We start from the raw sequence: 69,896 nt of genomic DNA, 5'->3' as shown, positions 1-69,896 counted from the left end.
ATTTCAAATTCTAAATTCTTATTGTCCTCATTGCATATCCTTGTGTTTACTCACTAACACACGAGCCCCACAAGCGCTTGTATCCATGAATTCTTTCTTTAATCAATAGTGCAAGGATGAAGGAAACATGGTCCTGCGTAAACCCTTCTTGACAAATACAAAATTGTCTATTATGGGGCAAGACTTTGAAAAAAATTATTGTATAGGGATATCTTTACGGACATGAGTGATAGACTATACTCTGAAGTCTGATCCATCATGTGCTTATACCTAAATACCGAAGTCTTTTCAACAAGTTTACAGCATTGTGATTTCTCTATAGAAAATCTCATAACTTGTCAAAGATATGATCTAACAAGGAATCAGACTTCAAGATTAGAAAGAAAAAAAGGTCTTACTTTGACTTGTTTGATTCATTTGTTTTAGTTTATACAAGCCTACAATTCCTTATTGATCCACTTGTTGAGATTCATGGTGTGTAATAAACAATATCTTAAACTTATGAAAGAATAACAATAATTAAAAGAAAGCATAACAATATCAAAGAGTAATGTAATATTCATCAAAGCAAAAGACATCAGATAAGCTAAAATTATCACTACAGATGGTTATGCATTTGGAGAGAGCATTGGAAAGGGTGTTAGCCAACATAGGAGCATAGTTGTGAAGACATAGTTGTTTTCAAAGTTTTTCCTTTGACGTAGAGTCTTACCAACAACTTTCAACTTTTTTTCTTGGAATCTTGCATGGTAGGATTTTATCATGCAAGAACAAGTGCACCACATCTTTATTGATGGAATTGCTTATTGTTTGTATGAAACATGTATGAAATAAAAAATACTTACGATTTTACGATCCGAGTTTACAAAAAGTCAAAAAGCGTTTTTGACAACCTTGCTACCAATACACGGCAAATCTCATTCGCTATGGTTTGCTTGGTGTGCTAGTAAAAGTCTTGCATTTGCAATCATGAGGGCACAAACTCAACTCTTGAAAGCAGGCATTTTGTGCAACAACATAAAACAATAACGCTTTCTGAATTTCATCTCAAGACCACATTTCATTGGGATTGGGACCATAACTTGGTAATGGCTTCCACATTCCCAATATAATCAACTCGCATGACAATGAGTTACCCTAGTTATCATCCCTAGTTCAACAACCTTCATGTTCTAACCCCATGAAAACATCTGATGCAGCCTAGGGATTTAGCTTTGGTTTGAGGCAAATATTTGAGCTCCAAGGTCTAATTATGTGGGGTATAGCCAATTCTTTGTGGGAGTTAGTTAAAGTTTTCCAGAATGCTAAACCGACTCCCAGAAAGAATGGACTAAAGCCTATATCCCACATAATTAGAGCTCGGAGCTCCAATATTTCTCTCAAGCCAAACCTTGAGGGTAGAATATTTGTCTCCTATTGTTCCTTGCTTTAATATTTTCCCAAAGTCAAAGCCAAATCCCTAGGCTGCATCAACATCATATACATGTTAAAGTGTCAAATCAGTGATATCGTCCAGGGAGTGAACTTGGGAGGTATAGAAAACAAAACAGAAACAAGCACCTTCTAAATCTACCATAGAAGGGCATGCTTATGCTATATGCAGGCAAGTGTATGTGCGCTTGTCAAGGTGGGTGGAGGGGGGGTTTGGAAAGCATAAAGACATACCACCCTGTCAAGGCCCTCAGTTCCTTTGTCCGCTTTACAGGCATAGAGAAGTGGCTTATGGCACTAAAACATGAAGATTGCATCATTATGGATTTTCTCAGAGTAAGCTTCTTCCACCAAGGATGCTTTTCAATCTGATTCTCACAGGGTTCTTCAATGAATTTTAATTGAAGAGTACACAGGTCAAATCGGTCCTCATACATTGATACAACTGCCTCCACATTTTGATACAGCCACTGATTCAGAGCTACCTGTTAACAATATTCTTTAGCGAAAATTCTGCATATTCAGTGGCAGCTTATATTAAATAATCAGATAGAATTTCATTTTTTACTTCTTGGAAGAACTAAAACAACACAAAAGAAGAGAAAGAACAAAAGAGGAAAAGGTATAGAAATTGCAATATCTTTTCAAGTATTCAAAGGTGACATCCCTGACCGGCAACTGAAACAAAAGCATAAGCCAATGACAGAATAGACAAGAAAGTTAACTGAATCAGAAAAACAAGATACCAAAATTTTATGACAAGCATGCAGTTAGCCCTGTATCAGGGACAGGGAGTGTGTAGGGGGGGGGGGGAGATTTTTTATAAAAAAAAAAAACATGACAGCTATTCCAGTTAATGAACCAGCTGTGCACTAATCATACTCTCAAGCTAACCCAAAAAAACTAAATATACCTCATTGCGTAATCTCTGGAGTGCTCGGGTTGACATATTACACATAAACATATCCAGGCTGTTCATTTCATTCGACAAACTACCATCAACAGAAATAATCTCCAAATAAACACTAGCAATCCCATCCGCTAAAGTTATCACCAAATCTTCCAATATGGAATCTCCATGCAAAATAAACAATCTACAATCATAACAGCAACTCTTCCTGCCAAACACAGATAAGAGTAAAGTAAAGCAAATATCTCCCCATGCATAAATGAAGATAGTTATACAGTGATCCAACAAATAGAGGTAAAACTAATTTGAAATCCCAGACAGGAAGTGCCAAAGGAATCTGCCAGAACGCCATATGAAATGTAAATGTGATGCGGTTTGTAATTAATTAAGATTCACAAGCTTCTGTGAGAAGCTGATAATGATATGTCCTATCTTAGTAACACTGCCATTCGATAAGAAAATATATGTGATCCATGAACTTCAGGCAATTACATCAGAAATGCATATGTTGATTTTCCAATTACCTCTATGCTCAGGCAACCTCTCCCAACAATAAAAACAGCACACTGGAAGGAGATTTTGAAACCGCATCCTTTTCCTTTTAACTAATCAGTACACAATTTGCTGGGTCCACTGATACTGTGTATCAGTGCAGAGAAAACTCATAGAACACACCACCTCTGTAGCATTTGTCAGCGGGAGCTTATTTTAGGGGGTTTTTTAACTCATTTTTTACACTTCATGACAATTTTAGGCTAACATGTAATAGGAGTTTAAAGAAAACAGGATATTTTGTTAGAGCAATAAACGAAATTTAGAAACAATGCTTTATCCTGGCCCTCGGAAATTATAGAAACAACTATTAATCAAGGTGACAACAGTACATTCATTTGAAACTGAATACTATATGTTAAATATGGTTCTCAAGGATGAATCAAGTAAATATACATTAGGAGAGTTGATCAACACCATGGCTTTCAATTCTTTCTCAATCAGCCAACTTTAACAGAAGCTCTAGAAATGCACCAATGGATATTTAGCCAAACAGTACTCTCGTCTTTGCAAAGAAAGGGAGAGGAAAGTAATCATCAAAGAATCCTTCTGGATAAGATACATAAATTTGCTGTTTTTCCAGACTGGAAAAAAGAAAATTATGTTCCTTTCTTTATTTTTATTTTTAGAATAGTAACAAGATATCATGATTCTTAGTACTAAAACTGAAAATGGCAGAAAAATGTTATAACTGTCCCAATTAATTGCACTCAACTCAAATTCTAAAGGATTCAAAATCAAGTTTTGTGGAAGAATAAGATGAAAATTCTACAGTAGTTTAGAAGAGGAGAAGAAACAAGGCAAGAAAATCCTTGCAGGTTTTACCTGAGAGAACCAAATCTAAGAAAGTATAATAATTCTGCATAAAGATCCTCTTTGCCCGACTTTCTTATATTCTGTAAAACAATATCATCTCCTTTCAATTTCTCAATCATCAAAGAAACAAGCTCCTGAAAAAAGAGGAGTTATATCAGCAAGATAGGTGAAAAAAACTTAAAGACAATACTTCAAGTTTATCCAATCTACCTTGTCAGACTTCTTGTTTTCTAGCTGAAGCTCCTCTACCAGCCAAGCCATGCATACGGGGTGACAGGATTTTTGAATAATTTCAGGAAAGATTGCCAACCAATCATCCATGCTAACAGCCTCACTATCAGCAAATACGTTCTTTACCTGAAACCAAATTTATGAAACCCTAAATCATCAAAATGCAAAAATTATACAACAAATTAAAATCAGAGTTAGGTCTCCATACAGCAAGAGGTTGCAGATTCATTTAACAAAGTATGTTAACAAAATTTGTTTTTAATCATGCTGCGATGTAGTTTGCAGATAACTCCCAACCTCTCTATAGTAGTATCTGAATAACATCCTTAATTTGAACAACTTCCATACCTCAAACATGTTCGAATTAACCTAAGATTTGCAAGTTAGATACAAAAAATTCAAAAAAATCACAACAAAGAGTTAAGCAAAATCGTTATAAATAGGTCATTCCAGAAATGCCAGAGTGGCTTGCAACTACGAGGCTATGGTTTGAGTCTTGGGAGAAACCACTTCATCAAATGATGCTATGGGATGGGGTATCTCCAAACTTTTTTCTCTTACAATCCTGGTAAGTGGGATAATGACTTTAAAAGAAAAATAGGTTCCCGGATGTTCAATCAGTAAAACAAATAGAGATTTTCACAAACCATTACTTTTAACTGGCAAGTAAAAGTTATACTAAGTTCATAAGTAAAGTAACTTTAGAATACCTAATGTAAAATGCCACACAATCTTCTTTTTTGTGGAAAATATGATTGATCACCTATCTTGCAATTAAAAATTGCCATTATATCAAACTTTTTTTCTTGTTTTTCTTCCCCCGATAATGCCTTTTGAACCAGCTTAATCCTTCATCTAGCTAAATGAAAAGCAATGATTTACTCAAAGATAACAAATTAAGCGAAAGCAATTCCTTTATCAGCTAATGGACAGTTATAGAATGAAGAGACAGTTGTGGCAGTGCCTGCCTCTTCCTCGAGCCACTGAAAAGAAGTCCACAGTAATCGCAACTTTGGGCTGTCGGATATAGCAAACAAACTTAAAGGTCGCTTGGCATGTTGTTGCTCAAATTGAAGGAATTTGTTTCCCAAGTTGCTCCTGCGTTCTATAGCATCTAGAGAATCCAAAAGTTTTTCCTTCACTGCATCCCAAGCATGCTTTAAATTAACATGGTCATCTTTCTTCCTATAACTGCAAACAGAGAAAATATTTTCACTAGCTAAAAGAACTAAAGCATACATAAATAAGCGCATTGCAATCTTTTCTTCGCTAATTAGAAAAGCAAAACAGCTTGTTACTATGCAGAGTAAAACATCTTTCAAAATTGAAATCCCCATTCTGCTTACCCTTACCTACCAGAAGACGTAGAGCCTTCAACAACCACATTGTCCTCCATAAAATTCTTCTGATGAGTGTTATTGGAGTTGTGTTGGGGAATTACTCCAGCCATATATGTAAGAAATATACTAGCCATCAGAAGTAACTGATCGCTGACAGAAACCCAGCCAGACACCATTGCACCATTAGGGTCCACCAACGATCCCAGGCAACAGCACTTGACGGAATCCTTCCTAGTAACAGGGCTTGCTTTGAAACTTAATAACCCATCAAAGCATGTTTTCAGCGTAGAGACCTGGACAACTTTACAGTTTCGGTGGGAATACTTTCTACAAACACAAGTAAGAGAACATTAACAAACGACTCACAAATAATCTCATTTTTACTTTAAAAAGAAAAAAAAAGGCACATTGGAACACAATTGCAGCCCACATTCTCAGTCAAAATCATTCGAAATCCATGAAAATACGCAGAAAACAGGGAAATAAAATCACAAATACAAATAGTATTTTGTGATCTCCTCGGAAACCAATTCTGCACAAAACAAGTTTACTGCCAAAATTGCAGCCCTAGGTAAAACCCTAAAAAGTCAAATTTGATGCTACTTCTTAACATTGGCTGCCTATCAGCTTCTCGAATCCAAAAATATTAAAAATACAGGGTGCAATAGCAGCAGCCCACATTCTCAATCAAAATCATTGAAAATGCATGAAAATACTCTGAAAACAGGGAAACAAAATCACAAATACTAATAGTATTTCCACCTTATCACCCTTGGCAAAACCCTAAAAAGTCAAATTCGATGCTTCTTGCGTATCATCTCCTCCAAGTTTCAAAAAAATCCAAAAATATTTAGAGAAAAAAAAAGACTGAGACAATACTGAATGAATACCTTTGTGAGTGCAAATTGTTGGGGGTAAAAGAGGGCGTCGTCTCCTTGACACGGCTTCTCCTCCACATATGCAAATTGCTAAATGAAGGTGAGGAAGAAACTACATACTCTGCCATTGCTACTCCTCGATCAACAACGCATGGCGTCCATGTAGTATTCCAAATTTTCTGCACTAAAGATTAAATCCAACCAAAGATGATCGATTTTATATCATGACGACAGCGTATATTACTCTACCTGCAGAGGAAAGGAAAAGTTTTGATTATTTTATTATTATTACTATTATTTTAAGATGATGAAAATGAAAGGTTTTGGATTGGAATTGTATGAACCTCGCTGTTGTTAACTAGTAGCCAGCCACTGGCTCCTGCCTGTTTCTTTTTCTTTATTCTTTTCATTTTTTTATTTTTCCTCCTCGTAATTTATTTTTTCTTAATCGGATATTCTTTAATTTATTTAAAAGGTGAAATTAATTCCGTTCGGAATTTGTTAATGTTCTTTTAATAAATACGCTTAGTAGAGTCGAACTTCCTGCTCATGATCTAATCTAATGTACATGTGGTTGACTCGAATTTATTGGGTTTTTTTTAAGAAAATATCGTGTTAGATAGAAAAATTTTAAAAATACAGCTATGTTGTTTTTTATAAAAGTTGATCAAAGTATTGTTTGGGTGTGGGTTTTAGGTAAATTCTCTATTCGATTTCAAAAGTAAACTTGATTTAAGCTATATCTCGAATTAACGAGTTATTTTTAATGAAAATATTGTGTTAAATAAAGAAATTGTAAAATAAAATTATATTGTTTTGGATAAAAATTAAAAAGAAAAAAATTTGATCAAGGATTATTTAGGTCATATATTGATGTTCATGATCATGATTTTAAAAGCAAACTTGATTTAAATTATATCATAAATTAATGAATTATTTAATTAACTTTGTTAAACTAAGTTTAATAACTATAAAAAAAATCTTTTAACAAAGTTATTTTTTAAATAATTCAACAAATGTAAAAAATGCTCTTTCCCAATTTTTTAATCAAGGATATCCATTCATTTTCAAAAGTGTTTCACCCATATATCCATATAAAACGTAATTTTCATTTACAATAGATGACATTATTTTTTAAATAATTTAAAGGATTTTTAAAAATAAATGTGATATAGGTTGTGATCGTGAAATCAAAATAGTATGGGGATACAAGTGACAAAAAAAAAACAATCTGGATGTGAAATTGCTATTATTCTAATATGGAAAACAATATAGAAAAACTATTTGCATTTAAAACCAGGAAGAGCATTTGCAATGTAATATGTTTGTGATTTTTTAAAATAATTACGTGCATTCATGGTCATGGATGGTTCATGCAAGTTAGTTTGCTTGGATTTTAATTAATTACTATTTTTCTTTGATCCATAAATTATTTCTCAACCACTTAGCTAATGAACAAATGTTACGTCACAAAAACATAAAGGGTATAGCTTAACTGGTCAGATCTTAAATTTGCTCCCTAGAGGTTACTAGTTCGAGTCTTACAAACCTCAGGACAATTAAATGTTTATATGGTCGTTAACTTCAGGGCTCGTGGAATTAGTCGAGATACGCACAAGCTGGTCCAGACACCCACGTTAATAAAAAAAATATTATATCACAAAAACACCAACTTTTAAAAACTTTCCATTAACTATTTGTATTTTTAACACCACACAATAACTAAAAGCGAATGATATGATTTGTTGTAAATAAAAATCTTAAAGAATCACTAATATTTGAGTCTTAAATCCTTTAAGACTTAAATTAATAACCAGTCAGTTTTTTTTCAAAGAGATGATGAAACTCAAAAATAGATGGTCAACACAAGCAAAATAAATGGAAGATTATAATTTCTTTCAAAAAAACTATTTTAGCCCCTCATTTTTTTAACTTAATAGGTGACCAATCTCTTATGTTTATTCAAATTCAATTTTGGTATCAAAATTTATTTTCATCATTTTTCAATCATTTTTTTTGTGCAAGGAGAGAGAGAGCTAGTCTGATTATGATATAAAGGAAAAAAGCTCGCCACTAACATTTATTTCGACCACCAAAATGGTTAAAATTCGTATCAAAAAGTTTTATAAGGTAGAGAGAGTCCTATGGTGGTTGTTTTAAGTCTCAATATAGTCTAAAAAACTAGATCTAAGTCAAGGACGAAGTATTTCACTTAGTTTGTTTTGTGGCTCATACTGTTTTTTTGGTTTATTAGGTTGATAGTTTGGTTTTTTAATGTATTAAGGTGCTTGTACGGTGTTATTGAGTTTAAATGAGTTGAAAAATGTTTTTTTCAAGAAAAAAAACCCATAACCTTGGTTTTTTTCACCAACCACGGTGGTGGCTAAAATATGAGCTAGCAAATGAAACATCATCTACCGAGGGCGTTTGTTTCTCGGAAAGTAGTTTCTGGAAAATCATTTTCCAAACTTTCATGTGTTTGTTTGTCATAGGAAAGTTAGTCAATGGAAAACACTTTCTAGTCAAAGAAAAATTTGGTTTGGTTTCCAGGAAAGTGTTTTCCTTTTATTTTGGGCGGAAAACACTTTCTGAAAGTTGTGAAAAATTTAGAAATGTCATATTTTTTGCCGATTATATCAAATTTGGTCCTCAAACTTTTGATTGCTATATATATATTTTTTTTGTTTTGAATATTTTTTTTTCAATTTCATCCCTTATAATTTAATTTTTATATTAACTTTGGTCCTCATTTTTATTTTGCTTTTCCCTTATCATTTTTTAATTGAAATTTTTTATCTATCAAATTTGATTCTCATTCTTTTGATTGTTACTTATTTTATTTGAAATAATCTATGAAATGTTAATTATTATTATTTTAATTTCTTCATCTTTCAATTTTTTTTATTTTTTGTTTGATCTCTATTATTTTGATTATTATTTATTTTATTTGAGATAATTTATGAAATTATATTTTTTTTCAATTTCATTCTCATTCAACTTTTTAATTTGTAAGATTTATTCTTCATTATTTTAATAAACTTGAAAAAAATAAAACATTAATAAGTTATTTTCCAGCTCATTTTCCATGACATAACCAAACACTGGAAAGTGTTTTCCAACTTATTTTTCATTACACTACCAAACATCGAAAAATACTTTCCCGGAATTCACTTTCCCCAGAATTCACTTTCCAAAAGGAAACTACTTTCCAGCAAACAAACTTTGATGTGTTAAGCTACATCAATTAGGCTATTGTTTTTTTTTTATGATACTTTTTTTTGTCTTTTTTTTTAATGTAATTTTCCCTTTGTTATCGATGAGCTAATTTTTGTATTTAATTTAAAACTAAAAAAAAAGCATTTTCACCTATTGTTATTAATGATATGTTTTTACTATCTTAATCTCATGTCCTTGTCATGTTTTTTTTTTATAAAAACTGTTTCGTACAAAGAAATTGATAGGTACTTTATTGTCATGTAAATTTATTGAATGAAAAATAATATTTGGAAAGATAATTATTGAATTTAATGGCATGAATGACTTGCATCACAAGTTTGGTTGGTTCACTCGAATTCACATGGTATTAAAAAAACCAGATGTTGTTTTTACCAGTTTCATCATTAAACATTTAGTTAATTGAATATCTAGCTTCATAGTTTATATTTTTTAAGATTATTCCTACAAGTTTTGTATGTCAACTCATATTGATCCAGGTAGATTCAGTGTATTTCTATCCCAGTATTGAATAAAAATATTGTTCACTGCTTAATTGATTTTAAATTCATTGTTAAAATCTATTTTTTTTCTTAAAAAAAAGTGTTAACAACACCTATATTTTTTTTATCACACTTAAAGAAAAATATTTACTCTAATCTATGACGTAGTGCATGCTAATGAGCTATTCATAACTATAGAGAGATATTTGAAATATTTTAATTTTTTTCGTCTAGTTTTCACTTGGCAAAAACTATTATAATATTTTATATATAAAATTAAAACTATAAAACCTATTTCTATCATATAGGAATTAAAAAATAGGAAATCTATTAATTTCAAACATTAAAACTAGGAAAGCTATTAGGAGAATAAAAATAGAAAATAATGAAATATTTGAACCGGAAAGGAAGAAAAAAAATAATCAAGGAAATTTTTTTTATTTTTTCATGAAACTCATGCACCAATCTCCATTGATTATAAGGAACCCGTTCTCAAGTTCAGCTTGTTCATAGAGCAAAACCTTCTTGTTTGAAAATTTTCAATTATTAAAACATCCAATGTAATGTTTTTCAAGTGTGACCTCCTCGACTAGAAAACCAATAACTTTTTAAAATGCAAGCCACTCAATTATGAGTCCCTAACATCTTTGAACAAACCGCTCCATTATGGTTGCCACCACTAAAATTTCTAATAACACCGCACATCAACTAATCATCAGAAAATCATTAGGCTTTTATACCGAATAACATGACTTCAATACAAACATAGTCGAGAGCCCATGACAATGGTGTTTGCTATAATTAAAAATCCTAGAATACCAAAAACACCATAACAATAAGTAGACACCTAAAATATCTAATTTTTACTCTTTAAAATCTCATTTGCCAAAATATTACTACAACCTTTTTATAGGAAAAAAAAATAGAAAATCCACTAACATCAAATAGAAAAAATATTCCCTTTTGGATGAAAAAGAAAAGAAAAGATGAATAATATTTAACATGGAAATAAAAATAGACAAAAATTCTACACTAAAAAAAAACTAAAAATATATTTATTTTTTTCAAATCAAAACTCATCTATAATCATGAAAAAGACTATTGTTCATAAAATTCTTTTTTTAAAAATATCAATTCTTAAGGAAGATAGGATATTTTTCATATTCATACACCACATTACCTGTATACTAAAACGCGTGGGATTTTCATTGTACGTTTATCACTGTGCAAAAATTTGTTTTTTTTTTTAGTTTGGTCTTCAAACTTTGTTTTTTGACCGATCAAGTCCTATTTAAGGAGCAATTGATTTCAAATTCTTATGAAAGGATGAAATTAGAAGAGGGAGGACCGAAATGAAAGACACGACAAACATAGGTGATGTACCATAAGTTTCGAAAACATTAACTTTGGTTCTCCAACTTAAACAATTACACAAATTATACAATTGCAGTTCCTCAAAATTGTTCTAATTCTATTTTGGTACATAAATTTTATTTTTGTTATTTTTGGTCTTTGATTGAGAGAGGAGAAAGAGTGGGGGTCGTTGGATTCCAACGGTGGAAAGAAAAACTTGATATTAGCACCGATTTAGGCCATCAAAATGAAAGATTTTCGTGTCAAATTGTTCCATTTGATGCATGGAATTTATATTAGGTGTTTTTTTTTTATCTTAAAATTTTGTGAAAAAACAAATCTGACCTTGGGTTGATTTTTTATTTTGGGTTGTGTTTGGTTTTTAGAGAGATGTTTAGGGTTTTTTGAGGTCATAAATGAGTTTATTATGGTTTCTAGGGTGTTTTGGGTCAAACAACGGGTTGCAAAACATGTTTTTGGGTCAAAAGAGTGTAAACCCTAATTTTCCAGCCATTACAATGATCAAAATCTGGACAAAACAGGTGACACGTCATTTGCCTCGACAGGCGACGCGTCAGCTGTTACTAGCATGACTCTCAAATCCAAGATGCTTAAGCCTGACATGATTGCCATAAAAATATAACTTTAAAGAATACAATTGAAAGGACATAAAGTGTCGTGACAAGTTCAAAAACTAAAAGAAAAAAAAAAGGATAAAACCTCGTCTCTTTTATTTTGTTCAGATGACCTCTTTTAAATAATATTGATTTTTTTGTTATGCATTTAATTTTCGAAGATATTTTTCTGGTTCGTCTATGGTTTTGTTTTTATCTTTTATATAAATAAATTATGTTTTTAACAATAAAAAATATTTATTTTCATATGATATTTTTAAACAGCCTTACATGTTATTCCTTTTTTCTTTTTATTTTATTCAATTAATTTAATGTTCTATTTTTCAAGATTAAATATCTTAATCTACATCTGTCTCTTTGTTTTTCAAGTTGTGTTTTTAGGTGTCATTAATGATTTATTTATTAGCGCACATAACTCTTAGTTTATTTGATTACATGTGTGTATATACTTTTTGATTTGTTATATTTTTTTAATTATAAAAATACATTAAAAAATCAAAAACTTGCACATATATTTTTTTTAAAAAAATAAAAATATTTAACCTACAACGGAGCGTGGACAAGTAGCTAATAAAACCTTAACAATGTAAAATAAGCCCGTGGATCACTTTCAAGTTTCAACCCATATAGTTTTTTTATTGACACCTTATTTTGAATATAAAACTTTAAAAATGCTTAACAAAAAAATCAAATAAAAATCAATAAAATTAAAATACAAAAATAACTTAGATCCATGTTGCTTTTTATTATACGATCTTGTATTTTTTACTCTTTTAGACAAGAGAATTCACTAGACTTTCATTTTTTTTTAACATATTTTGCTAGTATTGAAAAAATTACTCAGCAAATAATAATAATTTTTTTATTCATTTTACATGTTATTAATTTATATTCATAAACTTATCAAAACAAGTAGATTCATAAAGGATATAATATTGGGAATTTATTTTATCTTAGATTTCTACTCGAACCAACCCGAACCTCATAAGATCTAAAAACTTCCTATTCACCCGGATTAATATCTACTGGGTTCGGGTGAATATATAACGCCAAGGCCACTACTTTGCCACCAGGTCCTCCCAGTTGGGCTTGGGCCTACATACGGTGCCGAATGGATCATCGTTTCATTTGACCCATATACAAGCCCCCCTCTCAAAAACCCTAGCAACCTCTCCATTCTGCTGGCTGAACCCTAAACTCAAAAGAAAACAAGCAGCTCCTCTTCCAGGTATTTCTCCATAACTCTCAACGCTTGCTCTTCTCTTTCTCTACCTTCATCCAGGTCTGAAGATATTTCTTTCTCGGTCCTGCATCTTATGCTATAATTTCAGGGTATCAGACCTATAGCTATCAAACATGGTGAAGAAGAGCAAAAGTAAGCAAAACCCTTTTCTCTAATCTCAATATCCGCACAAAAGATTTTATTTGTCTTGATTTTTTTTCTTGTGCTATGTTTTTCTGTAGAGAGTAAGAGTAAGAGGGTGTCGTTGAAACAGAAGTATAAGGTTATAAGGAAAGTGAAGGAGCATCACAAAAAGAAGGCCAAAGAAGCTAAGAAGTCTGGCTTGGATAAAAAACGCAAGGTTGAGAAGGACCCTGGTATTCCTAATGAATGGCCTTTCAAGGAACAGGAGCTAAAAGCTCTTGAAGCTCGCAGGGCTCGTGCTATTGAGGAGTTGGAGCAAAAAAAAGCTGCCCGCAAAGAGAGGGTATTGTTTCCATTGTCTTCATATTTGTTTAGTACTTTTTTTTTGCTGGTCTGGTGAATTCACATAGATGGTCTTTTAGTTTAGTCAACAAAGCGGTTTGCATCTGTAAAGATTTAGATAAATAAGCTGCTGCAGTCAGCTTCTTTGATGGGTTCGCTTGGCAAAGTTTCTACTGTTTGCAGTTCCAAAACCAGCTCTGAACATGCATACGTAGCCTTTTTTACTTTTCCAATTGCTTTAGGATCGAGCTAGGCAGAATGGTTTGGTTCAGAATCGATTATAAGAGACAATTTTAAATAGGATTGTTCATTTTCCAGGTTGCTATCTTTTTAAATAGGACTTGCAATTTTGTCTTGTACCTTTCATCCATTGCTAGGAACACATCTTCATATGTATTTTCAGGCTCAAAAGAGGAAGCTGGGGCTGTTAGAGAATGATGGCACTATGGATTCGGCAAAAGAACAAAATACTGGAGACCAAAATGGTGGTGTAGAATTCAAAGGAATCACGAGAAACCGAGGTAAAGAAGAATCCAAGTTAACATGTGTAATTTTTGCTGTGCTTTTATTTTGACATTTATTCTCGTGCAGAAAATTCTGATAGGGCATTCTACAAGGAGCTGGTTAAAGTTGTTGAAGCATCGGATGTCATCCTGGAGGTCCTAGATGCACGGGATCCTCTTGGTACACGATGTGTTGATATGGAAAAGATGGTGATGAAATCGGGTTATGATAAGCACCTAGTGTTGCTTCTAAACAAAATTGGTAATTTCTCTCATTTTATTACAGTTTTGCTTGCTCCTTGAATATATTAACAATGCGACGTGGCAGGTGGAATGCTCCATTTTCCCTAAACTTTTGCAGTTCCACTGGTTACTTATCTTTATTGATTCTTCTATTCTAGATCTTGTCCCTCGTGAAGCTGTTGAGAAATGGCTTAAGTATCTTAGAGAAGAATTCCCGGCAGTTGCATTTAAGTGCAATACGCAAGAGCAGAGATCAAACTTAGGGTGGAAATCTTCCTCAAAATCAGCCAAAACGAGCAATCTTCTACAAACAAGTGATTGTCTTGGAGCTGAAACTCTTATTAAATTGCTGAAAAATTACTCAAGAAGCCATGAGGTATGTTAGGGCAACTTTCTTTTTTAAGAGGGTGCTGAGGTTGAAGTTTAAGGAGTGCCTAGATATCTGCATAATATTTGGTTTTTCACTCATTTGAGCAGTGATTTATTTACAGTTTGTTTGGGAAAAAAATGTGATAGGAGGGAGGGGAGGGGATGGGAAATTTTTTATTTAATATATGCTACAGTTTTAAGTTGGGTGTTGAAGCCTGTAAAATCTTGTTCTGGCAAGTAGTAATCCCAGCTATACCTTGGATTTTTCAGATCAAGAAATCTATCACAGTTGGTGTAATTGGCCTGCCCAATGTTGGCAAGAGTAGTCTAATTAACAGCTTGAAGAGATCCCATGTTGTCAATGTTGGCTCTACTCCAGGATTAACTAGATCAATGCAAGAAGTTCAGCTAGACAAGAATGTTAAATTGTTGGACTGTCCTGGTGTTGTTATGCTTAAATCTGTGGAGAGTGATGCATCTGTAGCTCTTCGAAACTGCAAAAGGATAGAGAAGTTGGACGATCCAGTTGGTCCAGGTAAATGATCCTTTCTTTCCTGTTAATATTTCAACAGTGTTGCCTTTGTCTTGGACCAGCTGCTTTATTGCTTATTTTATTTTATTTTTATTTTTTAATGAATGTTTACTTTGATGGAATAATGGATCTCGCAAGTCTGGTTAAACATGGCAGTTGTATTTCTGTAACAAAAAGAGGACAAGGTAGATGAGCAAGCTGGAGTTAGGGGTTAAGAGGAGCTATATTAGCATTTTCAATCTTACTGATATGCTTATTTTGAAGGATTATTTTTCCTTGGAATGTTCCAGTCTTGCAGATACCATTTTGTTGCTGTATGCTTGCCTTTCTGAAAGGATCATGCTACTGTGATTTATTATAATTATTTACTGGCTAGAAAGCAATGCATGTTCATTATAGATGACCGTCTAGCAAATAGCTTTTGATTTTCTTTGAATTTGAAATTTAATGTTGAGAGCTGTGTCCTTTTTCTCCTGTGGAAGATAAATGCAAGCATCCTGGCATTTCTTTGCTGCTTGTAGAGAATGTCTCATTGTGACTCTATTCCCTGGAAATGATTTTTAAACATGTGAAAAATGACTATAAATTTAAGTGATTTGAGCACTAAAGTTTGTACGAGTTTATATCAGACTGCATTTAGTCAGAAACCTTCATGTTAGGAATATAATTAGCATACTGATGCATGTTACCTTTCTGTGGACAATGCAGTGAAAGAAATTCTCAAGCTGTGCCCAGATAGACTGTTGGTAACGCTATACAAGATCCCTAGCTTTGATTCAGTTGATGACTTTCTACAAAAGGTGGCCACTGTAAGGGGTAGACTCAAAAAGGGTGGTATTGTGGATGTTGATGCTGCTGCTAGAATTGTTCTGCATGACTGGAATGAAGGTACGCATTTTTAATGAAATTTTACAATCTCTACAAACAAAGACATACCTCAAAGACATTGCATATGTAAAAGAAAGAAATTCCTACTTAGGTATATATTTAATATTTTACAGGTAAGATACCATATTACACAATGCCCCCAGCCAGGAATCAAGGGGAGCCTTCAGAGGCAAAGATTGTTTCAGAGTTAGGGAAGGAATTTAACATTGATGAAGTTTACAATGGTGAATCCTCATTCATTGGAAGCCTCAAGTCTGCTGACGATTACAATCCTGTAGAAGTTCCTCCTAGTTGCCCTCTCAATTTTGATGAAAAGCTGATTGAGGTTTGTGTCTTTTTATTGGTCTCAGCATTTGAGAAGTGTTAACATTCTTAGGCTATGAAGCGAGCCAGTTTTGCTCTTTAAACTTTTTCATTGCAAATGGTTTCTGATGACTGCATTGTTGTTTTTGTGACTGGTTTATTCATCTCTTGATGTTTCACATGAAGCCTTCCCCAAAGAAAGAATTTATATAACCATTGCTTTTGGCTTTACTGTATAAACCTTATATTTTACAAGTTCAATATCCATATGGAGGGGAAAGCTGCAGTTTCCCATGTGAAAACTGCTTATAGTAAACTTACTATTACTATGCTCTTCCTATAATTCAATGTTGATAAAAGATTTATTTCTCGAGACATCTAATTCTTCTATCTCAATTTTTTTTAGTTTCTTTCAATATTTTCTTCTGATTACATTTTGTCACACACATCAGGGAGATGGAGATGAAGTTCAACCATCAACTAAAGGTGATGAAAGCTCCAAAGAACTGGTTAACAATGATGACGAGCCAATGGAGTCTGAAGATGACAATGCTAACAAGACTAAGGCAAAAACTGAAATTAGCAGGCAAAATGAGAAGCTCTATTCAGCAGAAGGTATACTGAATACAAAGATGAAAAGAGCAGAGAAGAAAAGGAGGAAAAAAGCGGCTAAAGTGGATACAATGGATGGTGATTATGACTTTAAAGTGGATTATAAGAAAGGTTCGGCCATGAATGTTGAAGACAGGAGTGGTAAGATGGATGATGATAGTCCAATTCCTGCTGAGGTGCCTATGTCTGGTATTCAATGTGATGATGAGTAATGATTTAGCCTTTTTGGGGGGGGACCGTGGAAATACAAACTCTTTCTGATTCCAGCAAATTGGAAATTTTGTTAAACAACAGAGCGAGATTAATTTATTTCATATGTGCTTGTACCATGCCTCGATATCATGAATTCCTTTTTGGTGGGTGGGGGCGGGTAAATTAGAAGAAAACACAAAATTCATTCTCCACAGATAAATTCCATGCTTTTTACCTCTACTACATCTTGATGTAGCATCGAAATTATCCAAAAAAAAAAAAAGAGATCTAAGCATTGTGTCGATGCTCAATTAGCTAACCAAACAGTGCTAGTGTTCGAACATTACAATAGCACAGTCAAGTGCAAAAAGCTGAATCAACCACATCTGATTGTGAAGCCTTGAAAATGAAAAATCTAATTGTTAAAAATTGAAGATGAGACACTGAATTGTGAATTTTGATGTGGCTTAAGAACTTTAAATCGTGTTCTCTTCGTTCCTCTTGAGGCCTGACGAACTTGAACCTCCCAGTCTAGACAAAAAATTCTTGATGGCACCGAAAAAAAGATCCGCTAAAGGCACCATCACACCCGGACCATCTCTAAAACCACCTTCCTGCTGCCATGCCAGATGCAACACCCAAAAGGCTGCCTATAATTCTGCCTTTCACAGCCGCACCTCCAATCTTGAATAAAAATGAGCAACTGTGCTCTTCATTTTATCATTTAATTAAAATATGCATGAAAGGAGTAAATCATGATTGCACCTGTGGCAAAAAAAAATCAAAAGATTATAGACTCAACTACTTTATCAAATAGGATATTGAGTTTATAAACTTGTAAGTATTACATTCAAAGTGTCGAATTATTAAAACACAGCTTCATTCGGGAGCTTGATGTTTGACAACGCAATCATCAGAGCATGCAAGATTTCCTAATTCCTAAACGACAACAACTGGTCACTAGATCTTATGGTGATGGTGGTAATGATTCTTGGAAGCATTGCAGTCCATTTGAACAGGTTCTGTAGTACTAAACGTTTAGCAACTAACTAATTAGCAACATGTATGCCATGCTGAGAGACAACCCATTAATCGCATGGAAATGTATTAACACTCAACACACATAGAACACAGAGATAGATGCTCAGTCATCACTTGACACCCCTAAAACAGGGCCCTTGGTGGCAGGATTTGAATCTGTCTTGACAGCGTTGGCTGTAGATGGTGAAGGTGTTTGGCTAACACCTTGGTTGACCGATGTTGTTTCTACTGTAGTAGGCTTGGGAATGATTCCTTGCCCTTCCATGGCTTCGCGAGCTGCTTGCTCTTTGGCTTTTTTAGCCCTTCCCAACACATCTTCCTGCACATGATCAAATGGTTTACAGATACATGCACCAAAAAATTGGAAGGATAGAGCAATAAAGCTAAAAATGTAAGGAGCAAATGACCATGACTGGTTCGAAGACTAGAACCTCTACTAAGGTCGAAAATACTAGCTGTAAGATGTATATACACCATTCTAGGTTACATGGAAATAATTTCAACTACTTGAATGAACTAAATAACGCACAGCCACTCATACAAAAGACAGCCTGCGAAAGTTAATCCCAGCCCATATAATCTACATTGCCTTGAAAACAATTTAGCAAAAGGGAAAACATATAAATCAAGAACAAGAAAAAGATCTTGCAGCTATGCTATAGTATAGAAATAAAAGGAAGATACTCACAACTCAAGTACACTTGGCAAAAAATCATTTTAATAAGTTTAGGATAGGTGAGTTTCTTCTTATAAGACAATGTACTCTAACCTATATGTTAAAAAATAAAATCAATATCAAATGCACACAAATCATGCCTAAATCCTCTTTCTATAGCAATTGATCTATTTGAAAAAAAAATTAAAAATCTTTGAATGTTATTACGTTGGTAAAAATATGATCTTGATAAAAAAAAACAAGTCTTTTTCTGTCAATGTTTAACTTCTATTTTCAAACACTTTGAGATATTGCTAACGGGTATGGATAGAACACCATATCCCAGGTGCGAAATATATATATATATATATATATATCTTCTTTAACTGTAAAATTAGTAAGAGAATCCGAACATGTATTATATACAAGCTATTTTAAGAGCAAAATAACTTCAAAATCATCAATCCTTAAGTATACTCATATTTGTGCAATCAAACCTTCATAGTACAAGAATATATATTCTTATTATCACTACACTTAAACACTTTTTTGTCCTATATGTGTTATCTAGTGAGATATTGAGATACCAAGATTTTCAATTGTAACACCCATTCTATCAAGAATGCAAATTCACAATAAAAAAAAATCACATTTGTAAGCCTTTAAGATCTAGAAAAAAAAAAAACTATTGACATTGGTGAGGTGTTTTCACCAAGAGAAAATCTTGAAGAGGACATATCTTTAAGTGGGAGAAAAATCTTGAAGAGGGAACATCTTTAAATGGTGTAAAATTTTTGATGTGAATTCATCAAGTGGTTATTGTTACTATACAACTTGGACAAGTAAAAGAATACAATGCTCAAGTCCGATTTAGTACTTGAGGTGTGGATATAGACTTGCCGAACGATGTTAAGAATCGAGTTTGCAAATTCTCCGTCTTACCTATTTATTTTAAACACTTTAATTATATTGTTGATTATTGTGTTTATTTGATTTAATTTGTATTATTTGTTAATATTAGTGATACACCTTATTCACCTTTTTTTTAGGTGTTATACTTAATCCTAGAACAACACCTTCTTAGATTTCTTCATTGATGTCTTTATGAAATTCTTCATGCTTGTTGATATAATCTTTGTATAAAACATGTTTAACACTTATTCTCAAGAAAGCATATTATTAGTCCAATTTTCATTTTATTGTTATCATTAAAACATATAAAAACATAAATATGTAACCTAAAATTCAACACGTAATGCCACTATAATTAAAAAGCTAAGAGAAAGTTTTTAAAGAATATCTGCTATGACAGTTCTTGAATCTGAATACAGGTGGAACACAATTAAACATCCTCCACCCTGAACACAACAGCACGAATTTGCTCAAAGAACCATCCATTAATAAAAGAAGGAATGTAAAAAGGAAGTACTCTTTGACTATAAATAAATTTAATATAGACTGATAACAATACATGTAGTTTACTACCTGGAAGTCCTGTATTTGCTTTTGTTGCTCTGCTTGGAGCCTGCCAATTGTACTTAAAAACTCCCCAACTGCAGATTCAACACGCTCATTAAGTGCTTCTGCTACAGCCTTTCCCAAGAAAAATGCATCCAGAACACTCCTGCTATCACTGTCACCTGCAAAATCAAGTATCTCAATTGTTTAGCAACAATGAAGCAACATCACATGATGCTACAGTTATCACACTTCCTATTTCCAATATTTCATGATCTTGTAGGCCCGAAATTCATTAAGTGGTTTACACTTCACAATTCTCCAAAATTCCGTAATTCATAAAACCCAACAATCTCTCTTTACATCATTCATTATCAAAGATTCAAAGAACTTCTAAGAGTTTAAGCATCAAATATAAATGCTTCTTAATTACTACAGTAACTGCTTGTAGGAAATGTTTGCTAATAATCAATTTTTTCCACAACAGATGCGCAACGCTAAGGAGCCAATCACAATTCCAACAAATAAAAGATCAAGGGCAACATCTTCAGCAAAGTATTTGAAATCATAATGAAACTTGGCCACTAGATTATACATCCTCTTCAGCATTGACAAGTCTCGTGATAAAATCACACAATACATTCACATCCATACACAATCACTAAAAAAACTGCTGCACTTACGAGCCTAAGTAGCACAAAACTTGACATTCTAAAGTCATTGTTCACATTAGTTACAACGAAAGTCCCTTTATGTTTCAAGAAACTCTCTACGAAATCCTTAAACCACAACTGACCCTTTGTCAAAAAAATATTTTGGAGGACTGCTTTCTTTCCAAATTGATTTGCGTAATCGGATTTATACACAGGCATTCTGAAACCATTTGTTTCACATGATTAACAACAAATACAAACAACTATTCCGCTTGCAATATTTTAACATGGGCACAGCAGTAGTAAACACTATCTGGAAAGTGTTTGACCAGCAATTTTTTTTATCTTATCAGATTCAAAATAAGATAAAAACCCAAATTGATATTCACAAAATCCAAACAATAAGGAGCAAATAAAGAGATTTCTCTCAAATCACCACCAAATAATATAATATCTATCAATACATAGACCAAAAATAAAGAGAAAAAGAACTCTATGTACCAGAAGCAGAACCAGGGCCACCAGGTCCACTGCTGCTACTGCATCGTACATTGATTTTATGACAGCCTCTCAAAGCTGTTTCAAACCTCAGACCCAGATGGGTTTTAAGCTTTATATGCGATGATGATGATGATGAAGAACGTGAGATAAGAGGAGGATTAACAAAGCTAAGCTCTTGCTTGGTTTGGATTTTAGATTGAAGATTGTAGAAGCAATGAGATGGTGGGGAAGCTGAGGCAGAAGCAGAAATCCCACTCATGGCTAACGTTTAGCTAGTGTTGCTCTCACACAGTATCTGCCTCCGACCGTCTCTCGGTTTCACCCTGTTTCTACTTGGTTAATGTTGTAAGAAGGAAATGTTAGGACTTGGGATAATTAAATTTGTAGGATTATCCGATTTCGTTGGATTTGGGCCTAGCTTGGGTCATTAGTATTTTATGCCCGTTTGTTTACTAAAAAAAAAAAAATTTTTTTTTGCGAAGTGATGTTTTTTAAAAATAAATTTATGAAAAGTGAATAAATTTTTTAAGTTTAGTAGTATTATGAAAAATAAATTAAAAAATATTTTCCAGTATTTGGTTATGTCATGAAAAATAAACTAAAAAATAAATTGTTAATATTTTTTTTCAAGTTTATTAAAATAATAAGAAACAAATCTTACAAATTAAAAAGTTGAATGAGAATAAAATTGAAAAAAAAAAATTTATAAATTATATCAAATAAAATAAATAAAAATAAAAATAATAAAGATCAAATCTAACAGATAAAAAAATTAAAAGATGATGAAATTAAAAATAAATTACAATTTCATAAATTATTTCAAATAAAATAAATAACAATTAAAACAATGAAGACCAGATCTGATAAATAAAAACTTTTAACTAAGAAAATGATAAGAGAAAAGCAAACAAAAATAATAAAAATGAGGACCAGTGTTGATATAAAAATCAAATTAAATCAAATTCTTAACGATAAAATTGAAAGAAAAAAGATTCAAAACAAAATATATAACAATCAAAAGTTTGAGAACCAAATTTGATATAATCAACAAATAACATGACATTTATAAATTTTTCATAACTTTTGTGTTTTCCGCCCAAAATAAAAGGAAAACACTTTTCTGAAAATCAAGCCAAATTTTTTTTATACTGAAAAGTGTTTTCCGTTAACCAACTTTTCTAATGACAAACAAATACATGAAAGTTTGAAAATTGTTTTTCAGGAAACTATTTTTCATGAAACAAATAGGGCCTTAATTGTTTGCTTCGGTTTTTCATCCACCCGATATTTCGCATTTTAATAGCGATTATTTATTAAAGTATTTTTTATTTAAAAATATATTAAAATAATATATTTTTATTTTTAAAAATTTATTTTTGATATCAGAATATTAAATTGATAAAAAAATACTAAATTTTTTTATTTAAAATAAAATTTAAAAAAATATAGTTGGACCGTAAAAACAAACACTACCTTAATAAAAACCCAACTTTGTTTGGTTTCATTTTTATTTTATCTTTTATGTTTTTTTTAATAGAAAACTTGATTTTTTTTTTGTTTTCATTAAAACAAAAAATGACAATAAGGTGTTAAAACGTTCGAAAAAAATGGTTTTCAAAAGCTTTCAACACTAGTTTAGGAGTTAAGTCGTGAATAAATTGGGATCAATTTCGAAATGCACGAGGTATGACAAGAATTGTAAATCTAGTTTTAAGGGTTGGAGTAATAACCTCTTTGGTATTGTGCATGGTTGTGTTTTTCAAATAAAAATGTTTTAAATTATTTTTTTATATTCTTATAATTATTTTAATGTATTGATGCTAAAATAAATTTAAAAATAAAAATATTTTAAAAAAACCTCCATCACAATATCAAACACTACTATACACTAAATTCAAGGTGTCTAAAAATTAAGTTAAAATGGAGTTCAAAATGCATATGGCAATTGAATACGGAGTATCCAAAAATTGGGTTGGGATTGGATTTAAATCGGGTTTAAACATAAAATGCTTGTAGTTGAGCAAACACTATGTTCAAGGCATCTCGAATTAAGAACGACATGGTCGAGTGTTTGTGAATGTAGTAATATTTGTTTTTTAAAATGTTTTTTTGTTTAGAAATACATCAAAATAATATTTTTTAAAAATTATTTTTAATATCAGCACATCAAAACAATCCAAAAATATATATAAACAAAATAAGCAAAAAAATTAAAAAGAAAAAAGAAAAACACAATTCCAAACAACCTAGAATGCCCATACCATTTTTATCTTTAAGTATTGGCATATAGATGATATTGACATCCCTTAATATTCTAAAAAATAACTCTCTTCCTAAGCCATTTAATGCCACCAATATTGTTCTTATTTCAAGAGTAGCAACCCTAATTCGTGTATTGATGGATTATTGGGTTGACTTGCTGAGCAAGATTTAATTACACTATTATAACTAAATGAAAAAAAAAACTATATGGAAATTAAAGAAAGTTTGTACTGGAATATCGATCCTGTTCTAACTCGGATTGTACTTTATACGTATAAATCCAATTTTCCATTCACAAAACACGTGTTCTACCTAATTTTTTAACAAGTCACTAGCTATTTTTAAGGTATTATTTAGTTATTGTTTTTTGAATAAAAAAAATAAAGACAAAACAGATAAAAATTTATTTGATTGAAAAGATAAAGATTAAAATAAATATGTCTTTAAAATAATTTTGAAACCATGTATTTTTAAAATAGAGAGTATAAAAAGATATGTCTTTTTATCCATGTTCAAGGATCATAATGGGTATCAATAGTTAATTTTTTGATATCCTTATCTACTCATTATCAATCGAGTAAGAAATTTAAATATTCATAAACTCTTCATTGGGTTATGGGTATCTATTATCTATTATTATTTATTGATCAATAAAAATAAAATAATTAGTGTATGTGTATATGTGCGCGCGCACACGTGTATTTTATATCAATATTAAGGTATGTATATATATTATATTGTATTAAAAAAATAAATATTCTACAAATATATCTATATAATATAAATAGATAGTTCGAGTTAGGTTCGGTCGGGTTTGTAATATTCATACCCTACTCATTATCCATTAGGTCCAAAAAATTTATCTATTCAGGTCAGGTCAGTATCTACCGTATTTGAATTTAAATTATTATCGCTATCTATGTCTCAATTTGAAAGTTGACTAATATTTTTGATAAATTAAAAATAAAAACAAATACTTTTGAAGTATTAATATGGTTGCATATGAAGAAAACTCCGATGGTTTTTTTTTTTTTGGAAGAAAGCAAAAATAGAATGAGTTTTTTTAAAAAACTTATAAGATAGATCTGCCATGATTTCCGTCGGAGGATTTGAGATTTGGGGAAAATATTGTTTATTTTTTGAAACAGGTTGCATGGAATTAATTTCTAGTGGGTTTATTATAGTTTATTTGTGTATATTATAGATTTTTATGGAGGTGTTTGGTATCATAGCTGATAAACCCCAGGTGGGTTGATCTAAGATATTTAGGATTTAAATTCTAACTTGAACTGAATTTTTAATTGAATTAAATTAAATATTAATTTAATAAAATTTGTTAACTCCATCCAAAATTTATAAAGACAATATTATTGTTTTATTTTTTTTTAAAAATCATTTTAATAAAAATAACTCACATGGTGATCAAACTATTTTTGGAGGATGGTATATTTACAGTGTAGTCCTTATAATTTTAGTTTGTATAATCTAGTCCTTATAACGGAAAATGAAAAAAATACCTCAACATATTTTCTAATTTATTATTTTTAAAAAATATTTTAATGCAAATATATTCCATTTCCTGATTTTCAATAAAAAAATTTCGAAATTAAATGAAAAATAGAGATGAATTTTCTTCTCTTCTAGAAGAGAAGAAAAACTCTTCGTAAACGACCTTGGTACCGAGGAGAAGAAAAACTCTTCTAGAAGAGAAGAAAAACTCTTCGTAAAATATCAAAATCAAATAAAAAAAAATTCAAAACCAAACTTCGTGGCGTTTTCCGAAAATAATAAAAAAATCAGAGGGTGGTTTTACCGGTAAATAAATAAACAAAACAAAAGCTACGGTACGCTGCCTGCCTACCTTGAAGCTTTCTTCACCTCCAAGCGATAACGAAATCCTCCCTATTTCCTCTCTCGTCTTCGAAAATTCATCTCCGCTTCTACTGCTACGAAACCTAGCTTCTCTCCCAGGGTTAGAGCTTATTTTTGCAGTAGATGGGGCAACAATCGTTGATCTATAGCTTCGTGGCTCGAGGCACGGTGATTTTGGCTGATTACACCGATTTCTCTGGTAACTTCGCGGGCATAGCCGCTCAGTGTCTCCAGAAACTTCCTGCAACTAACAACAAGTTCACTTACAGCTGCGATGGCCACACCTTCAACTACCTCGTCGATAACGGCTTCAGTATCTCCCTCCTTCCCTCCCTCCCTCCCGTTGATTAATTAATTGATTTACCGCTCTTTATGATCTGATCCATACGTTTTGCTGTGATCTTTTTATGCCTCTGCGATTTTTCTAGATGATATTTGCTATTTATTTCATACAGTTATAGATGATGGCTACGAAAGGAAACATATGAGAAAAAAGAAATATTTAATTTACTAAACTAGAATTTTCTTAGCTTTTAATGATGATGTATATAGTGATTATTGATGTTTTATGAGTGTATAATATATCTTTTTATTTTATTTTAAGCTTTAGAATTGTAGAAATGGATGTACATAAGTGATGGATTCAATTAATAGCGATTAAAAGTTTCCAAACTAACGGTGGCATCTCGGAACTTTTGCAGCTTACTGTGTAGTTGCAGTGGAGTCTGTGGGGCGACAGATTCCGATTGCCTATCTCGAGAGAATCAAGGAGGATTTTACCAACAGATATGGTGGGGGGAAAGCTGCAATAGCGGTTGCTAATAGTCTGAAGAAGGAATTTGGGTAATTTTTCTTGTCATTTGTTTATTGGATGCAGTATCATGCTTGTAAAAAAAAAATGAATAAGAAGAAGCAGTGTCTCCTTCACAATGACGAAAATAACACGACAAACACAATAATTACAAGAACATAAAATTTTCAAAATAAAGGATTACTAAGAAACTCTAATTGTAATTTTATTAATGAATGTTTCTTTTCAGATACTTAAATAAACTTAAATGAACAAGGAAATCAAAAAATTAGAAAAAATAATAAGAAATTCTAAACTATATAAAAAACAAATACTAAATCAACTAGGAAAATATAACAAATTTATAACAGTAACTTCTAGATTTTATTGAAAGTCTCTCGGGTTGTTATAAAATTTTAACCCTGAGTATATAAGATATGTGATTATACTGTGCTTTTTGAAAATTTTTGAATTTTTTTAGCTTTAAATTATTATTTTTGGTTTTTGAATTGTTTTGACATGTTAATTTCAAAAATATATTTTTAAAAATAAAAAAAATAAATTATTTTAATCCATTTCCAAACAAAAAACACTTTGAAAAACAATTTTTACTATAATTCCAAACATACTCTAAATAGAGCCTGCAAAATTTTTTAACAAAATTTTAGCCCCATTCAACGATAATTGGATAAAAAATTAAACCTGTTAACATAAAAAAAATCTCCTGCATCACTATGCTATAAATCTATTTGTTGTCACAAAGCTGTCCTTTTTGACTTAGGCCGAAGTTGAAGGAGCAGATGCAGTTTTGTATGGACCATCCAGAGGAAGTCAGCAAGCTTGCCAAAGTGAAAGCTCAGGTTTCTGAAGTGAAAGGAGTTATGATGGAAAACATAGAGAAGGTAAGGCATTGTTAATTCTTTTTTTTATAACCACCAAAAGGGATTACGGAAGTTTCTATTTTTTTGTTTGGGGATTATGGTTTTACAGGGAAGATTCTGGTTTTATATTAGTGCAGATCATAAAAAATAAGAACAGAGTTGTGGAGCTATAGTGTTGATTAATTAAGTTCATTTCATATTGTATGGTCTTTTCATTTTTAGTTTAATTTGTTTTTACTGGGAAGATTCTAGTTACATGTTAGTATAGATCATAATAATTAAAAACTGAGACATGGAGCTATGTTTAAGAGATTGAAGTTCATTTCTGCAGGTTCTTGATCGGGGAGAGAAAATTGAACTTCTGGTAGACAAAACAGAAAACCTTCGCTCTCAGGTAAGCGAGTAGATTTATCTGTTCTTATTTTCCCCACAAAGCAAAATTGACCATCCCCTTAAGCATTGACTGGCATTAACATTTCAACACGCAAACAGAATCCATATTACAAAAAACATAAACATCGTTTGGTGGCTACTAGTCCTTTCATTCATTGCTAGCAAACTTACCCAGAATCAAAGGATCTCCATGCTAGGCTAGGCTTGGTTTTGCATTTGTGTTTGTTATACATAATTATGGTTTATAAATTGTATTTGATCATTGCTATTGCCTTGTTTTTGTTGACCAATGAACGTATCCTTTGTTGTGTTGTCCCAGGCACAAGTTTTCAGGCAGCAAGGGGGCCAGATAAAGAGGAAAATGTGGTGGCAGAACATGAAAATAAAGCTGATAGTGCTGGCGATCTTGATTGTCCTGATTCTCATCATAGTATTGTCTATTTGTGGTGGCTTCAAATGCTGAAGATGATCTACCTTCACTTTTTTGGGGGTTACACGTACCAGGTTCTGCTATATAGTTTTTGGCTTCAAATGACTGTATCATACGACAGTGCCTGTATAGTTTTTTCTTTTTGAATTATTTACAATTTCTTGACGTGTGCGGCCATTCCTTGTTATTCATTTACTACTCGATATGTTCTTGGTTAAATACAATGAATTTGATTACCTCAAGAAGTGGAAAGTGGCAAATTGGAGAGGGCATCTTACCCATATTTCCCATCTTTTTGGAGTGCTCTGAAATTTTCATGCTTTGAAAGACGTTCAAAACATGGGGGTTTCAAATTTTCCTGATTATTCAGTGTACGCAGACCTGTTTACATTCAAAATAATTATTTTCAAAGATCTTGTTTAGGGATCACATCTGAATATGCAAGGAACATAAACGGAAAATAATTAAATCCAAAATCAACTAAAAATTCACCAATGTTTTCTCATTTATTTTGTCTATTTTAGTGAGAAACCAGAAAAACTCACTTTATATGCCATAAAATTTACATGGCTAGTGAATATAGCTGTTATAAACGCCATCGCGGGTAACTTGAAACCTAGCCTAAACCAGGTTTTATTTTGGACTAGATTTTTTAAAACAAATTGAGTTAATTTATCTAACTCGTGGGTTAACCAGGTTAAATTGAGATAAAGAAAATTGTTAGGGACACAATCAAGAATCTAATACAATTTGGGGGCATAGCTGAGGCATGTCGAAATATCTTTGTGATACACTTCAATGCATTAGCCAAGAACATCATTATGAATATTTTTGAGGTTGCTTTTGTCAGAATTGCAAGAGTATTCAATACATTCAAAAAGAGGTTCCGTTCCCGCCTCACAAATTCTACGCCCTTCTGAAACAATAGTGAAATCGCCAAAAAAAAAGCGCCTAATGTTCATGGTTGTCAAGCACAGTGAGAAGAAAAACAAAAATCTTTCATTGATTGACTGATCTTAACGTTATCTATCAGCCTGACCTTCCCTAACCAGGCAGCGTCACAAAACACCACAGGACTATTGATCTCTTCCAATTACTCCAAACTTTTGGTCTACAATGGCAATAGGAACTCACAGGTTGATTTCAATGTTATCTATCAGCCTGACCCTCCCAAACCAGGCAGCAATACAGAACACCACAGGACTACTGATCTCCTCTACTGCCTGCAAGCTTTCTTGGTCCACAATCTGATAGAAAGAAACAATGCAATTAGAACGTAACGATTTGGATCGGATCGATATAACTAATAGTACAAGAAAACTCAGATTCAAATCAAGTCGAAACAATCTAACGTTCATGCATTTTATTCCACTTTGTATTTAAACAGACAGTCAGTGTCACTGTATTATCATCAGTTTCAGAAATACCTGCTACTGTAGTTAAGAGAATAGAAGAAAAAAAATGTTCTGTTTTCGGATACATCAGAATAAAGTTCAAATTGCAGAGTTAGGGAACACAAACACTGCACCCCTCACCTCAGCGTAATCAATTCTTCCTCCAGCTTCACTAACTGCTTGGATAACTGAGTCTCTTAATTCTCTACAATTTATGTGGCCATTATCTGCTGATGATTTAGCACCCAGCAATGACCTGCTTATGGACAAAGCCTGCGCAAAGCATAAAAGCATGTCTACTCTTTAAAAACTTCTGCGCAAAAAATATGATTGAGCCATTTCAGCTAATATGCATATGCAGAAGTAAAACATCTACTCTTAAAAGTACATGTTGAAGTATCTGAAGCTAACTATTTTTCTTTTTTAATCTACTTACTAAGCAGCAAAAGGCCAGTGAGAGTTTTCTCCAGCAAAATGCAAATTTATTTGTGAACGCTGATCATCTATAATCGGAAGTTAGTGAAAGGGATTTTAACAATCAAAAGTATGCGACAGAGTTCTTGATGCTGACAATTCTTTTCTTAACAAACCAAGGGATAGAGGTAATTTAAGTTTCCTCATGCTGAAAGTAGGACTGCATGCAATAAGCAAATCTACTTCTATCGAAATTGAAAATCAAAAGTTCCAAGGATCATTTGAAGAACCTTTCTCCTCTCTTCTGCAGAGAGGTGTACATTGCGAGAACTCATTGCAAGGCCATCATTATCGCGCAATATCTCTGTACCTATTATTCTTATGGAAAAATCAAGATCACGAACCTGCAGGAAGTCAACCAAAAAATACACCATTTAATGAAACTGTCATTAAAAACAACAACGCTGGGTTAACCTTCCAAATTAAGAAACCAAACCAGGTGTTTCATAAGTATTATAAGGTGAATACTGAAAAAACAGATCAACTTGGAAACCAAACCAAGTCACTAATGCTAATGTGGTTCTGAATACTAATATCTGTCAAAGGAGTAAGAAGAAATGGTTTGATCCTCTTATTTTTCTTTCTTGAACCGAGAGATCCATGAACTGGGATCCTAATTCAAGTTGAGATAGAACCATAAAATCATTTTTACAAAGCATGATGACATTGACATGTGTTGTTTTGTTCTACCATCCAGTTACAAGATACACATGAAGCATTGAGTTGATGCAAGATTGCATAACACATCCGAAACTTTCTCTATTATAAATCCTAACAGCGAACAATAGAATCTCCTGCATTAAGAAAAGGCCATTGTCCCACTCAAATGGGGTCCGTGAGAGAGAGAACATCATCATCCTGTGCTAAAGCACATGAAATATTTGAAAAGACTATTGAGAAACGCACAAGTACTTGAGACAAAATTTCACAATCTTTGTCAGCAACAAGCAAATTTTTCTTGCAAACTAATATTTTCAATCGATTCACCAAAGTTTTCTTCTTTTCTGAGAAACTTGAAGGATTCCTATTTCTTATTCAATCAAAAGAAAGCCAATGGACAAAAAAAGGAAAAGTCTTACCATTCTTTGAACAATTCTCCACTGCTGGTAATCCTTCTTACCGAAAACAGCAACATCAGGCTCGACGATATTAAACAATTTAGTGACAACAGTAGCAACCCCTCTAAAGAACACAGGCCTACTCTTCCCACACAAACCGTTTTCCAATTTCTCCACTCTCACCCATGTTTCATGCCCCATCCCCGACTCCTCCAAACATGACACCACCTCCCCTTTACCCTCTAAATTCTTGCAAGCACCCTTATCATTCTTATTTCTTTTCGTGTCATTTTCGTAGTCATAAAGATTATGGGGGTGGAAAACAACATCAACACCACCAGGAACAGACATGAGCTTGCTAATATCACCATGGAAGTCAGATGGGTATGTGGAAAGATCCTCAGAGGGAGCGAACTGACCTGGGTTCACATAGATTGAGACGACAGTGAGGTTGGTGAGCTTTAGAGCTTCTTTGACGAGTGATATGTGGCCTTGATGAAGGTAACCCATTGTGGGCACAAGGCCAATGCTCTTGCCTTGAGATCTCATAGTTCTTGACCATTTCCTCATCTGCTCTTTGTCTGTTATTATCAAAGGCTCTTTCTTTGACGCTTCCATTCGGACAAACTATCAGGGATTGTAAATATTTCAGCGGTGGAGATTTAGATAGAAAGACTTGAAGGGATGAGTTTTGGCAACTGGCATGGCTATGTCAGAGGAATATTGGTATTAAGGTTTGCAACCTGCAAGTGGCGGTTTGGTTCTTTCTGTTGATCTATAGTCTATTTTTTTAGTTAAAAGAAAGTGTCTTTCCAAAGCCTCATGGTGTTTGGTGGTTTGCGGTGTGCAAAAGGTCCATGCTTTTTAGCATTTGATAGATCAAATTGTTTAGCTCCCTCCACCCATGCTAACATCCTCTGTATCCAGTCCAGTTAACTACATAACATGGGAGTTAAAAAATTGATCCAACAATAACACTTGTATTATTAACATGAATATTATAAATGATAATGAATTAAAAAATTAAAAAAATGATAATGAATTAAAAAATTAAAAAATAAATATTACACGTCAGGTGATATGTTGAAATTTTTAAAACCCAATCAACCTAAACTAATCTGCATATCTTATACTTATTTTATTTTTATATTTAATAGCACACGTGAATTTAATATTTATTTTTGTTTTATTTAAAAATATTTCTATTTAAAAGTTATTGTTAATGAGTTTTCTATTAAGTTTATTTAATATAATAAAAAATAATTTGTTTCTTGGTTGAAGGGAAAGAGGAGACAACTGTAATTTAATGGTGGTATATCAAATGAAAATTAGATTTAATTTTAATAGTATCATGACGCCATAATTAATATCATAAATCAGTTTCTAAATATAGATCCGTAAAAATTAGCAATACAAACCTAACTCGTTGATATTCGTAGTATTCACTAAAAAAAAAATTAGCCTAGTCTAATTATATCCGGAATTCACTCATGTCCAAAATTTTTTTTAAAATAATTTGGATATATAATTTATAAAATATAAAAATTAGGTTAAATATAATCTTGTACCCAAAACCAGGCCAACCACATCCATCAATGCCCCTTCTACATAATCCTATTAATGAATATTGTCAAATGCTAACTCCTCCAATGGTCCACACCACACAACTCATTACTAGTACTTAGAGCGTGTTTAGTAGTGTAGTTGCGGGTGCTTTTCAAATAACTTTTCGTGTCAAAATGCATGTCAATGATGTTTTTTCATTTTTAAAAAATTATTTTTGACATCAGCACATCAAAACGATCCAAAACATACAAATCATATTAAATTTTAGTAAAAAAAAAATAATTTTTTTAAAAACATAGCTGCAGCCGCGTCCCAAACGTTCCCTTAGTGGCGTGATTATTATCTTAGAGTAAGCCTAATAAAGTCAAACAAAGTTGACTAACAAAAACAAGTATAGTTTGGGCTGAAATTTTAGAAGGATGTTTTACAAGCCAAATTCCCTAAGAAGTCATCGTAATCGTGCTAGCGAGAGCCAACATCAAATCATGCCCAAATCAAGTTTAGAAATTGCTATTGGAATTTTCTTTTATTTTCCATAGCTATTTTACTTTTCTTATTTTTACTTTAGATATTCTAATGTTGGTTTTTTTTTCCCTATAAAGATCTAGGTCTACGATTAGTATTGGCTAAATCTGTGGCTCGTGCTCCGCAAGCTGACTAATTATTTTTTATATAAAAAATAATATTAAAAAAAACAACACGAGTCTCAAGTCTCAAGTCTCGAGTCATTAATTCAATTAATAATTTAAATAAAAAAATACAACAATAGCAAATAAATTGATAAAAAAAAATTACAATGGAAAAAAAATAAAAAAATAACAATTGACATGAGCCCTTCTGAATTATTAAACAACTCAATGTTTACGAGTGAAACTATAAAAAATAATTTTTTATAAAAAAAATAGTTAATTATGGTTAACTCGTAAACTTTGCTACCATAGACATAAGATTGAGATAATTTCACGAAAAGAAAAGCAGAAAAAATAAATTTAAATGCCAATTTCTAATAAATCAAATGAGAATGTGATAATTCTATAGAAAATAGAATGAAAAAGTTGAATCTCAATTTCTAACAAATAAAATATTGAAAGATAAAAATTTAAAAAATATTAAAAAGATTGAAAAAACTTGATTCAAGCCCGCTCAGGTCAAAATGCAAAATCTCAGGCCCAGTCGTGATACCAGGAATAACCACGTTTGAAAGCAAACTAAATAAAATCATAAAGTTAATTATCGAATAACCTAATGTTGAAGGATAAAAATGAAAAAAAAAAACATAAAATAATCAAGTCAACTTAAGTTAACTCGCTAACTTAGTGATAAAAAATCATAAAAATACAAAAGTCAACCCTTGCTAACTTTGAAACCGGTGACTTTGATCATAAACTCGAGACTGAACCTATATAATGCAATCTATAAAAAATAACAAAGAAAAACTCTAAAAAAAGAATTAAAAAAAATATCAGCTTAAAAGAACCAACAAAACATTGGCGAATCTCCTAAATATGATCTAATCTCTAAAACTCGTAACTCGTGAAGTCTTTGACCCAGTTTCAATTGAGAAGCTTAATTCCCAACCAATTTAATTGTGAAGAATAAAATTATAAAAAAACATCAATTTTAAAATATTTCCAAAGCAAAAAAGATTAAAAAAAATAGGGGTCAAATTTGATAAGAAAAAACCCTAAAGATGATCAAATTGTAAAAATAAATAATGTAAAAAATTATCTCAAACAAAACAAATAATAATAATAAAAAGATCAAATTTGAAAGAATAAAATATAAGAGGGGGTGAAATTGAAAAACATTTATAATTTTATAAATGATTCAAAATAAAAAATAGTAAAAAAAAATATAAGGACCAAATATGAAAAAAAAAAATTTGAAGGAGTTGGTTTAAATTTAGAGGTTCTTACATGGAGTTCATGAGAAGAGAGAGAAAAAAAAATAGTTGTTAATATCAAACTAGAGGTGTGTTTGGTGCGCACACTGTCCTATTATAGAAGGGGCGCCAAGACCTTTTAAACGATGCCATAAAAGACGGTGCTGATGACCGGTAACCCGAAAAACACCTCTTAGCAAGTGCGGTGCATGGGCCTTCCACTCGATGGTTTGCATATGCCAATATGTTTTTTTAATAACATTTATTATATGATCAAATACAACAATACCTCTAAGTAAACTTTGTATTGAAAATAAAATTAATGTAAAAGGAAAAAAAATCATTTTAGGAGAGTTATGTTGATTTTGTTTTTAAAAACAATAAAATAATTTTACTATTTAAAAAAAATTAAAAAAACCATAACGCTCGTGATTGAAAAGCATTCTAGTTTTTTATTCCATGGATAATTTCACTGTAAAAAATAAAACTACCAACCTAATCCTATACAAAGTGTTAAAAACAATTATATCACGGTGAAATGACCACCTCACTCCTTATATCTAGTTTAATGTTTGATGGGTTATTAGCAATTCCATCAAATTACTGTTCTAATTTCTCCAGGAGTAAAGTAAAACCTTTTTCTAAAAATATATTTTAAATTAATTTAATTTAATTTAACAGAACTGTTTAATTTATTTTTCAAAACAGAGTGCAAATCAATGTAAAATACTCGAATCTTTCTTTCCCGGGCTTATTAATTAGGAGTGCAAATATTTTAGCCATCCTCAAATACAAATAAATAGTTTTGATTGACAAATTTAATCCTTGACTCTTACCGACCGTGCATTGTGGCTGCCCGTAGGGGTGTTTAAAAAAACCGACCAACCGATTAAATCGAAAAAACCGAGAAAAAATTAACCGAAAAAACCGAACCGATAGAAAAAACCGAATAAACCGATTAAAAAATAAAAAAAACCACCCGGTCCGGTTCGGTTCCGGTTTAAAAAGGCTTAAACCGATTAAACCGGACCAAACCGAACCGGTTTAATTCAATCTCAAAAAAAGTATAAAAGGAAACTAAACCTAAATAATAAATACCCTAACCTAACCCTACATTTCCAACCCCTCACCTTTCCAGCCGCCCCCCTTTCCTTTCCCTTTCCTTTTCCCCACTTTCCATTCCAGCTACCCCACCTATCCCTCCCTCCCCGCTCTCCCCCCCCTCTTCCCTTTCCCTTTTCCCCATTTTCATTCCAGCCACCCCACCTATCCCTCCCTCCCCGCTCCCCCCCCCTTCCCCTTCCCCTTCCCTTTGCTCCCTTTCCAGTCACCCCACCCACCCCACCCCTCCCTCTCTCTCTCTCCTCTGTGCACAAGGAAGGCTTAAAGCAACTCATTTTCTCTCATATTGTTGCCTTTCTACTCTCTGCTTTACTTTATGGCAGAAAACTTGGATAAAATCCTTGTTTCTGGTTTTATTAACATGCAGTTGTGCTAGCAAGGTCCCGGTAATTTGCGCCTTTGCAGGATGTTATTGGAATCTTTGTTAACATGTAGTTGTGCTTGCTTGGATAGATCTAGTGATTGTGATTCAGCTAAAAGAGATCTTTCAGATCTTAACCGAAGGGCTTGGATTCAAAGTTTTCAACAACGATTTTTTTGAATGTGATTCGGCCAAGTTTGTCTAGTGATTGTGATTCGGCCAAGTTTTCTCTTATTTAATTGGTTTCGGTTTTTCTGGTTTCTAAGGCTAAAAAACCGACCCGAACCGAACAAAACCGGTTCGGTTTGAACCGGTTCTCGGTTCGGTTCGGGTTATATTAACAAGGAATAGTATTTTCCGGTTCGGTTGATTTTTTATGTTAAAACCGGACCGTGAACACCCCTAGCTGCCCGTTGAGAATCTGGATGAAAAAAACAATATAAACTAAGAAGCAGCCTCTGTCGATCAAATGTTCAAACTCAAATAAAACCAAAACGCCGCCGCCGCCGCCTCCTCCTCGATCAAGAAGTTGAGAAATTGGTTTTGCCCATGTATCTAAACCGTTCACATCTTTTATTAATTACTTAAAAATAATATTTGGTTACCGATTTGAAATAAAAAGACAAAGATCGTGAAGACATATATTTTAAAAATACATTTCAGGAACAATTTTATATTTATTTTTTCAACCAAACACCTTTTTTTTCTTTTTTTTTTATCCTACATTTAAAAAAAAAACTACCTAAATATACAAAATTAACAAGTCAACGGGTCCCTAAATGAAGAGATTTCTTCAAAGATTGGAAGCCTTTTGGATCTAGATGGGGCCCATTCACTCATCAATTTCTCTAGCCCTTTCACAAAATCATCATCCTCATCAAGATTAAAGCCCAGCATATCCGTTAACTCATCGGGGGTCTCCCTTGATTTCACTTCCATCAACAATTCCTCGGCCCGTGATCTTGACTTAACGTCACCGGAACCGGGAAGTCTTCCCTGTGAGACATCGAGGAGAACAGAACGAGCCTCGTCGTATCGAGCTTGCTTGATCAAGCAGAGTGCTAAGTTACAGGCCTTGTTAGCATCTGGGTCAATCATCTGGGCTTTCTGATACACTACCTCGGCTGCTATGAAGTTCGGCTTTTGCATATAGGCCCATCCTAAGTTTCCCTGCGCACATAGAAAACATCACTGAGCATCTATCTGTGAAGACAATAGCGTTGTTTTTATAAAATATTTTTTTAAAATAAAATATATATTTTTTATTTTTTAAATTTATTTTTTACATCCGTATATTAAAACGATTCAAGAACAACAAATAATAATAATAATTTAAAATAAGAAATTTTTTTTGCCACAGCAAAAACAAACACACACTGTAAAAAAAACTTAGTGGTATCATTTGTTTTTGCTTTTGAAATTATGTATAAGTACATTTCAAAAATATATTTGCTTACACAAGTATTGAATTAATGTTTTTTTAGTTTTTTTTAATAATTTTAATATACTAGTATTAAAAATAAATAAAAAATAAAAAAGAGTTTTGATACGGTTTTAAAGGAAAAAATACATTTGAAAAGCAACAAAGATTAATAAAAAATACTTGATTTATTTTATATTAAAACCAAACAACATATCAAAGATTAATAAAAAAAATCCATTATATAATTAAATAATAACAAGTTGAAAACTAATTGAGTTGAAAAAACCTGTATAATCGAGAGCTAAATGAAAGCTGGGAACCTATAAAATGTAAAGCCCAATAATAAATAAATAATATAACAGACACCATACCAGCAACCTGGAGGTCTCTTGCTTGACAGAAACTTGGAACTTCTTTCCATGGGAGCGTGCAGTTTTTGTGGGTTTGCCATTGAATACCTCTCCTTGGTATATTAGTCTTAGCTTCCTTTTTATCAACTCTATCTGCTCCTCTACTTTCCCACATTTCTGCAAAGAAAATTATATATATTCAGATTAACCACTTTATTTTTCTTAATGAAACTACATTGTTTTGAAAAGTACAAATTTCACTTGAGTTTTGACAAGTCAACCAGATCAGCTAGTTACCAAGTTTAACCAAGTAAACCGATCAGATTTAATATCTATGTTAAAGAGTATTTGAAAATATTAAAGAGTCATCTCAAACCAATAGTTTAAGCTGTTAGGTGAGGTCCCAAGATATGATTTATATTATTCTCTAACACACTCCTTCAAGTGAAAGTCTTTTGGGCTTGAAACTTGCACAGTCTCACATTACTTTGTGCCTAATTTTTATCAAATAAATAAGGATGGTGAGATTCGAACTCGTGACCACTTGGTCATCAAGACTTTGACACTATGTCAAAGAACCATCTCAACTTAATAGTTTAAACTGCTAGGTGAGGTCCCAAGATATGATTTATATTATTCTCTAACAGAAAGTGTGATAATTGTTGTTTTTCAAAGTACTTTTCAATTAGAAATATATCAAAATAATTTTTTTAATATTATTTTTGCTATTATCGCTTAAAAATATTCAAAAACATTAAAAAAATAATAATTTTAAACAGAAAAAAATTAAATTTTAATCAATTTCTATTTAGGCCACCCTCGCAAACGGGTCTTAGTCTAAACTTAATCTCATTTCTTTACTATAAAAAAGCAATGAATTCTATAAGAAAAATACTCGAAAAAATAAATTATAAATTTGCAAGTGGGTAATTTTTCGTGCCAATTAATATCTTACATGATGATTGAACTTAGGACATGGCATGAAATTAAAAGTATAGCGAATCGCATTTGAAGGGTACCTTATACAAGTCAATAAGAACGTTATCAAGTGATTCCTGGGCTTGCTTTGAGCAACGGCCTCTGAAAGACTTGACAGCTTCAATGGCTTCTTCAGTTCTGTCTATTTGCTTCATGACAACTGCCATGTCCTTCAGAGCACTATCCACTTTGTCTCCTGCATTTATCGCCTTCCAGAACCAAACTATGGCTGCTTCTGGGTCTTTTTGTACCAGCTGAAATATACACATATTAATGTATCAATATGCTGTTTTTTAAAATGTTTTTGAAAACAATTTTTTTTTAATTAATGTGTTATTTTACTTCTAGTATTGTCGAGAGAAAAAACACACTCTAATTCCTTCTAGTATAAATGTTTTACTTTTCAATTAACTTAATCCAATAATTAAAATCTTTAAATGGTATACGGATTCCACAAAATAATCAATTTAAATATGAAATTAAACCACTAATTCGTTATTTTTTATCTACTTTAATTAACAAAAAAGGAGTGAACACTTAATTAACACTGTTAATCTCAATTAATTAGATTGCTCTCAAATTAAATTTGAAGGAGAAGCAAGGGAGATTAACCTATGATCATGAAACAAAACACCTCCAAATTAAGAACAAAACATCAAGAGCTTGATTATCATGAAGAGTTTTCATAATTTCATCTATATAGTGATAAATTTTATGGTGTTCACGCTGGAATTACTAAATATTTACGATGTAAACAAAAATTTTCTGGTAGATATCTTACGACTAATTGTCTGTACCGTTTGATTAATTTTAGTTTGAAATTTTGTGGTTTTATACATGTGAGAAGAAGGTCTAGAATTACAATCAAAAGAGTTGTAGTGTTGAAGTTAATTACTTGTGATAATTAAGACTTGATTAGCTAATTACCCATTTATTACCTCTTAATGATTATCATAATTATCATTGGATTAATGGGTAATTAATGGAAAAAGAACAGGTAGCTAGTCAACCATAACAGTGCAAAATGCTTATCACGAATATATTTATATATATAATTGCATAGCAAATCACTGGAACAATTTAATAAGCTAATGTTTTGAATCTAGCTAGCTAGGGTTCCAAGCTGGGTAGATGGACTCGAGCTCATGGGTTGTAAAGAGCTTCATCGATCTGCATGGATGTATGAGGGAAAGAACAGTATGAATATGGGAAGGTGGGAATTAACAGACCTGAGCATGCTTGGCTTTAACATAAGGGCCATCACCAGCAGGAACCTTGTGAATAACATGGAACAGATCCTTCTCTTTTTTACCACCATTAGCACTGCACTTTCTTGAGCTTCCTGCTGCTGCTGCTTCCATGTCCTATCTTTCACTCCTTCACACGCTACTCAACTACACGCACTTCGATCATATGACAATATTAGAGAACCGGAGGTCGGTTTCCTTCTCTAGAGATCGAGCAGACTGTCACATAGAAAGTGGGTCCGAATTTATATGTACGAGAAAGGAGGTCTGGAATGAATGTAGACGTGTTTATGGAGGTATACTGATCAACTTAATTTGTCAGACAAAATATTTTTACATTGATATATCACGTGTCGTTTTGTGGTTCATTGCTTGCTATCCTCTCTCTCTCTCTCTCTCCCCCTCTCCCCTCCTCATCTTATTTGACAGACAAGCTCATGATTTAGAGAACTGTGTTTTAAATTTAACTAAAAGAGATATTGTTTAATGAAATTCAGTTAATTTGATAGAGTTTTAAGTGATACGTAAACCCCTGAATAAAATACATGAAATTAATAAATAAAAAAACTATTATATTAAATAAGTAAATTGAGTGCTGGAATTAAAAATGTGGTTTTGAATTTTGGGAATTTGACATAAATGTGATTTTAGTTTAGAAAATAAAAGTATGAAATAGTAGAAAAATAAAAGTAAATAAAAATAAAATGGAAGAGATAAAAGGGAAAAGCGATGTTCTGGGATAAAGTTTAATGAAATTTAATGTGGTCAGCTTAAACTTGGTATAAAAAATATGTCTGAATCTAGAAAATATAACCCGACGAACATAAAAGGTACAATGTGAACCCGTAATCCAAAAAATTTATAAACTAGTGATTATTATGGAGATTTTTTTTATATAAATATGAGATGAAAATACTTAGAAAAGTAATTTGGAATCTTTAAACAAATTAATGTATGGTTCTATGCACAACTAATTTTGACCGCCGATATAAGTTTGCGTACAATCGCGCGGTTTTAACCTGTTAATGGATGAAATTTGAGGAACAAATCTATTATAAGTTTGGATATAAGTCCCTAATGAATTAGTTTGTAAATACTGTGATTTAAGTAAGTAAAATAATATATAAATTCAGATTTTGGTGGAAAAATTAACCGCTTGCTGGCTAGTTTCATGCTATAAAAAATAACTCTCAATGTGACTATTAGATCAAGTTATAATTTTACAAGTAATCTCCTGACATGTCATTATAACCTGTGTTAAAATTTTAAGTTAATTGGAGTCTAAAAGACCTCATAATAGTGTTGGAGTTAGGGTAAAATAACATATAGACAGTAAGTAAGGGTAAAATTGGAGTTTAACTTGAAACTCTTCTCTTGCCCTTTAAAAACTGATGTGCAACTATGAAGGGAGGGAGAGAGACTAAGAGTCTTCATCTTTTTTTTTTCTTTTTAATTTCTTCTTTTTCTCTCTTGAGAGATGGTGTGAGGGGATGTTAAAGAAAGATTAAAAGGAGATGAGACATGCATGAAGGCTGAAAAAAAAGACCTTATTTTTTTATTCTGCCAATTGAATAGAATCATAAATGGAATCGGATTCTATTTAAGAAAAAAAAAAGATAAAGAGAGAGAGAAGATTGGAGGAGGAAAGAGAAATTGAAAACATTGATTTGCAAAGGAAAGGTAAGCATCCATCTTGGTTGGTAATGCATCTTTAAACCCCAACACTCTTATTAATTTAAGTAGTTAGTATGTTAGTGTAGAATTTCAAATTTTTACCTAATTAGGGTTCTTGAATGATTTTGGAGGGAATTACAAATTACTTGTGAAATCATGTAAATAGGCTAGAATAACTTAAGAATTATGTGAAATCACTTGTTATTGAAGTAAGAAGCTTGTTGAATTAGGCAAAAGCGCCAACCAAGTAAGAAAAAATAGAAGGATGAATTTAAGTGGGTTCAATCTTTATAATTATGTATAATTATGTATTGTAGCATAATTCATATAATTATTGAAATGAAATTAAATATTGAAACTGAATATGATTGAATGATGTATGTATTTTGATGAAGGAATGTTGTCATCACATAGTTATAATGTTAAATTTTAATATGATTGGGTTGTCATTTATGAGATATACAATTAGTGATAAGTTAAAGGAAATTGAGACAAATTATATATAAAAAAAACTTGATTTTTATTAAGTCAAGGGTCGGCCATGCTGAGATGAAAATGTGAAGTTGTAGAGTCAAGTGAAATGTTTTCCTATTCATATGTGTTTAGCAATGCATTGATGTTGTTCAATGAATTTAAGTATTTTATATAGTCATAGTTGAATCTTTATTATATTTTGAGTTAGGATTTTATGATGAATGGATGAGATAAATAAATTATGGTTATGTTTGGTTTGTGAAATGTATAATGAATGTTGATGATGTGTTATGATTTTGACCTAAATGAGTATTGTCACAACTTGAATCTCGAGTCTATGACGGACAACGCAGGAGCGGTGTCAAAAGGACACCTCACCTACGCTAAGTCTTAGAACGGACATATCAAAAGAACAAGTTATTTAAAAATACATGGCATTTTATAATCTTTAAAAATATTATATTATTCAAAACAAATGAAACAAAATGATAGTTCAAAATTTTTCATCAGTAATTAAAACAAAACAATAATCCATAATATTCATTACATTGTCAAAATCCAAACTTAATTAAAACAAGGTAATGGTGGAGCGTCTGAGATATCGAATAAAAACTAAAAGGAAAGTCTCATGAAATAAGCAGGACATATCGACCAAAACTGAAGAAACAAGAACACTCAACAAAGTCCACTTGCTAACAGAAACTAAGAACCTGAAATAATATTAAAAATGAGGGGTGAGTTTAACCAACTCAATAAGAGAATAATATTTAATGTACATTTTAAAGATATTAATGATTTGCAAGATGATATATATATATATTAAGCATATTATCATAAAGTAGTTGAATACATGTTAAAGATTAGATAACACCAAAGGTGACCAGATAACACCTGAAGGTGACTAGATGACACCCGAAGGTGATCACCGTGAGAGAATTAGTCACCACAAGCTGATGTCTCTCTCACCAACTAGGTATACAAAATATTATGTGCACATATGCTAATTACTCTCTGTTAGTATGGTCTTACTGACAAGTCCTATATCAAGGCATAATAGATATTCATAGAATTATCAAAGCAATGTATATCATATTGAATAGAATTTAGTTTAACAGAATATGAGTGCAAATTCAAGAATAGATGAGTATTTAAAAAATAAAACAACATATATAAATATTCAAGAAATTAACTAGTCATACTCATCATATAATCAACATACATATTATATGTATGTATATTACATGCATATTAAAGATTATCTCACTCACTCAAAAAATATAAAACTAAAAGGAATATCATATGAAAGACCCGAAAATCCCATTGAAGATCGTCAGGAGAACCTACAATAAATATATGAAATATACTAAAAAAAACAACCTAAAACAACACAATTTAAGGATTTCAATGCATACAAGAAAACCAAGTTTAGTCTCCTAGGTTTAGGGACTAAAATGATAATTTTCCAAAACAGGGATCAAAATTGCAGGACCAAACTGTAAATACATAACCATACTGAAATTTCACCCATAAACCATCCTCAATTCTGTCCAAAATGAACTAGGGACCAAATTGTAATTTTTTTAAATTCCAGGGACTAAAATGTAAATTCCCAAGACTGGGGACCAAACTAAAAATATTCTAAATTAGTTATCAAACTGAGATTCATCATCCTTAACCTCATATTAACACTACCTAGAATCTCAAAATACATTTAGGGGTCAAATTATAATTTCTCCAAAGTTTAGGGACTAAACTGTAAATTTCATAAATCAAGGACCAAATAAAATTTTTCATGTTCAACCTCAAGACCATTCTGTCCAGATTTTCCAACAAAGTTGAAATAAATTTCTTAACCTATAAAAATCAATTTAAATAAATAAACTCACAGATCCTTATTTTTAACAACACACCCAAAATCAATTACTTAATCTTAAACTCCTAATAATCATGAATCAATCTTAACAGCATAAACTTTAAATTCTTATAAACTCTAATCTTTCTTTAATCTTTTCATAAGAAAATCATAATTAAAAGTAATTATGATCTCTTCTTAACCCATAAAAATCAATTTAAATAAATAAACTCACAAATTCTTATTTCTAACAACACACCCAAAATCAATCACTTAATCTTAAACTCCTGATAATCATGAATCAATCTTAACAACATAAACCTAAAATTCTTATAAACTCTAATCTCTTCTTTAATCCTTTCATAAGCAAATCATAATTAAAAGTAATTAACCTGAGAGAGAACCACTTACTTGCTATTTCCACCTTTCTTGAACCCAAAAAACTCAAGATCAAAAACTAAAATCCTTGGTTTGATGAGAGGAGGGTCACGGCGGCCATAAAAATTAGAAGAGAGAAAAAAATTCTCTTGCAACTTTTTCTTATATACCTAGGTTAACATAGGTTGGGTTTGGGCTGACTCGGGCTTGAATTTTGATAAAAAATTTAGGTCTTACAATTATTGTGAGAAATATTGAGAAATTGTATTGTTTAATTCAATGAAATTGTGTATGGATTATTGACAAATCAAATTAATGGATAGTAAAATAAATGAAAATGGTGTGGATTTTTTATGGAATTGAAAAGTATAAGAAGTAGATGATATACATATAAGGTCGGCCATTTTGAGGAACTTGAATTGATTTTTAATTTGATACATATTAAATGGAATTTAAGTAGAGAGAATGGTTTTTTTTTTTACAATTTCATCTTATGAGTAAGTTGAATAAATAAAGTATGATTAGATGGAATGAAATTATAAATGAATAATAGTTAATGAATTAGTGGTGTGAAGAATTATGAAAGTAAGATACAGTAGCATGTTAATCTTATTAAGAAGCTATGGTTAAATTGGAGGTTGTGTTTAATGGTGCTATAAAATATATGGAATGAAAATGTTTGCTTTGAATGATGAAGAGATAAATGAAAATACCTGGTTGCATGTCAAAACCTTAAGCTAGAAAACTGGATAGTTTCATCACCTAAGTTCCAGACGAGTTTAGGACTTAAAAATGATAGAATTTGAAATACATTTCTTCACAAAAATTATATCTAGGGATGTTAGCTTTTAAAAATAATTAACTTTGCTTAATTTGGAGTATTAAAACTCCAGATGTGGATTAAGACCTGAGGAAGGTTGGACTGAACCTTACTAGATATATTTAAAATATTGCTATAACGGGTAGTTTTTGGTGCATTAATGGTAGAACTGAGTTTTATTCCCTTCATAAAAGTTGTAGCTTCATATCTTAGCTTTCATAAGAGACAATCCACTCCTAAAAGCAAATTATATAACTTTAGTTATGATTAAATTATTAAACAGTGTTCTTGAGTGATTAAGTTAATCGGCTAGAATTAGTTAACTTCTAATTTGTTTAAAATTGTTCTTGATGTAAGACATAAATGATGGAAGTTATAAGAATGAAATTTGAGTGTATTAGTGTATACGTATGTGTGGATCATAAGAAGTTTCTCTTGTTAATTAAGTCAAGAATGTGGAGTGAATGAGAAGTTGAAATGGAATTTTCAATTTAGATTGAATGGGTATAAAAGAGGTCGTGGTATCATAAAGGCATTAAAAAATCACGATTAAAGCTCAAACAATATGTAGGTGCTCCCACCTCATTTGAAATTAAATATCATTTAAGTATTTTATTTTTGAGTTATTATGTATTGCTGATGTGATGTAAAAAGTGAAGGAAATAATAATAGTATGAATTTGATAACTACAATGATTAACAATCAAATGAGTTAGTCGGAGTTATGATACTCCTAAAAGATAGTTAGATTGATTGGCAATCAAGTGGGTTAGCTGAATTTATGGTATCTGTAAAGGATAACTAGATTGATTGGCAACCAATTGGGCTGGAAGGAGTTATGGCACCCATATGGGATAGCTAGATTGATTTAAAACCAAGTAGGTTCATCGAAGTTATGGCATTTGTAAGGGATAGTCGGATTAATTTTCCAACCAATTAGGTTAACCTGAGTTATTGCATCCATAAAAAATAGCCGGGTTGATTGGCAACTAAATGGGTTAGCCGGAGTTATGACATCTATAAAGAATAGCTTTATTTATTGGCAACCAGATGAGTTAGCTGAAGATATAAACATTCATGTGGGATGGTTGAAATTAAGTGGACTTCAATTATGCTTGTAATTATTAAATTGTTGGATAAAAGTGATAGGTTGTATAAGAATAAGAATAAAAAAAAACTTTGGTTAGTTTATTGTATATGTTTTAATACTTGTAATGGTATTCAGACATTTATGATATTGATTACTTTGGTTAGATAAAAGCAGGGGATCATTAATAGATTATCTTTTTATAGATGAAAGTAATGTCCATGTGTATATAATTATCTAATGAGTTAGTAAATAACTGATTTTGTATGTTGTGACATGTATATTAAGTAATGTTATTTGGAGGTATATATAAATTTTAATTGTAGTATTTAACTGTCATTTATTATTTTAATTGTCTTGTATGTTAATTTTATCATTTAATATGAAATTGTATAGAATGTTAGAAGATTGATTATGATTAAGTGTTAATGAAGTAGTTGTGTGGTTGCCATAAAGCCATGTTAGAATAAGATCTAGGATGATCAGATCATAAATACATCTTTGTGTGTGTGTGTGTGTGTGTGTGATTTACAAGTTGAGGAAATATGGGAATGATCTATTTAAGAGGAAACCTTGCTGAAATTTTGGTAGAGATATTGATGATCTTAAAAGAGGATAAATATGTCACCTAGGTTTAAATTAAGATAGGGATTTTTTAAAAGAATGAACATAGTTGCTGAAGTCAATGAATTATTCATGAATGCTGAGAGGATTAAATGAATTGAAGAATCTATAATTAGATTAGAGTACTATCCATAGGTATTATTGGATTATTGCATCTAAAGTTAAAGTCGACAACACTAAGTGAGCATAAAGTGAATTGCAAAACATTGGATATGAAAGATATTAAGCCTTTGTTATTAACGGTGAATCAAGGGTTGATGTAAAACTACAAATGCATAGCTGATTGTCAAATTAGAAAAATGTAAATTGATTATTTAGAATTTAAATGTGGTTATTGGATAGAGAAATTATGATAATTCCCTCAAATCAATTGAATTTTTAAGGATTTTAAAATAAGAAAATTATCCTTACTCAAGATAATAGGTTAAAAATAAGGCTTATGTGTTAAATAATTAGTTACTCTCTTGGTTCTAGCAATCTGATCCATTCTCCTTACTCAAGATGGTCGATGCGTGGTACCTGTAAAAGGTCCTACTTGGTGGACTTGGGGATTCTCTTATGCTTAAGTATCTTTTTGAGAGAAAAAACAATGATATTTTAGAGAAAAAAACTCTGAAAATAAATACACAATAAAAAATAAAGATCGTGTACCTAACAATTTTGAAGGATTCATAGGGTTTTTATAACCTATAAATCTTATTTTTTTTTATGAAGATGAGGAGTTAGAATGTCATCTTACATGGATAGCTTTAAGGATGAATAAATATTATTTTCACTCTATTAATGAAGAAAAAATATTTTTTACACGTCATTAATAAAAAAATATATACCATTAGAGATGCACTATAAATTATTTTAAAGATTCTTATATACCTAAAAATACAGAGATAAGTATCGATTGACCTTGTTAATATTTTATGTTAATGATTTCTAAAAAAAAAAAAAAACAAGTGGGACAATAATTGATCTTTCTCCTGAATACTTGACGTAATTTCAGGTCGATTCATTTAAAAAGTGAACCTGGACGACAAGGCTGTCAGGTTCATTAAATTTTGATGCACCCACCACAGCGTTGGACACATTTGTGAGATTTGTCTCCATTTTTGTAAGAGAGCAGGACAATAATTGATGCTACTGTGGAAGAAATAAAACTCTCATAACTTAAGAGTTTTTTATATTATTTAAAAAATAATCATTGATAATTACTCTACACGATAAAGTTAGATACAAGGAAGAAGAGTTAAAAATCTTATTTGTGAATTTAGGTGGGAATCATGAAATCCATTATATTTTTTTGTTGTATTTTTGTATTTATTTTTTAAAACTATATTAATAGAGTAATTATTGGTCATAATAAAAAAAAACATAAATTCTCTCAACTATTATTGGTCAATTTTTATTAATTCCATGCATCTTTTAAAAGAAAAAAGAACACATGTTAAATATTATTGATTCCAATTCAAGAAGAGAGAAAAGTTAATAAAAAAATAAAATTTTTAAAAACTATAATTCTTTTTTTTTCAATTATTTATTAATTTATCTATCATGCAATATAATTTATGTTTGAGATATTTACTCACACTGAAAAAAGTTTTAGATTTTATACAAAGATGTAAAAAAAAACATAGATTTTATTCTTGAGGGATTTCTTTATTGATTTTTAACTTATTTTTATTTTCACAAATTCATTAGTTGATATTATAATGATTATTTGGATCATGTAAATTGAAAGATGATTTAACAAGGATATATATATAACATTTCTCTAATCATTTTAATTTTCTTAAATAAGGCAACAAAATTTCACAAAATCAAATTAAAAATTAAAAAAAAAATGAAAATACATTTTTTAAATTTGATCTCACCAATGAAAACCAATACATGTCCCTTTCTTTGAAAATTAATTAAAATTGACTTGAACATGGATAGAGGAACTTCTATCCTCCAACAAACCAAACCTAACAAGGATGATCTTGTGAAAAATCCATATCATAAATTAGTCTTTTATATCATAATCTTGATTAATTATTGAGGAGAGATTCAAATCAAAGACTTTTGCCCCTGCAATCCTTGTTTTTTATATGATTGAGAGCAATGTTGATTTCAAATTAAACATCCTTGAGTAATTAGGGTTATTAAAATAATAAAATACTGTTTAATAAATTAATATTTTTTATATAATTGTTATCATTCATCAATCCATTAATTCTCTCCCCTCTTCATGGTAGGATCAGCCTCCCCTTTTCCTTGGTGAATAATGCTATAAAAAAAAACAATTTATCCAGAGTTTTATACAATTCATCAATCCATTAGTTTTCTTTGAATTTGGCTTTTTACTTTTGATCTCTTCCCTTTATTGTAACTACTTTTTTAATGAGGGGTTAACTGTATTAAATATTTAGTCTAGGGTTATTTAAGAAAATTAACAAAGATTAGTTGAGGAGGGGGATTCACTGTTCCCCTCCTCACTTTTTTTTTGTTTAGATTTACCTTTTTTATTATTTATAAGTTTATCATTCAATATTATATTTGTTTATCCCATCTTATGATTTGACTCGTGAATTTGAAAAGTTAACTTAATTTATTTTATGTATTTTTTAAGTTAATTTTTTTTTAATTCAATCCTTCAACATTTGGTTGATTTGGAATTAGACTTCATAATTTTCTTTTGTTTTGCTTTCTATAAGATTATCCCGAACTCATTGTCTTGGTCACAGGTTTGGCAAGTTAACCCGAATTTATTCAAGTTATTTTTTGTTTTTTTTTAATTGATATTTTTTAATTTTATTTTTCAACACTGGATTGATTGGGAATTGAACTTCATAATTTGTTTCAATTTGCTTTCTATGAGGTTATCCCGGTAATATGACTTAGGTTGCAACTTTGATAGATTAATTGTATTGACTCGAGTTGTTTTGTTTTTTATCTTTTTTTTTTCAATTTTATCCTTCAACATTAGTTTGATTGATAATTGAGTTTTATAATTTGTCTCGATTTGTTTTCCATGAGATTATCCATATCTCATAATTCGGGTCGTGGATTTACAGGTTGACTTGGGCCGATCCAATATGTTTTTGTCTTAATTTTTTTTTTTAAAAAAAGATGTTGCCTTAAATCTTTTTAATCAAACTACATTTTTAACAGTTATCTGGGTTATCTTTTAACCCGTCAAGTTGATCAGTTCACATCATATCAATTCCCATATATTTTTTTCTACTAAAAAATATATTAATAACACTTAAATATTTTTTATATTAATAACATTTAAATATTTTTTATATTAAAAATAAATAATCTGACCCGCGAACAACCATCATTATTTATTTTTAATAGAACAATTTTAAAATAGCTAAATAGTTTAACCCTACTTTAAATAGGCTCGAAGCATAACCAAAACTGCCAATATTCTTCCGAGAATCTAAATATAACTAAGAAATTGCAGACTGTCATTCCTGTCTGCTGCAAGGGCTGCAGGCAGTGGAATCGCAACAAACAACATGAGCACAGCACAACATGTCTCCATGGTTACTTCACTTCGAAGGTCTTTTTGCACGGCCATTCTTATGAGCAAAGTGAAAAGTTATCTTGCACGGCACCCCAGCCCGTAACCTAAAAAGATAATGAGTTGCTTAGCTAGGTCATCTTCCATCCAAGTTTTTTAAAAAAAGAGTTAAAAAACTGCCCCGGGCTAGTCACAAGTCACACAGATTTGGATATGGACATGAAGAGGAGTAAAAAGGCTTGGAAAGGAATAAAGAAATATAATAAGATAATATGAACAGGGTAACCACAAGGGCAAAATAATTACAGCATTATAATAAAACTCCTCTTGCTCATGGCTAAATGCAAAAACCAAACGGACAACCTCGCCCAAATCATATGATAGAGAAAATTCAAAACAACTGCCTGAGATCGCAAGCCACATTTCACGCCATTAACACAAGTATTGGGATTAAAATCCAGCCCACTGGCCTAGGCAAGCATTTCGCTGAAGCAAAAGGAGAGAACACCATTCTCTTTTTAAGCTTGGTTGCCGTTGCCGTTGCTGTTGCCATTGCCACCTCCGCCGCCCCTTGAGTGATTGGCCATCCTTCCACGACCTTGGCCATAGCCTCTGCCCCCTCCACCTCTGCCTCTTTCATATCCAGTTCCTATAACAATCATGTCATCAGTACAAAGGCATCTGAAGCACGTCTAAAGTTAGACTGCAGGAATTAATTCCACCATCAAAGTGGAAGATTCACATTTAGCATTAACTAGTGTCAATCAAATGCCTAAAACATTATGCTAGTATAAACACATTTGATGCCAGCTTGAGGCAGACAAAAAAACAAGCAAAATTTTAAAAAATAAAATTGCAGACAAGGGTATTGATGTAATTTCGAGATTTGCTAGAAAATCTGGAAAATTGTCTGGATCCAGGCTTTATTTCTGTTTAGTCTTTCAATATTTGCATTACTGTTTATGAATAAAATTCTAGTAACTTTCCTTTTGATATTGCGACTTGATCTTCCCACGTGACTCCTAAAAACCCTAGGCATGAAGCTTAGGTTTCTCTACCTCTAGGTGTCCTAGAAATCATATTAGTGTCTCTAATAGTTTCTACAATTTCTTGCAACTTAAATCCTATTTTCCAACCATCAGACAACCTCCATTGAATTCCTAAACATCCACATGTTCAAGCCCCATCAATCTATAGATATTGACCATCAAAAGATCTACTCAAACCCTAAAAGTACCATTCACACCACTATTCATAGCCCTAAACAGTCCTGCAACTCAGTTCCAGAACAGCTTCCTAAGCTGTGCTGCATCACAACTCCTAGAATTCACAGCCAGTGTCAACATGAACGATTAGCATGGGTATTCTGTAAAAGAAGTAACTTACCACGATAACCCCAATTCCTGCCCCGACCCCCACCACGGCCCTGATTTGAGTAACCACCATTATCTATTGGAGAAAGTGTGAATTCAAGGTTATGATCTGCACTCACGGACAAGTAAGAGAAAATAAAAGCCATCACCATCAATAACTCGATGTTCATAACTAATACCTTGATAGTTTCCCTGATAGTTCCCGTGATAATTTCCCCGATAGCTTCCTTGGTAGTAGTTACCCTGATTGTTTCCGTATCCATATCCACCCCGGCCCCAGTTCCGTCCTCTCCCTCTACCACGTCCTCGGCCATATGAATCACCTCGGCCATACGAATCACCTCGGCCATATGAATCACCTCGGCCATACGAATCACCTCGGCCATATGAATCTAAAGTTTATAATTCATGTTAGTCTAAAACAGACACTTCAACATTGACAATAGTCCATTTGTTTTCAATTTACCTTCAGGAACAGCATTGTAGGAACCACGTGCTTGTCTAGGTTGCTGCTGCTGCTGCTGCTGCTGCTGGTGGTGCTGCTGCTGATCTTGCTGCTTTGGTTGTTTCATGGAGTGTGGAACTTGGTACCTGGTAACAAAAGATATCCATTTATACAAAGGGCTACAACAGTCCAGTAGAAAAATCAATATATGTGCACAGTATGCATCAGTTCATACATGCTACTACTGAGATATCCTATAGGCAGGTCATGGACCCTTAACTGACTAAAAACATTTCTTTGATTGGTCTCCCTGAAAATAGCATATTGAGGCAGAACTTTGAAATCCCCTTGAAAATTAGAAATGAAGAAAAATATTTTGCGTGGTTTTTTCTGGTCCATTGTAGTAGCTTCCCTAATCTCACTATATTTATAATTTGAAAGCATTGCAAAAGCCTCTGACTTTGATTGGTTGGATTTTCAGTTTTGAAAGAATTGAAAGAAAACAAGTTGTGAGGTACAAGACATAGTGTGTTTGTTGGAGTGGAAAGCCTAATTTTGAGTGAAACACGAGCGACATGAGGAACAATTTTTTATATCACTAACATGATGGACTAATGAACTTACCCAGGAGACATTTTGTTTAGCTCCCTAAAAGATAAGGTGATCGTAATCATTGAGACCTGGCGCGTCTGTTCCACACTGTTACAGGTTTTTGCCACCACTGAAGCATCAAGTACACTCAAGCCAGGAACTGGATAGTATAAAACTGATTCAAAAAACTTACGGTACAAGGCCCTCTTCTAATGGTTCCCAAACATCAGTTATGCTCACTGAGCTGATGGTAGTATCTTGGTGCAAACGAGGATTTCTCCGCTGAGTTAGTATTAACAAGGCGAATTAGTTCTGCATGTTTCTTTACAGGGAGAGGGGAGCAGGGAAAAGTATTGGTGACTCAAAAATATCAGTCTGAAAGGCATACCCACCTTTATACCTTCTGCAACAGATACTGTCTTGCTGATTGCCTGTCCCATGGCTTTCAAGACAATCTCCTTAACATGTTTCTCCTGGTAAAATATCACAAACAACCATCATACAGAAGTCAACAACATACCCTAATAACGATGCAATGAAAATAATTGGACCAAATTGTTATATTTATGGACGCATAGTACCTGAATGAAGAAAATAAAGACAAGTGCAGTGCAAGAACAAATCCCAGAAAAGGCCAATAAATTATACCAAAAACAAAAGAAAAGGACAAAGCCAAATCGTTATAACGAAAGTTATCAAATCATTTTCAACTCATGACTATTGCACTTTTCTATTTAAGGAACCAATTTGTTTAGCATTTTTCACTTGCAAATGATCAAGACAATGCCTATAATCGCTAGGTAACATTAGCATCAATTAGCCAAAAGTACCAATTTAGTACTAAAAGCATCAATATTTGAGCAAAATGAACCCACTCCGAGTTCTTAGAACTCTATCAAACATGTTATTGCGTATGATTGCAACTTATCATCAGGTCAGAAGATAACTAAATCCACAGCAGAAAATGCTCGGTGCTGCAAAAAAACACACAACCATGCCCATTAAAGAGAAAACCAGAATGCACAAAAATCAAAACCCTCTTCAATGCTTGCTCAACTGGGGTTTCAACAAAATGATAATCATAAGAACCAACCTAAGAAAACACAAAAAGATTAGAAAGAAAACAGAAGGAAACAAGCAATAAAAATACTAAAAACCCTACACAGATACAGCATGCCCCAAAACCTAGAAACCCCATTAAACCAAATCAAGTAACAGCAACGAAATCATTATTATTACGACTAATCACAGCAGTCCATGTATAATTTTTTTTTAAAAAATTAAAAACAAAAGAGGGAGGAGGAGGAGGTGGTACCTGGAGAAGAGAAGTGCCATAGCTGATATAGTTACGGAGGGGGCCACCGGAAGTGATACGGATCTCATTCTCGTTTATGGGAGACTCGGGCTTTGGCTTTTCGACTCGGGTGTATCTATCCATGGCTTGTCTTGTTCAGATTATACTAGTGCTCTAGTGGTGGTGGTGGCAGTAGTAGAGAGAGAAACCCTTTAAAACCCTAGGCAATTAGCAGAAAATGTTGCGTTTCTTACTGCTCTAATTCAACTCTACACCCAAAATAATATAATATAATATAGGGGAATCCTCTTGAAAAGCCCCTGATTTACATACATAATTTAGGCCCCCCATGTATTTTGTATCTCAATTAAGTCCCTGAAATATCGATAGATGTTCAATCGAATCCTTCTATTAGTTTATATTAATATAATGGTTAAATAAAACATGTAATTTATATTTATACCATCACGAAATAAGACAGATTATATAAATAAATGTAAGAATATTGTTTTTTTATATATAATTTGGTGATTTTTGCATGATCTTATAGAATTTAAATTATTTACTAAACAATTTTGTTGACTAAAGACGATCGAAGAATCTAATTGAGTATTCATTGCTACATTTGGTCCTAATTGAGATGAAAACTAGATTTGGGATCTAATTAAAATTAATTCTAAATGTTATAGACTTTTATGACATTTTCCCTATAAAAGTAAGTAGCTCAACTTGGTTTTATATTTAATATATAGTACCAATATATCTATTTGTTTTTAATTTATCTCTTAGTAATAGAGTCGTTATTTAATCTATTATTTTATTAAATATTCTTATTTAAATTGATAAAAAAAATACTTTTACATGAGAAATCCAAATTCAAATGTAACCTAATTTATTATAAAATAACTATGAAAAATATTTGAATTTCAACACCATAAGGAGATTTATTTTCAGTTTTAATTTTTCTTTATAAATTAAATGGATTTTAGTGTCTGGAGTCATTTGCATAAAAGATTTAATGAGGAGATAAATTAGAGAATAATTTAAGATATAAGGTTAGATTTATGAAAACAATCTAAGTATAAAATATAATAATTAGTCGAGATAATAATTCCTCTATTAATTTAAATTAAAATTAAAAGGAGAGTGAATGTAATATAATTTAATGTTACTGTGCTGTATTACTGTTGACTAAAGGTAGGGGTATGGTAAAAACCTCGAGGCCGGTTCTATTTACTACGTTGCCATCGGATCTTGCAGTTGCGGGAGATTGGGTTGCGTAGATCTTCCATTTGCGTAGCCCTGAAGCAGATGACGGGATGCTTTTTCTTTCTTTCTTTATTTATTTATTTTTTTATTATTACACGGGATGCTTTAACAGAGAAAGAAATACTGTAGTCATGACTAGTTTACCATAACAAAAGCTAAATAGTTTGGGGATATTATTATAGATTAAAAAATATTTTATTATGGATTATATAATAATTTCATTTTTAATTTCTTATCTTTTCACGCGAGATTTTTCTTTGGCTTTATTTTTCTTCTCCAACAAGTAGGTGGTGTCTGCGCTGTTAAAAAGATGGTTATAAGTAGGTGGCGTCTAAGCAGGTTCCCGGCTGGGCAAAGCAGCAGGCGTGCACGCTTGCTACATGAATGGGTTAATAGAATTTGCAAAAGCAGGGGAAAGAAGACTTGCCTGGGCGTGCTGCTGGAGACGAAAACGGGAGGTGATGGTCTCTTGGGCGATCAATGCTTCCCTCTCCCTGTTTCTATTCTTCCTTCTTTTTTTTCCTCTGATCTTTCTTCTCTCTGGTCTCTCTCTGTCTGTCCCTTGTATTCGTCCCCTGCGCTCCCCTTTTGTTCTCTCTGTCTTTTCCTTTTTTTTTGTCCCGTCTTTCTCTCTCTCTCTACTAGTCTCGTTGTTGCTAGTGCTGAGGAGGGATGACTGCAACCGTGGTCGAGGAGAAACAGCTGCTTTTGCTCACGATGGCTGCTGCTCAAGCTACTGAAGTCTATGCTGTCACTACTGAGAAGAGAAAGTCGTTGCTGGCAGTGCAGGGTGTAGCTAATGCCGGTGGTTGATGCTTTAGGCGAGGAGGAAAGGGAAGAAGGGTTCCCTCTGTTGCTTCTGGCTTGAACTTGCTCACGGTTGCTAGAGTTCTGAACGACGATGCTGCTATGGCTGGTGCATGCTCACGGTGCATAGAGGAACTGTGACTGTTTGGTGATGGCTGCGTGTTGGTGCAGGACGCAGAGAAGACACAGCGCTTGTATTGATCCTTTTCTTTTTTGGGTGAATGAGAGGAAGAGCAATGTCTATGGCCTGAATGATGTGGGGTGGCTCAGAGATGGTATTGGCTACACTATTGTGCCAAGGGGTTGCTGGAACCTTGTCGAAAAAATGGCGTCCCTTGTCTTGTGTGGGGTAAGTCTGGTAAGGGAAGGAGAAAATGAGGTTGTGCCTCAAAAAAGGGAGAAGTGAGGCGTACGGGGGCGAGTCACGATCTGTGACAGGGAGCCTTGTTCTCCTTTGGCAACAGGAAAAAAAAAATGAACGTGAGGAGTTCTATAGCATATGAAAAACTGAATTTCAAATAAATTTATATTTTTAAAAAAATTAAATTTGATTAAGAATCAAATTTTTTTTAAAAAAATAATTATCATTATCTTGATAATAAAGAGAGGATGATAAAAATACATTTAGTCCCTAATTTTCCCACAAGTTGACAAATCACATTTTTCATTAAAATAAATTCATGATGTTTTAATTTCAAATTTTAATCCTCTTAAAATTAAATTAAAAGTAAATGGATCAAAATTCCAGTTAGTTTTTAGAACAATTATAAGTGAACTCTCATATTCTAAAAAAAAAAGACACATTGGTCTAGCATAGTTGTCAGACCCAGACGCTTGGGTCAAAAATAAAATTAAAACATATTAAAAAATAACAGTGCAAAAGCGAATCTATATCTATATTTTGAAATTTTAAGGATCAATTAATTGGTTTAATTGAACAAGAGAAGAAGAGAATAAGTTACAATTAACGCTCTCAAGCTCACTTTTTGCTCTTTAAGCATAGTTATCAGACTCGACCCAGCCCGACAGTTCAACCCGGGACTCGGGTGACCCAACAGAACTTGGTAGAGACCTTTTTTTTTTTTAAATGTGTTTTTCCTCCTAGCTAGAGACCCCTCTTTTTTTATACTTCTCAGTTGGTTACTAACTCACATCAAAGTCCACTATATAAATACTAGAAAAATATTTTATTTTTACAATGTGAGATTTGAAACCCATTAATATATATATATATATATATATATATATTCATAAGAAAAAAATTGTGTTTCTTCAATGTGGGATAAAAAATATTTTTGATTTAAATATTTCAACTTAATAGGATAAGATAATATATTTTCAATGTAGAATAAAAAAACTTTTTGAAATAATCTTTTAGCTTATATTCATATGAATTGTTTCTTAATTTTTTTCATATGAAATATTAAAACCTCAAATTCTTTTTTTAATTTCCCGAGTTGACCCAAGTAGCTTGGGTCTGGCAACCCCATGTTAGTGTACCGTGGACCAAGACACAATTCATTGTAGACTTGCACAGTGAATTTTCCAAGCTCTAAAGGCTTGGGACGAGGCTAATGCTATCTTTTCACATAAAGTTAAATTTTTATTTTGTGCTCTGGCTAAAAATATTGAAGCTCTGGTTGCGGGGGTATTTCAGTATTTTTCATAGGCTCATTGGTCATTAAACGTTTCAGCGAGGGTATGGTAGTCTTTTCATGATTATATACATAGTAAAAATATTATTCTACTCCCAAGGTTAACAAAATTAAGACCTGTTGCCTAGAGATTTTTTGACATTTCACAAACTGTTAAATGGTTAAAATACATTTTTAGCCTTAGAAAAGACAAAAAATAAGCTTTGCACGCGGGGGTATTTTTGTTTTTCTACACTATTTTTTGTGTAATTTTCTATAATCATGGGGGGTATTTTGATATTGTTTTATTATTTTGAAATTCAAAAAGTTGTGTTAAACGTTTACTTGGGTCTAGCAAACAAGCAAAACCTAAATTACTTGGGTACTAAACCTAAGTAACGCGGGTGTGGCATGGGTGCTAGATCTAAAAAAAATAGGTCTAACATGACTACCGGACCCAAGACGTTTGGGTTTTGCAAGGCTGGCAAACCCAAAAATTTTGATATTGTTTTATTATTTTGAAATTAAAAAAGCTGCGTTGGACCCATATTTACTTGGGTTTAGCAAACAAACAAGACTCAAATTACTTAAGTGTCAGACCTAAGTAATGTGGGTCTGACATGTTTGCAAACATGGATCTGACATGGATGTCAGACACAAGAAAAATAGGTATGACAAAAGTGCCAGACCCAAGAAAAATGAATCTGGCATGGGTGCCAAACCCATGATGCTTGGGTCTGACATGGTTGTCAGACACTCTTAATATATTTTTTACATAAAAAAAATGATATTGACCCGATGAAAGCATGGGCCAATATACTAATTGACCGTGTATTTGTTATGGCTTTGAAATACTGTAGTTATTAATAGTTATTCTTCATCGCTTAATTGACGACATCAACAAAAACCTAAAACCCCTCGTGATCACCTCCTCGTGTATTACTATTCATTTGAATAGTATAAACTTTTTTTCTCTTGTAAGCTAAAATATTTGAACATGGGGCCGAAGGTAAGATGGTAATTTCACCAGTATCGTATGTGTGTGACGCGATAATCTTTTTTCTAGATTAAGATTTTAGGTGAAGGGTTGAAAGAATAAAGTATTCTTGTTTCTTATATATATATATATAAAGATTTGGTGTCGCTACATGGTATTTTGGCCACTAAAAACTCTAATTGATCTTAAAATCTATGTAAGGAGACTGATTGTGTATAAGAAGAACGTATCACCTCTAATACACCTTACCTGAAGTAAGGTATATTGTTTATTTGTCCATTTTCTAAGATATTGTTGTGTTTTCTACCCGTTGGTCTGTCAATTGGTTAAAGTTGATCTACCATAGTAGAGTAAATTATGGCTTTATGGGTCAAGCCTAACTATTTTATAGTCAAAACAAAAACAAAAATTCTTTTTTTAATTTCTGAAATATGCCTTACGTATAAGTTCATAACCCCATATATTTAAAAGAAACAAAATAAATTTTTTGATGGTTTTAATAAAATGGTTATTAAATGCAAAAAAAAAAACTATATTTTTTTGTGATTTTTTTAGTATGCTAAATTATGTAAATATGATTTATTTTTTAGAGACTTGACCGTATGCAATTTAAAATATTTAATTGTATTTTTGAAAAAAAAAGATTATTTTTTTGTTGTTTTGAAATAATAATAATAATAATAATAAAATTAATTTATTTAATATCTAAAAAATACCTTGTGTAGATCATCATTACAAAAATTAAATACGAGAGGGTAAAAATATATTTGGAACTCAAAAATAATTACAAAATGGTTCTTTGGAAGAATCAGAAATTAAATTGAAAAATTAAGATTTTTTTTGGCAAAACAAGAAAAATCAGTAAAATAAAACTGTCAAAAAATCATTAAGAACATGTTTGTTAAACACGTTGTAAAGATGAAAAAAAAAACATTTTTTCTTTGGGAAATTTTGCACAACTCTTAAGGTTCAGAATGGGCTCAGCCCAAAACCCACGGGGCGGGCTTCTTGATAGGAGACCAGTACGAATGGGCTAAAAACAAATGTCCCAACCTTCCGTTTTTTTTTTTTTTCTTCTTTCCATGCAAAAGGGATCTAAAACCCAAACCCATAAACAAAAGACGGGGAAGCTTTTTACATTTCAAGGATCAAAACCAAACATTGCATGAATTTTTCCTAGCACCTCGCTTTTTCCAGGACCCCAAAACATGCCTAAGATTCTTTTTTTAAAAAAAAAACCATGGGACAGCAAAACAAAAGAACCAAAAATCCTTGCACCTGTCGAATCTTCATCAACAAAAAACATGTTCATGGCCAGGTCGAAAGTACTATGCATAACTTAGAGCACTGTAGAAAAATCATGCATGATAGACGTCATTGAAGATTTCCAAGCATGGTTCAAGCATCATTTTGTAACAAGGGTTACAAAGCAAGGTAGTTATCATCTTATGTCAAAGAAACGCTTAAGCAAGATAAAAAATGCAGCCCAAAACATGGCTTATGTAACAAACAAAGAACGCAGAATTACCTTAACTCCTGCAATCAGCATACATAAAAGACTTAGTCCCCCAACTCTCTCTAACATTGGATGTAGCCGACTCCAGAGAGATCAGAAACAAGAATGGTAGGACCAACGAGCTTGAAGCTTCAAATGGCAAAAAAAAAAAAGAGGCAATGCTTCTTGACTTCTCACGGTTGGTGAGAGCCTGCGCTGCTATGTTCGGCTAGAAAAGGTCACGATGGCTGGACTAATTAGAACCAAGATGGAGCTGTGCCATGAAGGACGATTGAGATTCTACAATAGAGGTCACGGTGCAGCTGCTGTGTTTGGCTTGAGATGCTGGTGCTCACGGTGCAACTGCTGAAACTTGCTGTTGGAGGATCTGAGATGCTGTTGATGGCTCAAAGCTGCACTGCTAGTGGAGATGGAACGTTGGAAGCTCATGGTTCTTGTGGAGGAAGAGTCACTGGAGCAGAGTGGCAGGAACGCTGCTGGATCTGGAGAGGCCGCGCTGCTGTCATTCAGCTTCAAGAGGGGCTGGACCGTCGGTGGGAGGTTGGCAGCTGTGGGTGGCTGTTTTACTCTGGTCTCTTTGGTTTTTGAGGATGCAGTGGTGTTTATGGAGGCTGTACAGTGGGAGCTTTGATTTGGCTGAAAACAAAGTTGAGTTTTCAGGTTAAATGGTCATTGTCATGGCTGGAAGGCTTCGGGTTGTTGAGTGGGTTGTGATGATTTGAGGGTTATTTCTGGGTTTGTTTCGTGCTGACAGTCTTGGGTTCATGACAGTGTTCATCTCCCTCTCCAGCTAGTTGGGGTCAAGGTTTTTGAACTATTTTATTATAGGACAAAGGAGAAGTATTTAGATCCTATGGGCTGGGTTAATTTAAACCATTGATATTTAGAAATATATCCTGGCCATTGATTGAATTTAAGAACAAATGCTTTTCTAGTTCTGTTGCTAGTAAGTGCTGTCTTGACAGATTGAGCAGTGTTGGCTAGAGTTTTTGGGAGATAATCTGCAGGGCTTTCAGAGCAACAAGATAATTTGCATTTTAGTGAAGTACAAGTCAGAAGGTACAAGGTGGTGTGAAGTTTGTTTTGGTAATTAAGTGGAGACGATGAAGAATCAATTTTTTTTTAATTAAGTATTTAAATAAGTTAATTAAACCTATTAAAAATTTAATTAAGTTTATAAACTTAATTAATTCTTTTAATTTTAGTTAAATATGGATTTCAATCTTAATTTTCTTTCTATTAAATCTTTCTTCATCCTATCTTATCACAATATCTCAATCTAACTATTCTTTTAGCTTTTAACATAATATAACTCAAAAGCTTATCTTTTCATGCCTTGAAAATATTTTTGAATTTTAAATTTTAAATTTTTTATATTTTTAAATAAAAGGAAAAAGAGTATTTTTTATATAACAATTTTAGAGTTTCAAAATTGGATTATGACAACTAGGATCCATTTGTCATTATCAATTTTGCTAAGAAGAAAATCTTTTTAATATTTTTATTACATATTCGAATGATTTAACTACAAGCATAATTAATTGAATTGTATATATTGCTAGGGCTTTTTTACTTTTCCTATTTTTAAACAACAAAATGATGTATTTACCCATTGGATTAAATTTTTTTGAAGTGATGGTTAAGTGTTTTGGTCATTTTATATATATATTTTTTTGTTATTAGCAGTTTTGGTAAGGGGTGATTTGGTCATTTTCTTGATAAAAATATATTATTTATGGAAAAAGTTGGTTGGTGCATGAGGCTTCAAGTGTTCATAAATGAGAAACAGTTGGGCTCCGGTGGACTTTCCTCCCTTTCTCTCTCTTCTTTTTGGAAAACTTCAAGGGTGTCCTACCATTTGTTTTTTATATTTAATTTTTTTTTATTCTTTTGATTTTTATTTGTTTTGTTGTTTATCTTTTGTTGATTTTTTTCTTCAATTTCATCCCTCAACATTTAATTTAATTTGATTTTTATATAAAACTTGGTCCTCATTTTTTTTATTGTTATTTGCTTTTTTTTTTTATCATTTTCATAATTGATTTTTTCTTTTAATTTCATCTATAAACATTTGATTTTAGTTTTTATATCCAATCCGATCCCCAATTTTTTATCTTTTATTTTATTTTATTTTATCCCTCGATATTTTATTAATTTATAATTTCTTTTTGTTGTTTTTAAGAATTTACCTTCTATGGGATTAGTCTAGAACTCATGACCAGGGATACCGGTTCGGAGGTTAACATGATTTCACTTTAGTTTTTTTTTTTGTCCTGTTTTAGAAACAATTTTTTTCTAATTTTATATTTTAGCATTTAATTGGGGGTTGGTTTTGAAGCTTTTTTTTTACCTTTCTTTTCCATGGGTTTAGCGGTTTAGCTCGGGTTCATTCAAATCTTCTCTTTTTCATTGTTTTTTTTTTAATTGTATTTTTTTTTTGTTTTTGACCTTCAATGTTCTTTTTATTGATATTTTTAATCCTTTTTTCATTACTTTTTATTTTTTTTAATTTTATCCTTTTATCTCCTTGGATTTATTTTTATAAAGAAAATAATATTATTTAATTAGATATATCATAGGTAGGACAGAAGACTGGATGCGTGTGGTACAAGGGCATAGAATTAGGTACACCATCTTTTTTTTTCTTTTTGACTCATTTATCAATCCCACACACTCGAGACCTTTCTCGTAGCAAATCCACCTCACGTCTAAACTGTTTTTTATTTTAAAAAAATATCGAATAACTATTTTTAATATATTTTTTTATAATTTTTACAATACAATTTTTTTTTTTGAAAAAAACATTATTTTAATTACAAAATATTTTTATAAAAATAATTTGCACCACGTCACTAAATTAACATCCCACACATAATGCACTACCTACCTTACCTAAGCATTTTTTGTGGTCTTCATTTCCTCCATTGAAGCTCCTTTTCAACTCGTATTCTTGCTCTAAAGACACCATCACTAGACTTCCTCACTTTATGCCACGCATTTATCTCACGCCAACAACTCTATAATTAAGTGGAACAAGACATAAGCTGATCACATTTCAGATCATATTACATTGATATTTTACAAGGAATTGATCGACTAATATCTCAAAGGAAAGACAACGAAAGAAGGAAAGAAAAACAATCTAGCTGTGATACAAAGCCTAATCGAACAAGTTGATTCAATTCAATTGCCATGGAGAATGACCATCGATCCTTGGGCTTTTTTTCTTCATAGCTCTAGCACGACAACTGTCCAATATCAGAATACCATTTGGAAGTGTTAGTAAATTTGAGGGGGGGGTGTCAAGAAGGGATAGACTAGAGGGAGATGTTCTTACACTCGGAGTCTGTTGTGATCCAATTTCCTTTCCTGTCATGAACAGGAGTGGAACTCAGTGAAAGCATGTTGAGGTCCATATTCTTGGAAGAAGCCTTTGAAATGCCTGAGTAGGCAGAGGAAGTGGTTGAGCACCTTTCAACATCCCATCTAAAACTGATTTTGGGAGACTCGATGCTGAGTTCTTCATCATCTGGTACTGATTTAAGGGTTGCTCGGCTTCTAAGCTGTAGAACCTGAAATATCACAGAAAGAGATCATTTAAACAAGCTGGTATTGGCAGCTCGATTTTACAGTCTTGAGAGCAGTATTGTAAAATCCGTATCATGCAGCACTACCTGCTTAAACGCTTGTTTTAATATGGCCAGAGAATGATACTGCATGCACTTAATGAACTCAAACGTCCAAACATGCCGAGAGGAGAAATTTTAAATTTTCCGGTTCAGGGAGAAGATTAATGACTCAAATATGTTAAAAAATTTACCTTCCGGCCGATATACTTTCCTGCTTTCTCCGATTTTGCAGTGGCAGCCCATCTCAATAGTTCCTTCATTCTCGATATGGCTTTGGCTTTATCTCCTTTAACCTTGTCTTTCTTCTCCAACGTGCTACATTTTTCATTTGTGCTGGCTGAGGACGACAATGTCGTGTCACTTACTGGTAAAACTTTATTACCAGCGTGAGCAGCTGGATCCACTTTGTTACTCGTGACTTGTCCTCGTGCAGCAGTCTCTTCTTGCTTCATCTTCCTAGAGCGTATGCAATGCTGCTGTCTAGTACTATTGTAGCTATTAATCCTTTTCAGATCAAGTGTGCTGTAGAAGCAAGCTTTTGCAACATCTTTTCTGCATAAAAATGCAAATGGCCAGGAATATTTGAAACCAAATCTATCACTTTCTCTGACCCTTTCTGATCTTCGATGATTCCCACTATCCTTCAACAAAATTATCTCTCTCCCTTTAGCTGCATACAACGAAATTTGTAAGGAAAAGAGCTATGCATATTTAATAAACAGATACTAATGTGCAAAATGTTTAAGAACTAGGTACTATATATGTACTGATAGTATTTCTCACCATTACTGTTGTTTTTTGTGGCAGGGATGGATGTATGTTCTCTTGCTTGTTCATGTGTTACCCTGAAGAGCTTGTGGAATGTCTGCTACATTCATTCAAGAGTGAACATAAGCTTTGATGATGTGAACTCTACACATCTCATTATATGATATTAATGTCAAGTTCAACAAAGCTAACCTGCATGTTGTGCTTGATATTTTTTATACCCTTACTTATATAGGAACATGCCTCTGTGTGTGCTTGAGTGAGCTGAAGATTCCTGTCTGCAATAAAATAAGCCTTTTTGAGAAGATGAAGACAAAGAAATTAGGGAAATGGATCTAAAAGAGATAGTGAGACAACTAAGCAGTGAGTGGTGGAAGGTTGGCATGTGATTCCCCGTAACATGGAAACTGTTTATAAAGATGATCATGTGGTGGGTGTTAAGGAAAGATTTGAGTTAATGAAGAACCATGTTTAGCCACGTGGCATTTCTCTTGCCGGACACTTGTAGATCTGCATTTCATCGATCAAGGTGGACCCTTTGATTGGCACCACTATTCAATAGGTCAAATATGTGACTGCTTATAATATCGATCTAGGGTTTGGCTAGAGTTAAGTTAATGAAAAAAACTCATTTTTTATATTAAAAAAACTTTGTCCGAGTGTTAACCTGCTATGATTAGAGGCTGCTAGCTGCAAAAATCTGCTGAAGTAGTAATTTTAAGACTTATCTCTTGATTGTTATTGTGTTTTAAAAGGCATCGGTCGAAACTTGATTTTTTTTATTTATTTAAAATAATTTTTTTATATTTTTTATATTTTTAAATCGTTTTAATATGCTGATATTAAAAATAATTTTTTAAAAATAAAAAACTTATTATTTTAATATTTTTTTAACCAAAAAATATTTTAAAAAACAACTACTACCTTCCTCCCTAGAAAATCATAATTGATTTCAACAAGTTAAGTTGGGAAAAGAATAGCTTTGTATGTTTTGACACATTGAAGAAAGCAAGAGAATATGCTTGGTGCAATCTAGTGGCGTTAATGGGTTTAAGTCAATCATTTTGCCACGAGGACTAGTCAATTGTTCATGATAATTAATAATTAATTAAGAATCGGTGATGCATTGAATATTTTAGATGCCGAACATCTCTACTCTCCTCTTCAGTGAACAAAGACTAATTATTCTGCCACTCAATGCTAGCTCAAGATGCATAAAAAAATGGCTGCAATTATACATTTTAAGGAGGAACAGAGTTTACATGACGATAAGACCATGTGTGACTTGGGAGAGCAGAGTGCAAGGCTTTTTAGCTTGAACAGCAAAGACTGGAAAAAATAAAACACAAATATCCAGCAAAGTATGTTGCTAGCTAGAACTCCTCGCTCGAGCCAGCAAAGACATATTGGGCCAGCTTTACCAACACCATTTCGACTAAACAAAGAGTTTATCATATTATTAATTGACTCTTTGTTATACAAATACTGATACACAGAGGAGCATGTGAAGAGGAAGATGCTCTCATTAATTGTTAAGAAATGAGAAATTCTGCAGTAACGTAGTGTCTCGATATGTTTAAGATAATAATAAAACGAAACCCTAACTACCATGAACACACTGGCCATATATGCTGGGCAAGCATGGAGCCGAGCAAGACACATGCTCCGATAGTTCTTATTTAAGATGTCCACTGGTTGTTTTGTCCTGTCGACAGTGTTAGAGCTTTCTCATACATTTCCTTCTGACCCACCGGCAATGATGGGAACCCAGGTGACTGACGTGTAACCCCTCCCTTCCACTGTATTTGATGATGACGTGTCGTTATCCCGGCGGTTTAATATCTGTGTCCCAGAGAGAATGGAGGAAGCTGTCCCCGTCAAGGGAATAAGGCCAAGATAGTGAAGGGTGGGTGGTCTCTGATAAATTTCTCGAGGCCACTGTTTCCTACTTCCGACTCCATTTTTGGATGCTATTGTAGCCCTCGCACGTCCGTATGGCGTGATTCTTTTCTCTTGTGGAGTGCTTATCGACAGTATCTTCATCGGTTTCGTTTGTTTGTGCTGTGCATCACAAAAAAACAATTTTTTTTTTTGTTTTTTATGCGATGCACTGTACAAACAAACAAGCTCTTCCATCGGTATAACCTTGCCATCGTTTTATCCTTTATATCCTTTATGACTAAAATATCCTTTTTTTATGTCAGGTCTGCTGTCTTCAAGTATTTTCAATGTAAAAAGATTTCCATTCATTGCTAATTTTCTCCTAATAAAAAATTAAATTATATCGAGGTTGATTAATTTGATATAATCAGTTTAATTTGATATAATCAGTTTAATTTATTAAATTTAAATATAACTTGAACGATAAATAAAAATATAATTCAACTAAAAAAATTAAGATAACATCTTTTTTATTAAATATGTGATGACAATTTGCTCGATTAACCATGTTAGTCAAGATTAACATTTCAAATTCATGACCCGAGACATATAATCATGATAACCCCATATAAGATACATCAAAATAAATTATAAAGTTCAATTCCAAATTAACTCGATGATGAAGGATAATTTTTTTTAAAATAATTAAAAAAAATTAAGTAGAGTCAACACGAGTTAATTAACTTGCTAAAGTACTCACGAACCAAGTCATGAGACCATGATAACCCCATAAATATAATCTAAACAAATTATAAAGCCTAATTTTTAATAAACTTAATGTTGAGTGATGAAATTGAAAAAAAAAAGTTCAATTAAAAAAGACACAAAAAAATAACCCGAGTCAACTTAGATTAACCCGTCAAACTCATGACCTAGATCATGATATCGAGATAACCTCATACAAAGTAAACAAAAAAAATAGCCTTAGTCAACTCGGGTTAACTTGATAACCAACGATCTGGATCCTGAGATTAAGATAACATTATAGAAAACAAATTAAAACAAATCATGAAGTCCAATTCTCAATCAATCTATTATTGAATAATGAAATTGAAAAAAAAAATAATCTAAAAAATAAACATAATAAAACGATCTGATTCAAACCAAGTTAACATGTAAAACCTATAATCCAGATTCCAGGTCATGATACCAGGATAACCTCGTAGAATGCAAACCAAAATAAATTATAAAATTTAATTTCTAATCAAATCAATATTGAAGAATAAAATCAAGAAAATACTAATTAAAAAAATGGAAAAAAAATCAAGTAAACTGTGTTAACATGCCAAACCCACAACACGAGCCATGAGACTGATATAACTACATAGAAAGTAAATCATAATACATTATGAAGTCTAATTTTTAATAAATCAAATGTTTAAGGATGAAATAAAAATAAAAAACATAAATTAGAAAAAAAAAATTATTGCAATAAATAGTGTTTTGTGATGTGATGAATAGTAAAAACACCACCTCACAAACCATAAAATTCAATTTTCAATAAATCAAATGTTGAAAAAATAAATAAAAATAAAAACATAAATTAAAAAAACAAAGGCAAAAAAAATATTCTTACAATAAATACTATTTTGTGAGGTGGTGCAAAGTAAAACCACCACCTCTTTTAATTTTTCTTTCTATTACAACAACAACAACAATAATATATAATATATTTGGTCTCAAACTTATTTACTAAAAGAAATAGATGGTTACACAATTGTTAGGTAACATTTAGTATTGTCTCGAAACATAAGAAATAGAGATAAGAAGATGAAACATAAGATGAAAATAGAGTTGTGTTTGGTAATAGTGTATAAGATAAAGTAAATATTTTTGTATTTTGCTTAATTGATGAGTTATAAAACATAACAAAATATAAAAAAAAAATTATGTTATACTTTTAATATGTATATATTACTATCAAACTTGAAATAAATTATTAATTATTTTTATTTTTAATATAAAGTTAGAAGAAATATTATTTAACTAATAAATTGTAATATTTTACTTTGGTTAATCCATTTTTTCATTGATATAAATGAAGAAAAATTTACAATCTACTTTAAATGGTTAATTTTCTTCAATATTTATATGATGAAATGATAAAGAAAATTTTAGAAAACAAATATATAAATAAGAAAAATAAGAAAAAATATTGTTAAAAAATAGGAAAAGCAAGGTTCTTGGTTCAATATATTGATATTTGTTTTACTCTTCTACTTCTACATCATTTCAAGCCTTGTCTATAGGATGGGTGCTAAGAATGTTGTCTCCCTCGTGCGCAAAGGCAAACTGATTATGAAAGACAATTTTTTTTTAAAAAAATCATCTTTGAAAGTCTCGTTTTTCAAAGAAATAAAAAAAAAGTAAAATAAAAGCTAAAACCAACTTAAACTCCATTTAGAACATTAATTATTATTTAGATGAAACTCGAAAATATAAACCCTAGTAATATCTTTAAGAATAAATTTTCTAAATCATTTTAAAATTTATTTAGAAGTATGATAAATGTTACTTTTCAAAATAAATTTTGCTCGAAAATATATTAAAATAATATCTATCTATCTATTTAAATTTTGCTCGAAGTATAATAGATGTTGCTTTTTAAAATAAATTTTGTTTGAAAATATATTAAAATAATATCTATCTATCTATTTATTTTTTTGATATCAGTACATTACACTACCAGAAATTCGCTAAATACTAACGGATTTACCGACGGAATATGTCTGTCGGTAATTTAAGGTTGAAATTACCGACAGACACTTTTCCGTTTGTACTTCAGTCGGTAACTACCGACGGACCATTTTCTGTCCGTAATTCAGTCGGTAACTACCGACGGAAAATTTTCGTCGGTAGTTACCGACTGAATTACGGACGGAAAAGTTTCCGAATTAAAAAAAAGGGCGGGTCGCTGACGTGGAGGTTTTGGCGGGTTATTTTTTTCCGACGAAATCACCGACGGATTCAAAACGACAGCCCGTACAGTGACGTGACCGGTTCGCCGTTTAAATTGCCAACGGACTCACCGAGGGATTTGAAATGGCAGATTCGTACGGTGACGTGTCTATGTTTCTGTCAGAATCACCGACGTAATCACCGACGGAGTTTCCGTTGGTGAAACCGTCGGAAAACGTTAATATATGTCAGCTTTGCTGACCCTCTCCTCCCCTATTTCTCCTTCTTCTTTCTAATCCCAACTCTCCCCATCTGCAAACA

At 32.1% G+C, this 69,896-nt stretch overlaps 8 protein-coding genes across 18 annotated transcripts in view; 2 read left to right on the top strand and 6 right to left on the bottom strand.

The window, feature by feature from the left end:
* LOC7471136 (uncharacterized) overlaps positions 1-6,585 on the bottom strand; it is a 10,331-nt gene extending 3,746 nt beyond the window's left edge. For 3 of the 6 annotated variants that reach the window (XM_024595886.2, XM_024595884.2, XM_024595885.2), the window contains exons 1-8: positions 6,503-6,585; positions 6,171-6,337; positions 5,293-5,607; positions 4,909-5,131; positions 3,920-4,066; positions 3,719-3,843; positions 2,345-2,549; positions 1,666-1,916 (exon numbers count right to left, since the gene is read on the bottom strand). In XM_024595886.2, coding sequence (XP_024451654.2) covers positions 1,666-1,916; positions 2,345-2,549; positions 3,719-3,843; positions 3,920-4,066; positions 4,909-5,131; positions 5,293-5,607; positions 6,171-6,337; positions 6,503-6,568 — 1,499 coding nt within the window. In that variant the 5' untranslated portion in view covers positions 6,569-6,585. The other 3 variants (XM_024595887.2, XM_024595888.2, XM_024595889.2) reach the window with 3 other exon arrangements.
* A 6,384-nt stretch (positions 6,586-12,969) lies between these two features.
* On the top strand, positions 12,970-17,349 carry LOC7488623 (guanine nucleotide-binding protein-like NSN1). Of its 2 annotated transcripts, none has more exons than XM_002302996.4 (10): positions 12,970-13,090; positions 13,194-13,237; positions 13,327-13,571; positions 13,974-14,091; positions 14,162-14,335; positions 14,475-14,692; positions 14,956-15,220; positions 15,926-16,105; positions 16,219-16,430; positions 16,861-17,349. In XM_002302996.4, the coding sequence occupies exons 2-10, from the start codon at positions 13,219-13,221 to the stop codon at positions 17,230-17,232; spliced, it is 1,803 nt and encodes a 600-aa protein (XP_002303032.2). In that variant the 5' UTR covers positions 12,970-13,090; positions 13,194-13,218; the 3' UTR covers positions 17,233-17,349. The 2 variants fall into 2 exon arrangements, with proteins under 2 accessions (XP_002303032.2, XP_052306384.1); XM_052450424.1 differs by having other exon boundaries at positions 16,219-16,436.
* Positions 17,350-18,017: 668 nt separating this feature from the next.
* LOC7471134 (uncharacterized protein At4g13200, chloroplastic) lies at positions 18,018-21,881 on the bottom strand. Its single transcript, XM_002301740.4, has 3 exons — positions 21,521-21,881; positions 20,394-20,548; positions 18,018-18,572 (listed from the first exon to the last, which is right to left on the bottom strand). Exons 1-3 carry the CDS (start codon positions 21,777-21,779, stop codon positions 18,357-18,359), a joined length of 630 nt encoding a protein of 209 aa, XP_002301776.1. The 5' UTR covers positions 21,780-21,881; the 3' UTR covers positions 18,018-18,356.
* A 3,735-nt stretch (positions 21,882-25,616) lies between these two features.
* Positions 25,617-28,393, top strand: LOC7488622 (vesicle-associated membrane protein 722). Its single transcript, XM_002302995.4, has 5 exons — positions 25,617-25,967; positions 26,356-26,497; positions 27,226-27,346; positions 27,657-27,719; positions 28,038-28,393. The coding sequence occupies exons 1-5, from the start codon at positions 25,778-25,780 to the stop codon at positions 28,179-28,181; spliced, it is 660 nt and encodes a 219-aa protein (XP_002303031.2). The 5' UTR covers positions 25,617-25,777; the 3' UTR covers positions 28,182-28,393.
* A 558-nt stretch (positions 28,394-28,951) lies between these two features.
* Positions 28,952-31,946, bottom strand: LOC7488621 (pantoate--beta-alanine ligase). 2 transcript variants are annotated; one of them, XM_002301739.4, is made up of 4 exons: positions 31,096-31,929; positions 30,247-30,360; positions 29,684-29,815; positions 28,952-29,395 (listed from the first exon to the last, which is right to left on the bottom strand). In XM_002301739.4, the coding sequence occupies exons 1-4, from the start codon at positions 31,690-31,692 to the stop codon at positions 29,279-29,281; spliced, it is 960 nt and encodes a 319-aa protein (XP_002301775.4). In that variant the 5' UTR covers positions 31,693-31,929; the 3' UTR covers positions 28,952-29,278. The 2 variants fall into 2 exon arrangements, with proteins under 2 accessions (XP_002301775.4, XP_024451477.2); XM_024595709.2 differs by lacking the exon at positions 30,247-30,360 and having other exon boundaries at positions 31,096-31,946.
* Positions 31,947-36,557: 4,611 nt separating this feature from the next.
* Positions 36,558-40,303, bottom strand: LOC7488620 (protein SULFUR DEFICIENCY-INDUCED 1). The gene is made up of 4 exons (XM_024595073.2): positions 39,986-40,303; positions 38,798-39,010; positions 37,800-37,955; positions 36,558-37,175 (listed from the first exon to the last, which is right to left on the bottom strand). Exons 1-4 carry the CDS (start codon positions 40,115-40,117, stop codon positions 36,762-36,764), a joined length of 915 nt encoding a protein of 304 aa, XP_024450841.1. The 5' UTR covers positions 40,118-40,303; the 3' UTR covers positions 36,558-36,761.
* A 10,349-nt stretch (positions 40,304-50,652) lies between these two features.
* Positions 50,653-54,405, bottom strand: LOC7471133 (uncharacterized). Of its 2 annotated transcripts, XM_052450890.1 has the most exons (9): positions 54,138-54,405; positions 53,215-53,295; positions 53,016-53,104; positions 52,856-52,930; positions 52,253-52,377; positions 52,146-52,178; positions 51,966-52,091; positions 51,800-51,862; positions 50,653-51,062 (listed from the first exon to the last, which is right to left on the bottom strand). In XM_052450890.1, the coding sequence occupies exons 1-9, from the start codon at positions 54,258-54,260 to the stop codon at positions 50,932-50,934; spliced, it is 846 nt and encodes a 281-aa protein (XP_052306850.1). In that variant the 5' UTR covers positions 54,261-54,405; the 3' UTR covers positions 50,653-50,931. The 2 variants fall into 2 exon arrangements, with proteins under 2 accessions (XP_052306850.1, XP_052306848.1); XM_052450888.1 differs by having other exon boundaries at positions 51,966-52,178.
* Positions 54,406-63,362: 8,957 nt separating this feature from the next.
* Positions 63,363-65,139, bottom strand: LOC7471131 (uncharacterized). Of its 3 annotated transcripts, none has more exons than XM_052450344.1 (5): positions 64,929-65,139; positions 64,752-64,833; positions 64,160-64,632; positions 63,677-63,911; positions 63,363-63,587 (listed from the first exon to the last, which is right to left on the bottom strand). In XM_052450344.1, the coding sequence occupies exons 1-5, from the start codon at positions 64,932-64,934 to the stop codon at positions 63,568-63,570; spliced, it is 816 nt and encodes a 271-aa protein (XP_052306304.1). In that variant the 5' UTR covers positions 64,935-65,139; the 3' UTR covers positions 63,363-63,567. The 3 variants fall into 3 exon arrangements, with proteins under 3 accessions (XP_052306304.1, XP_024450927.1, XP_002301771.2); XM_024595159.2 differs by having other exon boundaries at positions 64,160-64,638; positions 64,752-64,836; positions 64,929-65,138; XM_002301735.4 differs by having other exon boundaries at positions 64,160-64,638; positions 64,929-65,138.
* Positions 65,140-69,896: the final 4,757 nt, after the last annotated feature.

The sequence above is a fragment of the Populus trichocarpa genome, chromosome 2, assembly GCF_000002775.5.
Source record: "Populus trichocarpa isolate Nisqually-1 chromosome 2, P.trichocarpa_v4.1, whole genome shotgun sequence".
NCBI classification, from domain to species: Eukaryota; Viridiplantae; Streptophyta; class Magnoliopsida; order Malpighiales; family Salicaceae; genus Populus; species Populus trichocarpa.
The sequence above is the reverse complement of the archived record's forward strand: the minus strand, read 5'-3'. Positions and strand labels throughout refer to the sequence as shown.

What these genes read in the sequence shown, in the direction of transcription:
- LOC7488622 (XM_002302995.4), top strand. Translation starts at nt 25,778, where the DNA reads ATGGGGCAACAATCGTTGATCTATAGCTTCGTGGCTCGAGGCACGGTG. An exon ending in CCTCGTCGATAACGGCTTCA is followed by an intron (nt 25,968 to 26,355) that starts GTATCTCCCTCC and finishes GAACTTTTGCAG; the next exon opens with CTTACTGTGTAGTTGCAGTG. An exon ending in AGTCTGAAGAAGGAATTTGG is followed by an intron (nt 26,498 to 27,225) that starts GTAATTTTTCTT and finishes TTTTTGACTTAG; the next exon opens with GCCGAAGTTGAAGGAGCAGA.
- LOC7488623 (XM_052450424.1), top strand. An exon ending in AAGCTGCCCGCAAAGAGAGG is followed by an intron (nt 13,572 to 13,973) that starts GTATTGTTTCCA and finishes ATGTATTTTCAG; the next exon opens with GCTCAAAAGAGGAAGCTGGG. An exon ending in TCTGCATGACTGGAATGAAG is followed by an intron (nt 16,106 to 16,218) that starts GTACGCATTTTT and finishes AATATTTTACAG; the next exon opens with GTAAGATACCATATTACACA.
- LOC7471134 (XM_002301740.4), bottom strand. Translation starts at nt 21,779, where the DNA reads ATGAGTGGGATTTCTGCTTCTGCCTCAGCTTCCCCACCATCTCATTGC. An exon ending in TGGCCCTGGTTCTGCTTCTG is followed by an intron (nt 20,549 to 21,520) that starts GTACATAGAGTT and finishes TTGATTTTGCAG; the next exon opens with GTGACAGTGATAGCAGGAGT. An exon ending in AGCAAATACAGGACTTCCAG is followed by an intron (nt 18,573 to 20,393) that starts GTAGTAAACTAC and finishes GATCATGTGCAG; the next exon opens with GAAGATGTGTTGGGAAGGGC.
- LOC7471131 (XM_024595159.2), bottom strand. An exon ending in CACAAAAAACAACAGTAATG is followed by an intron (nt 64,639 to 64,751) that starts GTGAGAAATACT and finishes CGTTGTATGCAG; the next exon opens with CTAAAGGGAGAGAGATAATT. An exon ending in GAAAGTATATCGGCCGGAAG is followed by an intron (nt 63,912 to 64,159) that starts GTAAATTTTTTA and finishes GTGATATTTCAG; the next exon opens with GTTCTACAGCTTAGAAGCCG.
- LOC7471133 (XM_052450888.1), bottom strand. Translation starts at nt 54,260, where the DNA reads ATGGATAGATACACCCGAGTCGAAAAGCCAAAGCCCGAGTCTCCCATA. An exon ending in TTAGAAGAGGGCCTTGTACC is followed by an intron (nt 52,931 to 53,015) that starts GTAAGTTTTTTG and finishes AACCTGTAACAG; the next exon opens with TGTGGAACAGACGCGCCAGG. An exon ending in CTACAATGCTGTTCCTGAAG is followed by an intron (nt 52,179 to 52,252) that starts GTAAATTGAAAA and finishes TATAAACTTTAG; the next exon opens with ATTCATATGGCCGAGGTGAT.
- LOC7488621 (XM_002301739.4), bottom strand. Translation starts at nt 31,692, where the DNA reads ATGGAAGCGTCAAAGAAAGAGCCTTTGATAATAACAGACAAAGAGCAG. An exon ending in GGAGAATTGTTCAAAGAATG is followed by an intron (nt 30,361 to 31,095) that starts GTAAGACTTTTC and finishes GACTTCCTGCAG; the next exon opens with GTTCGTGATCTTGATTTTTC. An exon ending in CTGCAGAAGAGAGGAGAAAG is followed by an intron (nt 29,816 to 30,246) that starts GTTCTTCAAATG and finishes TGCTTTGCGCAG; the next exon opens with GCTTTGTCCATAAGCAGGTC.
- LOC7488620 (XM_024595073.2), bottom strand. Translation starts at nt 40,117, where the DNA reads ATGGAAGCAGCAGCAGCAGGAAGCTCAAGAAAGTGCAGTGCTAATGGT. An exon ending in TTAAAGCCAAGCATGCTCAG is followed by an intron (nt 39,011 to 39,985) that starts GTCTGTTAATTC and finishes TGTATATTTCAG; the next exon opens with CTGGTACAAAAAGACCCAGA. An exon ending in AAGAGACCTCCAGGTTGCTG is followed by an intron (nt 37,176 to 37,799) that starts GTATGGTGTCTG and finishes CTATGTGCGCAG; the next exon opens with GGAAACTTAGGATGGGCCTA.